Source organism: Phytophthora ramorum (genome assembly GCF_020800215.1).
Source record: "Phytophthora ramorum isolate Pr-102 chromosome Unknown Phyram_PR-102_s0004, whole genome shotgun sequence".
In the NCBI taxonomy this organism is placed as follows: Eukaryota; Oomycota; class Peronosporomycetes; order Peronosporales; family Peronosporaceae; genus Phytophthora; species Phytophthora ramorum.
In genome coordinates, this window is record NW_027150650.1 from 2,214,001 (window position 1) to 2,273,154 (window position 59,154).

At 51.3% G+C, this 59,154-nt stretch overlaps 16 protein-coding genes across 16 annotated transcripts; 9 read left to right on the forward strand and 7 right to left on the reverse strand.

The window, feature by feature from the left end:
- Nucleotides 1-6,721: 6,721 nt before the first annotated feature.
- KRP23_5225 (putative carboxypeptidase YocD) lies at nt 6,722-7,858 on the forward strand (the record flags this gene model as incomplete). The annotated part of the gene is made up of 1 exon (XM_067890270.1): nt 6,722-7,858. One exon carries the CDS (start codon nt 6,722-6,724, stop codon nt 7,856-7,858), a length of 1,137 nt encoding a protein of 378 aa, XP_067746830.1.
- A 491-nt stretch (nt 7,859-8,349) lies between these two features.
- Nucleotides 8,350-9,036, forward strand: KRP23_5226 (uncharacterized protein; the record flags this gene model as incomplete). The annotated part of the gene is made up of 1 exon (XM_067890271.1): nt 8,350-9,036. One exon carries the CDS (start codon nt 8,350-8,352, stop codon nt 9,034-9,036), a length of 687 nt encoding a protein of 228 aa, XP_067746831.1.
- Nucleotides 9,037-9,263: 227 nt separating this feature from the next.
- Nucleotides 9,264-11,696, forward strand: KRP23_5227 (Elongation factor G; the record flags this gene model as incomplete). Its single annotated transcript, XM_067890272.1, has 1 exon — nt 9,264-11,696. One exon carries the CDS (start codon nt 9,264-9,266, stop codon nt 11,694-11,696), a length of 2,433 nt encoding a protein of 810 aa, XP_067746832.1.
- Nucleotides 11,697-11,769: 73 nt separating this feature from the next.
- Nucleotides 11,770-13,984, reverse strand: KRP23_5228 (Cilia- and flagella-associated protein 52; the record flags this gene model as incomplete). The annotated part of the gene is made up of 3 exons (XM_067890273.1): nt 11,770-13,236; nt 13,306-13,621; nt 13,686-13,984. 3 exons carry the CDS (start codon nt 13,982-13,984, stop codon nt 11,770-11,772), a joined length of 2,082 nt encoding a protein of 693 aa, XP_067746833.1.
- Nucleotides 13,985-14,681: 697 nt separating this feature from the next.
- Nucleotides 14,682-17,011, forward strand: KRP23_5229 (E3 ubiquitin-protein ligase MARCHF5; the record flags this gene model as incomplete). Its single annotated transcript, XM_067890274.1, has 3 exons — nt 14,682-15,934; nt 16,008-16,116; nt 16,193-17,011. The coding sequence occupies 3 exons, from the start codon at nt 14,682-14,684 to the stop codon at nt 17,009-17,011; spliced, it is 2,181 nt and encodes a 726-aa protein (XP_067746834.1).
- A 7,043-nt stretch (nt 17,012-24,054) lies between these two features.
- KRP23_5230 (D-amino-acid oxidase) lies at nt 24,055-25,277 on the forward strand (the record flags this gene model as incomplete). Its single annotated transcript, XM_067890275.1, has 4 exons — nt 24,055-24,372; nt 24,436-24,557; nt 24,615-24,727; nt 24,802-25,277. 4 exons carry the CDS (start codon nt 24,055-24,057, stop codon nt 25,275-25,277), a joined length of 1,029 nt encoding a protein of 342 aa, XP_067746835.1.
- A 177-nt stretch (nt 25,278-25,454) lies between these two features.
- KRP23_5231 (Oxidoreductase HTATIP2) lies at nt 25,455-26,243 on the reverse strand (the record flags this gene model as incomplete). The annotated part of the gene is made up of 3 exons (XM_067890276.1): nt 25,455-25,565; nt 25,632-25,879; nt 25,931-26,243. 3 exons carry the CDS (start codon nt 26,241-26,243, stop codon nt 25,455-25,457), a joined length of 672 nt encoding a protein of 223 aa, XP_067746836.1.
- A 770-nt stretch (nt 26,244-27,013) lies between these two features.
- KRP23_5232 (uncharacterized protein) lies at nt 27,014-27,442 on the reverse strand (the record flags this gene model as incomplete). Its single annotated transcript, XM_067890277.1, has 1 exon — nt 27,014-27,442. One exon carries the CDS (start codon nt 27,440-27,442, stop codon nt 27,014-27,016), a length of 429 nt encoding a protein of 142 aa, XP_067746837.1.
- A 2,151-nt stretch (nt 27,443-29,593) lies between these two features.
- Nucleotides 29,594-30,491, reverse strand: KRP23_5233 (Oxidoreductase HTATIP2; the record flags this gene model as incomplete). The annotated part of the gene is made up of 4 exons (XM_067890279.1): nt 29,594-29,731; nt 29,808-29,975; nt 30,044-30,123; nt 30,182-30,491. 4 exons carry the CDS (start codon nt 30,489-30,491, stop codon nt 29,594-29,596), a joined length of 696 nt encoding a protein of 231 aa, XP_067746838.1.
- A 484-nt stretch (nt 30,492-30,975) lies between these two features.
- KRP23_5234 (Folic acid synthesis protein fol1) lies at nt 30,976-32,760 on the forward strand (the record flags this gene model as incomplete). Its single annotated transcript, XM_067890280.1, has 7 exons — nt 30,976-31,018; nt 31,086-31,308; nt 31,391-31,539; nt 31,613-32,112; nt 32,200-32,250; nt 32,313-32,507; nt 32,572-32,760. The coding sequence occupies 7 exons, from the start codon at nt 30,976-30,978 to the stop codon at nt 32,758-32,760; spliced, it is 1,350 nt and encodes a 449-aa protein (XP_067746839.1).
- Nucleotides 32,761-32,939: 179 nt separating this feature from the next.
- On the forward strand, nt 32,940-34,018 carry KRP23_5235 (uncharacterized protein; the record flags this gene model as incomplete). The annotated part of the gene is made up of 2 exons (XM_067890281.1): nt 32,940-33,043; nt 33,112-34,018. The coding sequence occupies 2 exons, from the start codon at nt 32,940-32,942 to the stop codon at nt 34,016-34,018; spliced, it is 1,011 nt and encodes a 336-aa protein (XP_067746840.1).
- Nucleotides 34,019-34,147: 129 nt separating this feature from the next.
- On the reverse strand, nt 34,148-34,591 carry KRP23_5236 (uncharacterized protein; the record flags this gene model as incomplete). The annotated part of the gene is made up of 1 exon (XM_067890282.1): nt 34,148-34,591. The coding sequence occupies one exon, from the start codon at nt 34,589-34,591 to the stop codon at nt 34,148-34,150; it is 444 nt and encodes a 147-aa protein (XP_067746841.1).
- Nucleotides 34,592-39,059: 4,468 nt separating this feature from the next.
- KRP23_5237 (uncharacterized protein) lies at nt 39,060-39,557 on the reverse strand (the record flags this gene model as incomplete). The annotated part of the gene is made up of 1 exon (XM_067890283.1): nt 39,060-39,557. The coding sequence occupies one exon, from the start codon at nt 39,555-39,557 to the stop codon at nt 39,060-39,062; it is 498 nt and encodes a 165-aa protein (XP_067746842.1).
- A 1,266-nt stretch (nt 39,558-40,823) lies between these two features.
- Nucleotides 40,824-41,204, forward strand: KRP23_5238 (RxLR effector protein; the record flags this gene model as incomplete). Its single annotated transcript, XM_067895865.1, has 1 exon — nt 40,824-41,204. The coding sequence occupies one exon, from the start codon at nt 40,824-40,826 to the stop codon at nt 41,202-41,204; it is 381 nt and encodes a 126-aa protein (XP_067746843.1).
- Nucleotides 41,205-47,331: 6,127 nt separating this feature from the next.
- KRP23_5239 (RxLR effector protein) lies at nt 47,332-47,712 on the forward strand (the record flags this gene model as incomplete). Its single annotated transcript, XM_067895866.1, has 1 exon — nt 47,332-47,712. One exon carries the CDS (start codon nt 47,332-47,334, stop codon nt 47,710-47,712), a length of 381 nt encoding a protein of 126 aa, XP_067746844.1.
- A 4,200-nt stretch (nt 47,713-51,912) lies between these two features.
- KRP23_5240 (uncharacterized protein) lies at nt 51,913-52,365 on the reverse strand (the record flags this gene model as incomplete). The annotated part of the gene is made up of 1 exon (XM_067890284.1): nt 51,913-52,365. The coding sequence occupies one exon, from the start codon at nt 52,363-52,365 to the stop codon at nt 51,913-51,915; it is 453 nt and encodes a 150-aa protein (XP_067746845.1).
- Nucleotides 52,366-59,154: the final 6,789 nt, after the last annotated feature.

The window sequence follows — 59,154 nt, forward strand, 5'->3', positions numbered from 1 at the left end:
GGTTGCAGACGAAGGTAGACAATGTGGGGAACCAGGAAACAGCTCCTAGCACAATGCGGAGGGCCCGAGCTTCACGAACAACGTCTACAAATGACCGCCACCCGGTGGACACTAGCGGAGGTTTCTGAAAGACTGGTGATAACGCGGACGGGGGAAGCATACCACGTGGATGGCACTCAACTACTCGGGGCAATCTTTCGTGTGATGATGACGGCTACTGGGGTAAATGATGGAGTGCGATGCCTAGAATGGCTGACGGAGGCGGTCTTGGGGGACTTATACCTGTACCAAAATGATGGTAGCCAAAAGCAGGCATCAAAGTGGATGGAAGGGGTGAACGTAAGCCGGATAACACTCGCAGAACTTCTCACGTGGAGGCTGGACAGTCATGGGATTATTACCGTTACCTCCAAACTAAGAAGGCGGCGACACGGGTACAGACCCAGCTTGCCCACGCAAATAATGGTACTGGTGGTCAATAATCCCACGCTGCTCACACGGAGGTGCAACAAGACGGAGGTCCGAATGTTGGCAACCCCCAATCATAGCGCAAGTGAGTTCGATATGGGAGCTGCAGATTACTTCGGGAACTGGACTAAATATTGGACGGAGTACGGTGGATAGTCGTCATGAAATGACTCAACAATTGACAGCAGCAGCAAAGAAGATCAAGCGACTATTTACTACAAGACAAATACTTCGTGGCGCGCGGGGGGGCCGGGGGGGGGGGCGAGGGTAATGTTCGACTTAACATCAAACGAAGATGTGGTGTATCTCGATGCAGCTATGGTTGTGATATCGGGTATTGATGCTTGTGTTAAAGTTTTGAACGGTTGCGCAGCGTCTAGCACTGTCAATCGTGTACTGGCGCAATATCACAAACTTGGGTCCGTGGATATTCACTTGGTAAGTAACTACGTTACCCGCTCGCTGGCTACGAAGATGGGCCCTGGTCTGCAAACAAAGGTGGCATCACTCACGTCAGTGAACCCTTCCGTGGATGACTTCATGTTTGAAGCCTGGTGTTTTGCAGAGCTGACCCACAATGGTCTTCATTGGAAATCGTTGGGTGTAGAGTTCAAGTAGGAAGAGTGGAAAGAAAGTCGAGTCATTTATTTCGATCCTGTCAAGTATTCAATTGGCGCTTATCTTGATGCAGCGTAGACTTGGATTGCACCACGGAAGTGGAACCAAGGTGGCTATGACGCCCTTTACGTCGATAAGGGGAGGAAACTTGTGAGGTTTGTTCAAGTGGCACGAGCACTGACGCACTCCTTCAACCACATGTACTTCGTTGATGTCTTGAACAAGCTGGCCGCAGTTGAGAGCTTGCCATTATTGGTGGAAATGTATTTTGTTGTCCCAGAGTGCAACCTGGAAAAGTTCCGTCTCCCAACAAAAAAACAAGATTTCAGAAACAATGTGTTAATGTTTGCTGCTGCACCAGAACGAGCTGGTCGTTTTCGGCCGGGGGCTCATCCGTTTGCAGAGTGTAAGGCAGTGTTCGCACGTGGCTCTCTGCCGAGCCACCGTGCACTGAAGTCCCGTTTCTCGTCGTGAGCAAATTATAAACTGATTGTCATATCAAAGCAAAAACTAGCTAGCAACAGACTGTTTCGTCAACCTTGAACTGAACTTCGCTCCGGTGGGAGTGAACCCATCGGATCAGGCAGAAGTCATACTCGCTGGGGTCCAGTACGAGAAGAATGACCACAAGCCAGTAGATGGCGCGCAAGTTCGGCAAGGTTACAAATGCGGTCGCTCAACAGAACACACGTGATTGTGGTGTGCTCCCCCCGTGGGAGTAAATTGCTTTGGACCAAAGTGGGTCCCTGCGGCACTGTTCGAGCGGTACATGATTGAGGCTGCAGGGAAAAGGGTTTTCGAGTGCTCTGCAGTCGCAGAGGAGCGACCCAGAGTGAGCAAGATCAGCACGCGGCGCATCTTCCCGTTAGGAAATTGTGAAACGCAAGTACGTTTTGCCTTTCAGTTGATCGTAACATTTATTTCATTCATATGCATCCGAGTTGGCACGTTTGATCGTCTTCACTTTTCCTAACTTTAGTTTGAGTTGCTTGACTGTAGTGTTGGATGCAACCACTCAAACTGGAAGGTGTAGTCGAATCCTAAAATGAAAATCAGAGATACATGGAACAGAGGAGAACTCAAAAAGGCTACAGCAAACGTACCGTAGTGCTTTAGTGACGCCTGCACGTTGTAAAATACCCAGAACACGAGCTTGATCTGAATACCGGCAAATTGTTTCTCCAACACAAAAGCTAGCTGGTGGATCGGTGAAAGCCCCAATTTCCGCTGCAGCATTAAGACTGTTGCCACGAAGGATATTGCTTGAAGCGCACAATACAGTAACACATTTTTCAGCGTGTGGTAGAGCTCACGCTGTTCGATGCCAGCAAGCTGGGCGTAATAGTCGCGGTTCGGCAGGTGGTACATGATAACCAAGTAGATCGCTACGATAGCAGTTCCGGAAACAGTTAGCGGAATTAGTGAATTCTCCACCTAAAACGTTTTGCGGACTACGTACAAAATACCAGCGGGATAATTACCTCAACGTAGTTGTGAAGGAGGACAATTTCGCTCATGTACAGTATACGCCGCACCTCTTGTGTGTATTGCATCGCGATGGACAATTTCGATGTTGTATTGCTTTGCTCAGATCCATTTCGCACAACTGTGCTCAATAGTCGACGATCTGAACTTGGTGTTTGAAGCACTAAGATGGGGGGGTTCCGACTTCGACTGGCCGGTACCACACGAGAGCTCTTCCAGAATATTTTCGCTCTTCGTTTTGTATTTACTATCTTTGCAATCGGAGATTCGCGGCTTGGTGAGATACAATTTGATCTGGAGATAGCGGTGCTTACTGGCCGTAACTCGTGAACACTTATAAGCAATTGGGCCTTGTCCAAATGCGTTGATACCTGACCGGTAACACTTTGTCTGATATTCGAGCTCAGGCGATCAGTCCAACTGCTTTCTTGGTCAACTTGATGGGCTAAGACTTCCAACCCGTGGTGAGCGCTATTCAATTTTCGTAAAGAGAAAGCCATTTGGATGCCGTCCGCTGTCATAAGCAGCAGCGTCGTCCAGATTGAGGGCGAATTTTGCATACAGTACGATACAAACAACGCGTTGAACACTTCAGCATTGAATATCACAACTTCGGGCATGTCATCTCGCAGATGCACCACAGTGCGCGTGAACGCGCTTCGAGCAAAAACTTTGATCACTGGCAATAGAAACGAGAATAAAAATTGCTCAGGGCGTGAAAGAGTTGTGAATACGTAAAAGTACACAGGGTAAATGATCGCCAGTAACAGTTGGCACAACCACTCTTTGCAGACATTTAGCACCATTTTCCACGCTGCTGGATTTTGACGGAACGCCTTCATCCACACGATTGCAATAGAAGCAGAAAGAGACGTCATCCATCCTGAGCACCCGAGAATAATTGTGAATGGGACTGGGAACCCGATGACCAAGGCAAAGCCATACAAAACGCCAACGGAAACAGCAGCCACTACAAATGTGTTCAAAAGTATCAGCGTGTTCGGGTAATGGAGAATAGGCACACTATTCCGAAACTGCTGAGCGCCGAGAAAACTCAACAACCAGTAGCTTGCATATTCTCGGGCAATAAACGTCGTGTTACCGCGAAGGCCATCCAATGGATCATCCAACTTCACAATATCAACCAGCACCGTCACCAATAAGCAGGGAAGTGGAGTCCCCACTATCACAGCGAAGGTACGAAGTAGTCGTGCATTCTTCACGTAATTTGTCAATTCAAGTGCTCGCTCGGAGGAATATCTGCCATGAGTTCCAGCTTGCGTGTACTCCCAAAGGTTCGTGATGGCGTCCAGACTAGGCATCTGCGAAGCGAAATGAGGAAGTAAATAGGACGGTACCGATCACAATGACGTCAGCTGAAAATAGTGTCACCGATAAAAACATCAGCTGACAAAATCACGTGAAACCACTTAGTTACCACAACAAATGATAGCCTAAAAGAGTTTTAATGAGGGGCTTAACGTTGGTTTAAATGACAGGCCAACCCCATTTTTCGTAGATCCTTCGTAAACTACTAGCCAGCATGGTGTTGTCTATCTCGGGAGATTTCATTTCTGGTGGTGAAGCCACCTAAACGCAAAGGTATAGTCGTAACCTGAGATCAAACTGTTAGCAATCCACCAGCATCAAGTAAACGCAAGCACGAGCCGAAATGCTTCAGCGACGCTTGAACGTTGTAGAACACCCAAAAGACCAGCTTGGTCTGTACGCCAGCGAATTGCTTTTCCAGCACGAATGCCAGTTGGCGAATCGGCGATAAGCCCAGCTTGCGTTGAAGCGCACATGCAAGTACCAGCAACGACAGGAGCTGGAGAGAGCAGTAAAACAGCACGTTCTTCAGCGTCATTAAAAGCTCGTCTCGGTTCATTCCAGCAAGTTGAGTGTAGTATTCTCGATTGGGCAAGTGATACATGGCGCACAAGTATATCGCTAACGGGGAACCGAAAAAAAAAACAATACGGTTAGAAGAAGTAAAACAGAATATGTGCTTCATCGTAGCGTTTGAAGAAGAGAATAGGACAGTACTTACAGAACACGAGGGGAATGACAACCTCGACATAATTGAGAAGCAGTAGAAACTCCGCCATGTAGAGCAGTCGCCGCACTTTGCGTGTATAACGCAGTCGAATTGGGACCTTGCGTGCGCTGTTTCCGGGAGTAAGAGCATCTTCCACCATGGGATGAATACTTCCTTTACCAAATAGCTGCTTTGCAGCACGCAGCGGGTGTGGAGCCAATGCAAATGTGCTGCAGGCATCCTTCGCAATCACTACAAGCGAGTTTTTCGCCATATCATTCTTTTGTGGTCTTGGTCTCGCTAAAGGCGTCGTATGGTGAGGTAGCTCTTGTGGTAATCTAGCAAAGGGTGCAATCAAGGCAGTCTGTGGAGCCATTTCGTCGCGAAGGAGTTTGCTGACTTGCTCCAGAGCGCTTGCGTTGCCTTCCTTCACGCTGTACATATGATCGCTGACCCAGTTTGTATCCCGCTCAATTCGGTTCTCTAACTCTTCTAACCCTCGTCGAGCGACTTCCATATCGCGCAAGGACAATCCAAGCAACACTATATCTGCAGCCATGAGCTCTAGCGTCGTCCAAATCGACGGGGAGTTCTGCATGCAGTACGAAACAAAAAGCGCATTGAACACTTCGACGTTGAAGACCACGACTTCCGGTAGATCGTCTCGCAAATGAACGACTGTGCGCACAAAGATGTTCCGCATGAGTATCTTGATCACGGGTAGAAGTAACGCAAATCCCATCTGAGTCTTGTAGGAGAGTATAGTGAACACGAAAAAGTAGGGAGGATAAATGACGACAAGCAGCACCTCGCACATCCAAACTTTCACCACATTCAGAATCATTGTCCCTGCTCCTGGGGTTTCTCTGACTTGTTGTGTCCATTCGATCCCCATAGAAATTGTGACAGCAATGATCCACACTGGCATGACCGTCACAATTGAGAACGGAAGCGGGAATCCAATCGTCAAAGCAAAACAATAGAAGACACCAACACACAGCATTGCTATCGCGATAGTATTTCCGAGCACGTGCTTCAAGGGGTACGAAAGTGCTGGTACACTCGTTCGGAACTGTTGGATCGAGAGGAAGTTCATCACCAAGTAGCTGTAGTATTCGCGAATAATAAACGTGAAGTTGGCGTTGATACCTTCGGACGGGTCTGCTAGTGGGAAAATATCAGCGACCACCGTCACGACGAGGCATGGCAACGGAGTGATCAACAAAACTGCAATGACTCGAATCCAGCTCGTTTCTCGGGCGTACGTTGCTAGTTCAAGCACGCGCCCTGCTGAGTACCTCCCATGCAGCTCCACTTGCGTGGACTCCCACAACTCAGCAACCTTGCTTAACGTGGGTCTCATCCGCTCGCAATGCACTTAACTTGCTTTGAATAGCTGCCCCAGCCGTGTACAATATTAATAACAGTGCAGGCTAAATGGAGCTTCAAGTCGTGTGTTTAGGAGTTTCTTCGTCCATTCGAAAGCCATCGGAATCGAGATCAAGTATGAATCAATAGAAAATGCCGACACAAAGTGCCGATATCCAGACTGCACTCCTTGAGTCCTCGCTAACAAGAGAATGGGGGTGCTGAAGGAAATTGGTGGATGCAGATGGATATTAGCACCACAAACATGCTGCTGGCCGCCACAGCAAGTGGCAAAACCATCAGGAACAAGCAAACACGGAAGTGGCGTCACGAGTAAAACTGTCACCGCCGAACTTGGCCACTTCGAATACCCGTTCCGTCGAGTATTTGCCGCGAGCACAGATTGTCACCGCTCAACGAGTCGCTTCAAGTCATCATCGCAGAGTTCTGACTATGGTTGGCCCGCACATAGTGACATCTAACCGTATGAGAGACGAACTAAACAGTTTTTGGCCACCTCCAGCTAACGTTGAAACCTGCTGACTGCACGCTGTGAAGTGTATAGCAAATCGTTAGTGCAGATCCTGAAGTACTCGCTTTTGTTTGTGGTAGTCGAGTAAATCCACGAACGTTCTTTAGATGAGGTCCTGGCCGCACAATTGAGACTTGCACTGTGGTCTTTAGGTGACGGACTCCTCTACCGTTACCACACTTTAAAGTCCTTCGCGAGCACCAAGTCGATCGATGGCACCTTTACTCCGAGCTCCAGCCCTCGTCAAAGGCGACACCATCGCCTTCGTAGCGCCAGCGTCAGGTCTTGCCGCTCTGGTGCCCCATCGACTGACCAAAGCTCGAGACGAGCTCGAGCGACATGGCTTCCGAGTCAAGATCTACCCTTCCGTGACTCGAACGGCCCAAGAAAATGCTACGACCCAGCAGAGCAGAGGTGACGATGTCGTTGCTGCAGTTGATCGCACAGTGTCTAGCGCGTACAGCTCTGCGGATGCCGAAACCCGAGCGGACGAGCTGATGCAAGCGTTCCGAGACCCGACGGTGGCAGCGATCGTCTGCACCATCGGGGGCTTCACTTCGCACGAAGTTCTCGAGTATCTCGACTTTGAGGTGATCGCTGCATGCCCTAAAATCTTCTGTGGCTTCTCGGACATCACGACGCTGCATCTCGCGCTCTACAGCAAGACGAAGCTGTGCAGTTTCTACGGTCCTGCCGCTGTCGTCCAGTTCGGCGAGTTTCCTGGTCCTATGTCGTACACGGTGGCGTCTTTCTGGAAGGCGGTGCAGTGTCCTGCAGAGCCACTTGGAGAGATTTCTCCGTCTACAGAATGGACTGACGACAAGACTGCGAATTGGTTCACACGTGCCGACATCGCGCACCAAGATGCCATGAAGCCAAACCCCGGTCACACGTGGCTGCGAGCTGGGAGTGCCACGGGTCGAATTCTTGGCGGTTGTCTGCCTACTCTGCTTCAGGTGCGAGGGTCCGAGTTCATGCCCGATCTACGCGACGCCATTCTACTGATTGAGATGCCCGAAGGACCGCAGTTTGACCAAGGAATGGCTCTTTCAGACGTCAATGTTGCGCTGGGATGGTTGCGCGTGGACGGCACCTTCAGCAAGATTCGGGGCCTTGTGGTCGGCCGAGCATTTGCGTACTCGGAGGCACAAGTGGAGGAGCTGCAGAGGCTCATCCGGCACCACACCCGCGACACAAGTTTTCCGATTCTCTACGGCGTGGACGTCGGTCACACCAACCCGGTCGCGACTATCCCACTCGGTTGCCAAGCTGCTCTAGATGCGTCCTCCAACTCGTTCAGAATTCTCGAGAGTGGTGTCGCTGAGAGGAAGCGAACTCATGGAGTATAAGGCAAACTAGCACACCGCATTGCTTATATACAAGAGTGTCCAGCTGCAGCTTCATCTTGCGACTGTGGTTCTTGCGCATGAGAACACTTCCCAACTAGGCGTTCCGTGCACACCTCTGCGAGGGGGAATAACGCAGGAGATTGTGGTGAAGCATCGTAATGAAACCAACAGCAGGACGACTCGATGAAACGGACACATAACGAAATTTGTGCCGTGTCGATGTTCGAGCACCGCCCAGAAGACTCGGCAACCCACACAAATCGCTGGATAGAAACGGGTTTGGCAAGCGGATCGTGGAATGGTTCACCTTCACGTCCGTCCTCTCATGAGATGATGCAGCAGCATTAGGATGAGATCGATACTGGGACGGTACGAAACGCGACCATCACAGTCTCTGGTCATCTTCGACCCACCCAGGCAACGGACCCGGCAGACTCATGAGCATTCTGTTTTTTGCCTCGCATCCACCCAATTGATCACCTCCCAGCATCATGTCGGAGCTCCTTACTATCACGACTCCACAAGACACGCCGCGCATTGCGTACGCCATCCAGCTGGACGATACGTTGAGTCCTCAAGCGGTTGTGCCCTGCACGCCAGAGGGCGATGGCCCCAGCGCTTACAAGCGCATCGACGACGATATCACACTCGGCATTGCGACCGGATACTGGACGACGGACCTCTTCGCCTGCTTCGACAACCTCGTGCCCAACACGTTGATGGCCACGTTGTGTCCGTGCGTCTCGCTCGCTCAGATCACTCATCGTCTGGGTGTGGTGCCGTTCTACACAACACTGCTGTTCTTCACGTTGCTGTGCATTTTGGAGCTGTCGATGGTGGCGTTCACCGTCCTGCAGTTCGTCTCCGTTACGGTTCTCGGACACAACGTGAGCGTTCACTACTTCCACGCACACCGCGTGGAGGAGCCTCGTCCTGCCATCAACGGCATGTTTGTGACGGTTGCAGTGCTGAACCACGCGACGTTCGCCGCCGCTCTGTGGGTGCTACGCAATCGGATCCGCCACCAGTTCCAGATCCCAGGCACCAATTCCAACGACTGCGTGTCTGTCACGTGCTGCCCCTGCCTCTCGACAGCTCAAATGGCGTCGCACATCAAGAGCTTCCGACCCGGTTCGTGCTCTTTTGCCCCCGTGGACACGTTACCTCGCTACCAGTGAGTGACCCACCAATGCAGATGCAACCACATTGCATATACAACCTTTTGCGCCCACTCTGAGCCATACCACTTCAACATGACAATAATTGTACGGCACGGCAATCATTGCCTAATCTCGTCTCATCATATAAAAATCAAGTTCGATTCTTAATTGAAATTTTAAATTCATTTCGTACATACATAATCATTCCAACCAATAAGTGCGACTTTTCTGAGCCACACACTAACATGCTGCGTCAACTGGGCTCTAGTTCGCGGCGTGTCTCGCTGTGCACGTCGTCCCGACGGCACCCCATTCACTTCTGCGGGTCGTCGCTACTGCGCCAGCGTCTGACGCGTCCATGGAGCTCTTCGTCGTCCATCACCGCTCAGAATTCCGGTCAGGAGGACGCCGCGAGCGTCGGGAATATCCGGAACATCGGCATTTTGGCGCATATCGACGCCGGCAAGACTACCACGACGGAACGGATGTTGTTCTACTCTGGGGCCATTCGTAGGATGGGCGAGGTGCACGATGGCGACGCTACTATGGACTTTATGCCCCAGGAGCGAGAGCGCGGCATCACCATCGGCGCGGCGGCCATCAGCTTCCCGTGGCGCGACCACCACGTCAATCTGATCGACACCCCGGGCCACGTGGATTTTACTATTGAAGTGGAGAGAGCTGTTCGCGTTCTGGACGGAGCGGTGGCGGTGCTAGACGGTGTCGCGGGTGTGGAGGCGCAGACGGAGACGGTCTGGGAGCAGGCGGACAGATACAAAGTGCCCCGCATCGCCTTTGTGAACAAACTGGACCGCGAGGGAGCGAGCTTTGTGAGGGCCTGTGAGTCCATTGAAGCCAGGTTCGGAGTGCAGACGCTGTGTGTGCAGCTGCCTGTCGGAGAAGAAGCGGCGTTTGAAGGATTGCTGGATCTCGTCGACCTGCAGCTGGTCAAGTGGGTGGACAAGGAAGGCGAGCACGTCCAGCGGCTCCCGTTGTTGCCGTCCGCAGGTGGCAAGATGGCGGAGTTGTACGCACAAGCTCTTGAAGGACGACAGACGCTGATTGAGCGTGCGTCGAATTTCGACGAAGAGCTGGGAGAACTGTTCCTGATGGAAGAGGAGATCGATAATGACACGCTCAAGGCGGCGCTGCGTCGTATTACGGTTCAACGTGACATGGCATCGCAAGCGGTCGTTACGCTGTGTGGCAGTGCGCTGAAGAACAAGGGGGTGCAGCCGCTGCTGGACGCGGTGGTGGACTATTTGCCGTCGCCGTTGGATTTGTCTCCGTTTGAAGCGCACACTGTTGCCGGTGGCAAGAAACCCCGTGGCCGTAGTCACGGAGCAGAAAGCCAAGTAGTGCAACTCAAGGCATCGTCTAGCGAACCGCTGTGCGCGCTCGCTTTCAAGGTTCAGCACGACCGTCAGCGTGGACTGGTGGTTTTCTTCCGCGTGTATTCCGGTGTGCTAAACGCCAAGACTCAGCTGCTGAACGCTTCTCGTGGCGGTACGAAGGAAAGGCTGACGAGGCTCATGCACGTGTCTGCGGACGACCAGGAGGCCGTGGAAAGCATCTCGGCTGGTCACATTGGCGCAGCTGTGGGTCTTAAGCACACCTTCACGGGCGACACGCTTATAAGTGCAAAGGATGCGGCCCACCAGGTTGTGCTGCCTGGTGTCCAAATCCCCAAGCCTGTCTTCACGTGCTCCATTGAGGCTGAGTCGTCAGCGAAGCAGAAAGATCTGGACAATGCACTGGAAAACTTGCAGCGCGAGGACCCGAGCTTTGTGGTGACCGTGGACGATGAGACTGGCCAAACGCTCATGTCTGGCATGGGTGAACTCCATTTGGATATTATCAAGGAGCGTCTGCGCAGCGAGTACAAGCTCGAGCCCTCGGTTGGTGCGATGCGTGTGGCATACTTGGAGAGCGTCACGAACTCGGTGGAGCTGCCGTACACGCACGATGTTATGCTGGGCACTGATCGCCACTTTGCAAAGCTTACTGTCCACGTGGACCCGCTGCTTGAGCACCAAGAAGAAGACCAAGCCGGCGATGGCGAGGAGGATGAAAGCAATAGCAATGTGGTGCACTGGAAGAACCAGGGTGCGAAGAAGTTGCCGCATGCCTTCGCACTGGCGATTGAGGAAGGACTGCGAGCTGGACTGAGCCGTGGCGTCCTGACGCCGAACCGTGTTGCGTACGTGAAGGTGACGGTGGACGAAGCTGATTGTGAATGGGATAACGACTCGAGCGCTGCTTCGTTCCGTGCAGCTGCTGCACTTGGGCTGAAGGAGGCTCTCAAGGAGGCCGAACCTGTCATCTTGGAGCCGACGATGAAGCTGGAGGTGCGTTCTCCCGATCGCTGCGTTGGTGACGTTCTTGCCGACTTGAGCTCTCAAAGACGCGCTCATATCCAAGAAGTGGGCTCTGCGTCTGGCGGAGAAGGAGGTGACTCGATTGTCAACCAAGGTCGCTCCATTGTGCACGCGCATGTGCCACTTGCACATATGGTGGGCTACGCCACCTTGCTGCGCTCGAAGACGCAGGGCGAAGCCTCCTTCGGTATCCAATTTCTACGCTATGTCGAGGTGGACCCGGCTACTCGTGACCGCCTCACTGGAAATCTTCGGAAATCGCCGCCAAAGCAGTTCGAGACGCCTACATCAGAGGAGTGAGGCAAGCAATGGGAGACACCAATAGAGTTTTGTGGTCAAGCTCGTGTTCTTCTTACTTCTGCGTGCTCGCCTCTCACTCTTGGTAGAAGTTCCAGACGCAAATGCAGGAATCTGAGCCGACAGACACGAGTTGCCGTTCATCTGGACTCCACGCGAGCGCATTGACTGTATTCGAATGACCACGAGCCGATGCCAGTAGCTCAGAAGAACCGAGATCAAAGAGCTTTACCTCGCAATCTTCACCGCACGTGGCCAGGAACCGGCCGGAGGGGGACACGCGAGCACAAGAAACTTTGAGATGACTGGGGTCCACAATGTGTTGGACTGGCTCAGGCTCATCGCAATCCCAGACGAGGAGCCTGCCGTCGGCACCCGCAGTCACGATCTCCGTCTCGCTGTCTAATCTTTGGGTGATGCTGTGGAAAGCACCTTCGCGAACTTGCTGTGCCACGATACGGCGAGCTCCTTTCAGGTCGTAGATGAAGAGCGCCTTGTCAAGTCCGCACGAGTGCACTCGATGCGGCAGCTTGATATCCACGAGCACTCCGGTCACTCCTCGCTTGTGTTCGTGGAATTGGAGAACCAACTCGCGCGTCGCGAAGGACCAAACGCTCACACCTCCGTCGCTGGCACCACTCACCACGTACTGAGCGCTGCAAGCCACAGCAGTCACCTCACCCCGATGTGCTGTTGCTATGTGCCACTTCGGTTGAGCAGTGGACGCATCATATGCGCGTAGCCAGCCATCGCCCCAACCGGAGATCACTAGCGACGAGTTTGTTGCTGCGTTGGGGTTCTTGGTGATAGTGATGCACAGTCCGGCAACGGCCTCCGTTGCCATGCACTTGAGGCGGTACGTCGAGAGGTCCCAGACGCGCATACTGCCGTCCACAGAAATGGTTGCAAACTCGTCACATGAATCACCAAAGGCGCAGCTCGTAACAGAGCCCAAGTGGCTGCTCGCGAGCTCGGAAGTCACGAGTGTGGAGGTTACGATGTGATACATTTTCCCTGCAGACGTTCCAGCAAACAGTTGGGCTCCACCAGGGCTTATCGATATGCTAGTGATTCCACCAACAAGTTGCACCTGGCCCACGAGGTTCCAGTCCGAGTCACGCCCCATGAGTTTCTTGAGAACGCCGTCGCCAGCGCCCACGTACACATAACCGGAAGCCCCGCATGCCGCAACGCTATGAACCCCGTTCCTCACGACTGGAACTGCGTTGCGGTACACCATGGCGTCGGTGTTGAATACCACAAGCTCTCCAGCTGCAGTGCCTGCCAGCACATCCGTCCGCGTTTGGGTGATGGCGGCACAGAGGTAGGTGCGCGTGATCCCTACGTTGGGCATTGAGAAGGTGGAGACCTCGAGGCGATACTGCATACCCGCAATGTCGTAGGCTAGCTCACCACACAACAGTTGACTCGAGTGTGCAAAGGTGAGAGAATACTTGGGCCGTCGACACTTTTCATCCATCTTGCCCCAGTTGAGGATCGTAACAGGCGTGGGGAAGGCCTTGGTCAGCACGACCTCGGACGTCTACCATGCAACACCAAGACACTACACGTCAGCAACAACCACCATAAGCTCAGGAAAATGTAAACTTACTCGCATATCCCAAAGAATGACGCGGCAATCCTCGGACGACGCAGCCAGGAAGTGGTCGTCAGGGGAGAACGCCATCTGCAGCACGGGACGGAAGAAGCCTTCAAGACGGTAGCGCTCGCGCCCTGACGCCAAATCCCAAATGACGATAAACGCGCCACCTCGATCTGTTCGTCCAGAGTGGGGAGGTACCTGCGCTGAAGCCAGGAACGCTCCCGTACTCGACATACTCAGCACGTTGATCTCTTCCTCGTGTCCACACAGGAGCTCCTGGCTCTGCGAATCGTGTATTTTCCCAATCACCACCGCCGACCCCATGCTGCCAGCACCACAAACACAGCAATTAGTCGCCACAATTCACTAAATCCACACTCTTCCCGTACCAAGTGATGTAGCCGTCCGGGTCCGTCGGATGTGCGTGGATCGTGCTCTTGCCTTTGCCCGTGTACCCGCTAAGATGCTCCAGCTCGAGCGAGAGTCCAGGACGGCTCTGATACATCTCATTGTTGTCGGAGGCGTATATGTTGTCGTAGCCATTGCGGTAGCCGCCGCCTTGCGACGAGGACGAAGTGCTGATGCCACTGCGCGGGTCCGACGGCGTCTTCACGTATCGGTCGTTGCTTGAGCTCAACGCACTGGGCGCGAACAGCTCCGGGTCAATCCCTCGCGTCTGGCGCTGCATAGTGAGGCAGTGGGCTGAATGTCAATTTGGAGCGGTGCGTCGCTTCAAGATCGAGAATCGAGACTGACAGGGGTAACGACTTATGATGCATGTGGTTGGTCTAATTTGGACGTAGACTTTTAAGGAAAGCCGGTGCAGAAGTACGAGGTGACTCAGCAACAATGATCGCAATACTGCACCGAAGCTTCCCCGCTGCATCCAGTCACATGCGATCAGCTATTCCATCACAGTGCGCTTCCAGTGCTCTGCGAAAATGATCTCTTGACCGTCGGTTCAGCCCCGCCCGCAAATCAGGTCGTCTGGTCAAACGTTTCGAGTTTGTACCCATGACTCAAAACACAACCTTTACACAAAGTACACTTATTAACCTCCAATCAATTACGCTGAAAATGTATTTTAGCGAATCACTCATCACCAAGATCGGGCATGAATCTGCGAAAAATACCTCGCACTAAAGAAATAGTCCGCGGCCTATCCACACAAAAGAACAAACGACGATCAGCCGTGAAGCAGAAAGCCGAGGAAGAAGCCCCCGGACGTGCTCGGTTGCGCGGGTGAAAGTTCGTCTCCCAGGACACTTCAGGCGCTCGTACCGGCGTGTGCGTGAAGCAGAGACGCTGCTCTCTCCCGTCACCCAAGTGTGCGTCTCGTCCTCTATCCACAGCCGACGCTATCTGCGCGCGTAGAGAACCATCTCATGCTGCGCGCCAAACACATGGGCTTCAAGAGCGTGCGCCGCGTGGAGGTCAAGGCCGAGACCACGGCGCCCGGGGAGCTGCGCGCACCTAGCGACGCGTCTGGCGCGCGTCTCGGGACGTCGCGCGGTCGCCGCACGCTGCCCAAACTCGAGTTCACAGTGGACGAAGACGGCGCCGTGCTGCACGGTCCGCAACGCGGGTCGCAGTCGCTCTACGCCACGTCCAGTGTCGATCCGACGCCCTTTCACTCAGCTCTGGAGACGGACCTGGCCGCTAGCTTCCAGGCGTTGCATATGCGCGAGTTCCCCAGTCCCCAAGAGGAAGAAGAGACGTGTCCACCCCCACAGATGAAGGAGTGTGTGCTCAACGACACGCGCGCTACGACGATGGCCCTGAAATACGACAATGGCGTGGGGAAGTTCGTGTGCGGCTCGTCCATTGAGCGCTTCTCGGGCCATACAGGCGTGTGTAGAGTACTGGGTAGCAAGAAGTACCCTATTATTCCTCATAGCTTGAGACTGGGGGATCTATTGAGGATCGGATCCGTGGGGCTTGTGGTGTGTGAACTGAATCGCACCACGAGCGACGAGACGGAGGAGGCGCTCACTAACGACCAGTACGAATTCTTGAAGCAGAACTACCTGAGCCTGCCACTGCAGCAGACGTTCCACCCGACAGAGCGAGATCCCGACATGGAGGACACTGGAGAGAATGATGACAAGGACCACGTACGTGTCGGAGGAGACACGTCGGATGAAGGCGAATCGGAAGAGGACAAGGACAGGAAAGGGGGGAGACGATCGAGCGTCGAGGGACAAGACAGCACCGACACGCGCCACAATAATGTACCTTTGGGTGTGGCGGGCACAGCTGTCAAGAGGTTCTGCTACATTTGTTACGACGGAGACGAGGACCCGGACAACAACCCGCTCGTAGCGCCGTGCCACTGTAAGGGCGACACGAAATACGTGCATCTGGACTGCCTCCAGCGCTGGAATAACAACTTGGATGCGGAAGGGACGAACCCGAACCAGAAAGTGTGCGCCGTCACCAACACAGATGGACTGGATGTATGCAGCATTTGCAAGGCTACGTACTTGACGAGTGTGCGTCTGGAAGATGGCCGCGTGGTGTCGTTGCTTGCCAAGAAGTTGCCACCGCCATATGTCACTTTTGCTGTTGTGACGCAACACGAAACGCGGAATCGCTCCACGGCGCTCACCAACACGCGGTTCCAGCTGAGCTTCGCGAAGTAAGTGTGGATGAGGGGTTCAAGATGGATCTGTTGCGCTGGGTGGCTCATGATGTTGTGTCTGTATGTGTAGCATGCCGCGGAACCAGCAATTCCTCACCATTGGCCGCTCCACCACGAACAACATGACTCTGCGCTACCGCACGGTGTCCCAGCTGCATGCCAAGATCAAATTTCAAGATGTAAGTGTTCCAACCTACAGTGTTCGGACATGATGCAAATGTTTCTGTGGTTCTGACATTTGCTTTGCGTTATCAGAACCACTTTTTACTCTATGACGCCTCAAGCTCGAATGGTACCATGCTGTTCTTGAGCAAGCCTTTGGAGCTGGACTGGAATGAGACAATGCACGTGAAGATCGGACGTACCATCCTGACACTCAAGGCCAAGAAGAAATGGAAATGGGGTGGAACAGGGTCGGGGGATGAAGAGAACGAAGACGGAGGCCGCGCATCTTCACCGCGTATCAATGGGAACCCTCGAGGGTCCGAGAACCGCCTTTCAAGCCCGGGGTCAGTTGCGACGGGTAATGATTTTGATATGGGCGGCAACAGTGCCATCAATGACCCAAGTGCCGAGCTGGTGGCTGTACCATTTGCAAGCCATCTACCTCGGACATACACAGCGCCTAATGTGTTGAGCTCGCGCTTCAACCGGAGTGCACCGCCCAACGCGCTGACGGCTCGGCCACTCCGTCAGAGGTCACTATCAAACATTGCTCCTGTCATGCTGCACGAAGACAACAACGCGGATGTGTTTCATGTGCCTTCTGTGTTTCTGGACGAGCTAGAGGCGGACGAGCCCGACACATTCACGACGCAGGCTGTTCGAGAACCGGTGGTGCTGCCTGTACCATCGAGGAGTTTCCGTGATGTTGCCGCCGAGAATGCGTCGCCCTCATTGACGTCTCAGCTGGCTGGCGAAGGTGTCGTTGACGCCAGTACCCATGCTCCAGCACGGACCCGCCAGGAGTTGCCTACTCAACGGCGCGGACTCTACGACATGATGGACTCGTTGTCCGAACGCGGGACAAGTCCTGTCGTAGCTTCTGCGGCAGGCTTGATGGAACAGGAATAACGATGGGGTTGGTGTTATTGCCGTTCCTCTCCCTATTGCCTCTGTTGGCTGGCGACGTCGCGGGGTGACTGGCGCCTTGTCTTTGGATGCTGCGCAGCGGCGTGTGCTCCTACTCGTATATTTAACCACAGAAGGATCGGCAAGAGCACCGCACGTAAACCACCTCAAAGACTGTGCACATTTTCATTTTGCTCCAGATTTTGTCTTGTAACTACGTAGTACTTCAAGTATAACCTACTGCTTGTCGGTAAGAAGTTGTACAGCTAAAATAGGTAACAACATGTAAGCATTGGCATGAACGTCCTATAGTGAGCGCTCCCACAGCATTTTGAAACTGCCCAACTGATCACGTTTCGAAGCGTGCATTCACGCAAACATGACACGAGGTCCTTGTCGCCTTCCAATCTTAGTGTCACTTGCCCAACGCCCCAAACTCGAGCTACTCCAAGCACTCGGTCAGTTGATTAGCAGGTCATTTTGACCAGAACCTCTTGGCAATGCCCAGTCCGCAGCAGAGGTTCGCACAGGCGTGGGAGCGTACGCAAGTGGAGCTCCATGGCACCTATTCCCCCGATCGAGTGCTGGCCTTGGCAAAGTACACGCGTGAGACGGGTTGGCCTCACATCATGATGGTTCTGCTGGTAACCCCACTGCCGTGCCTCCTCATCACGGTGCTGAGTGACGTTTTCCCGCTCGAAGAACCATCCGAAGGCATTAAAGCCAACAAGATGTTCCAAGTCCGACAATACTACAGCTACGTGGTCATGAGCTTCCTATGCGCCCAACAGTTCCGGACCAGCGTCCGCGCACTCCCGTACCCAAACTGGAGAGTGGCAAGAAATACCGTCGTGGTCGCAGCGCTCACAATCGCTGTGCTGTACGGATACGCGCTCTGGGTCGGGTTTCCAGTGCCGTTTTCGATCGTTATCGCGATGCCAGCGTGGGTTGTCATTATCACGGTCTCCATGGCCATCGAGTGGCTCCGACTGATTCAACAGAACCCTGGCACGGGAACGATGGTGATCAACACGGTCAAGGTCTGGCTGTGCGAAGTACTGCTTGTGGTCACATACCCACCGTACTTCTACGTCTTCACGACGCTTTCCAAGACGGGGCAAATGTTCTTTGCCTCACTGTTACCCGTGATCAAGCTGATCATGCGGAATATTTTCACTCTAACGGTGGTTCACTTAAGCGATGAGATGCCCGAAGTCATCGTGTTCAACTCGGAAGTCTTCAACGCGTTGTTCGTGTCGTACTGCATGCAGAATTCCCCCTCTTTCGGCACAACTCTGATGGTCACTGCTGCCTTACTGATCCAGTTGGCCATGTCACTTCGAGATGTGAACGACGCTGTCCGCCGTATGGAGCAGATAGGCAGACAACTCGCCCATGAAGATGTGTACAATGAGCCTCGCAATGCTACACCGAAGTCAAGTGTCGGAGCGCACGTTTTAACCTGTTTGGAGCGTGCAGAAAGCATGATACTGGACCAGCAAGATGCGCCTCAGGACCAAGGTATCAAGATGGCCCTCACTAACCCGCGTAGACGGTCCTCGGTCAAGTCACCCGACAAAGTAGCGGATACTTGCGAAATGAATGGCAAGATGGTGGATGAGGATTTCAACTTTGAGTCTCCACCCACGATGCGACTTCATGGAGGAGCTCGAATTCAACCAGCACCCGAGAATGCTATGAAACCTCGCGACTCAAAGGCGGTAACAGCTACCTCACTGCAGTATATTCTGGAGGTTCGAAGACTTCTCTACCTGACTGAGTTTCTCGTCCTGATTAACTACGTAGGCGTATTCATCCCGCTAGTTTTCTGTAAGTATCGTGCTATTTGCTGATTGCTCGTCGAACCTCACGAGTTGCTATGGCTTTTTCCGAATAGCGATTTACATGGCTGTCATGTTCTCACTACCCAACCGACTGTACTACGCCCAACTGGCGGAATTGACAAAGGACGAGCTCTACAGTGCGCTGCAGAACGTCATGTTTAACTGTTCTCTTAAGCTCGTGGCACTGGTACTTTTGTGCTGGCTGCTGCAACACAGACTTCGGTTCTCGGCCATTCACCAGCTAGCGTTCGTCTTGGAGAAGCAGTGGCCAGGTGTGCAGACCAAAATCTGTTTCTGGGTCTTCTACAACGTACAGGCGTCGCTGCAACACCACGGTACGATGACAACATTTATTCGTTTTCTTGGTCAACTGACCACTACTTTGCCACCCAGGTTTCGACTACACTTTCAAGTTTGGGTGGTTGAACGAAGATCCCACCTCATCGATGAGCAATTCCACAAATACCTAGACGATAAGAGTTGTTCCCTTTTTACCTAGAGCTGTCGAAATCCTTTGCATAAAATTACCACCACATCTTTTGGGAGGGATTCCAAAGACCGCTACTAGTCCAATCAAACCCTCCTTATGATTGCACGAGTACAGCACGACTAGCATGGAGCGCTCTTCAGCTTTGCTTGATTCCTCCATCTCATTCATCAATTTACTCCACCAAGCTCACCACCACCACCAACCATGGCCAAGTTCGCCTTCTTCGCTGCTCTTCTCCTGGCTGTCGCTACCGCCATCTCCGTCCCGTTGGAGTTTGCTCCGGTCGATTCGACGGACGGAAGTACCGCTCTGAACACCACGTTGGAGGAGCGTTGCTGCCTGTAAGCGTTCCCACTCACCCAAAGCTGCGACCAACCGTAGCTTGATGCAACTACATCCTGTAGGAGCTCCGTGAACCAAACGGTAAGACTGTTATCCTCCACGGCATTGATAAATCAGCTAAAAGAAGCAGCAACTATCCAATCCAGGCTCGATGCTGCTTTACTATTAATCCAGTCTGTCTCTGTTACTTGGGAGACGTGGGTGCAAGCAGAATGCATTGAAATATGAACGCGTGGTCGTATCCTGCAATATACCAAGCACGATCGATGAAAAAATGAGCATGATTTACTCGATCTTCAACAAGTGGGCTTCTAAAGTAGATTATACCAGTTGGGACTCCCAACTGGGGGACATGAATCTGCTCTTAAATAGAGCTATCAGAAAGACAACCCGACGAATGGAACCAAATTCAGTATTAGTGCGAATACTTGGCCCTCGACCAGAGAAACACGAATTTCACTTCGATACGAATTCGTTCAGCGCCGCAGTCGCTGAAAACGAGTTTGGTGAAAGACAATCAACTTGCAAAGGAGGAATCCACGTTACTGCGTGATAGTACACCACGTATTCTTATCGTTTGTTTTACGGAGCTACTCATGGGTGTAGTTATCTCAAGTTACGGAAGGTCGAAGCTTTGGGTGAGTGGGAACTTTTACAGGCAACAACGCTCCTCCAGCGTGGTGTTCACCGCGCCACTTCCTTCGGTCGGATCGAAAGGAGCAAACTCAGGGACAGCTGAGGCCTTGCCTTCGACGGAGAGGGCGGTGCCGATGACCAGGAGCAGAGCAGCGAAGAAGACGAGCTTGGTCATGGTTGGTGGTGGTAGTGAGTTTGGCGAAGCAAGTTGGCGAATGACTTCGAGACTAAAGTAGTCGGGGTGAACAGATCGAGCTGTTTATTGCAGAGTGCTGGTGCAATCCTGTTCATCACTAACTTTGAATCTCGCACAAATCCGAAGTTATGCTTGTCCGATCTGATGAATCATTCTTGCCACAAGTAAATCAAACACTTCGTAAGTCACCATCAGCGGTCTTCCAAAACTTGCAAGGAGGCAACCAGCCTCTCCATGCGCTTGAGGCTGACAGGACTGGTACCGCTGGTAGTACAAGCATAACTACGGATTTGTGCGAGATTCAAAGTTAGTGATGAACAGGATTGCACCAGCACTCTGCAATAAACAGCTCGATCTGTTCGCCCCGACGCTACTTTAGTCTCGAAGTCATTCGCCAACTTGCTTCGCCAAACTCACTACCACCACCAACCATGACCAAGCTCGTCTTCTTCGCTGCTCTGCTCCTGGTCATCGGCACCGCCCTCTCCGTCGAAGGCAAGGCCTCAGCTGTCCCTGAGTTTGCTCCTTTCGATCCGACCGAAGGAAGTGGCGCGGTGAACACCACGCTGGAGGAGCGTTGTTGCCTGTAAAAGTTCCCACTCACCCAAAGCTTCGACCTTCCGTAACTTGAGATAACTACACCCATGAGTAGCTCCGTAAAACAAACGATAAGAATACGTGGTGTACTATCACGCAGTAACGTGGATTCCTCCTTTGCAAGTTGATTGTCTTTCACCAAACTCGTTTTCAGCGACTGCGGCGCTGAACGAATTCGTATCGAAGTGAAATTCGTGTTTCTCTGGTCGAGGACCAAGTATTTACACTAGTTCAAGATGTACGTCTCTCTGTTCGATGAGCAGATCCACTCACAACTGAAACAATCTGCTTTGAAGTATACTTATAAACCCTTTTCAGTACATTATCTCATCTGATGAAAGTCGTTGATAAAAATGGTACGGTGGTCAACGTTTATTTTCAGTGTTCTCACACTTGCCAAGATTAGAATGAGAACCTGACTCACGACGATCAAAGTGCTCTGATCTGCTACGCACTTTATTCTATCTGTGTTCGTGTTTTCTTCTAATCTTCTTCATGATGCCCTTGCACCAACGGTTGATCGAGGCATGGGAAGCGACTCAAGTGGAGCTCAATGGAAGCTACTCGTCTGAACGAGTTAGTGATCTTGCCCGCTACACACGAGAGACGAGCTGGTTCCACATTCTCGTTGTGATTTTACTCACTCCGTTGCCGTGTTTGTTGGTTACAGTGGCAATCGATACGCTGCCACTTGTGGATCCATCCGAAGGTAGCAAAGCCAACAAGTTCTTCTGGCTACGCGAATACTACACGTTCCTAGTAATTACTTTCCTCGCCATCGAGCAGTTCCGCTACAGTTTGCCTATACTCCCGTACCCTCTTGGACGAGCAATATTTCACACAGCTATCGTGTCAGCGCTCACCGTGGGGCTGATGTATGGTCTCGCCCTGTTTATTGGATTTCCATTACCATTCTCGATTTTGTTTCTGACACCTCCGTGGCTTTCGTTTATCGCGTCTTTCCTGGTGATTCAGTGGCTCAAGAAGATTCGGGAGACGCCAGGAGCCGTGGCATGGCTGATCAACGTCATTAAACTGTGGATATGCCAAGTGCTGATGGTTTTTATTTACCCTCCTTACTACTTCGTCTTCACAACGCTATCCCCGAACGGACAAACAGCGTTCTCAATGCTACTGCCAGTTATCAAGTTGATAATGAGAAATATCTACGTCAAGACCGTTGTTCACTTGAGTGACGAGCTGCCTGAGGTCATCACGTTCAACATCGAGATTTATAACGCCCTTTTCATCTCCTACTGCATGCAGAACTCACCGTCGTTCGGAACTACATTGATGGTGACAGCAGCGCTTTTGGTGCAGTTGGCAATGTCTCTTCGAGATGTTTATGATGCTACGTATCGAATGGAACAAGCTGGGAAACTACTTGACGAGGAGCATGACTTAATCATGAAGTCGAGTGTTGGCGGACGAAAGCTGAATGCTTTGCAGCGGGCTACGTTGTTACTTGGCGATCCAGCACAACAAGGAACAAAACGAATGAGCAATATACACGTAAGATCCGCGAACAATCTCCCACATCCTCTTGCCCAGGACAATGACAAGGCTCTAACCAGAGCCCATAAACCAGATAATACGAATCCTGTAGGAGATCGAGATTTTAAGTATGAAGCCCGATGTACACTTCAGATGCAGCCACCGCTTGGAGCTCGCATCCAACCTGCACCAGAGCATGCGAACAAGTCCAAACGCGCTTCGCAAGAGCTGGCACCTACGTCGCTTCAGTACGTGGTGGAAGTGCGACGACTTTTGTATCTGACCGAGTTCCTCGTCCTGATCAACTACGTTGGTGTCTTCATCCCGCTCATATTCTGTAAGTGCTTTAGTTTGCATTAATATTATAGCTCGAGTTCTTACTTTTGGTGGATAGCAATCTACATGGCGGTCATGTACCAACTACCCAACCGAATGTACTACGCGCAGCTGGCCGACTTGACCAAGGACGAGCTCTATCTAGCTCTCAAGAACGTCATGTTTAACTGCTCCCTCAAGTTACTCGCCTTGATCCTGCTGTGTTCAGTTTTACAGTGCAAGCTGCGATTCTCGGCGATTCACCAGCTCGCGTTCGTGCTGGAAACGCAGTGGTGCAGTGTGCAGACAAAAGTGGTCTTCTGGGTCTATTACAACGTGCAAAGCTCGCTGCAGCACCAAGGTACGGAACGTTGAAATGTTCGAAGTCAAATGTGTCATGTCCGCTCTTACAACTCTGGGAATGTGCAGGCTACGACTACAATTTCCACTTCGCGTGGCTGCGGCAGGGTAACTCGACCTTCTCACAAACTCCATAGAACACTTTATTTTCTTGATAGACTCTTCTTCCTGCACTTGAACGTTCAGTGGCACGACACGACACAGACGTGGAGCTCTGGTTGATGCAGGCTCGGGTGGCGCGGCATCTCATCACAAGCAGCACTTGGCCTCAGCCGAAATGACCGTGTCGGTATGTTGAGCTTCGAGCTGAATCGCGTGCACTGCGACGACGAGCAACAGGGCGAACGTGACGACGAGAAGGAGCTTGTTCATGGCTGCGGAGGTTCGAAGAGCTTGTGCGCTGCAGGAGTCGAATTGAGGAGTGAGAAGCTCGGGACTAGAGCACGTACGTCGTCTCATCGGCGAAGCCTGGCAGTCATCCAGCCAAAAATCTGGTGTCAACAGCTCCGCCAGTGCTGATCCGGCCTTCGATAGTTCCCAGAGTGACCAACACCCAGTCTGGATGTGTGGGGGCCCCACACTTGGACTTGCGTCAGCAACGTGCGCACCCTTCTGTGTCGTGGTGTCCTTCAGCGTCCACCATCGTCCACATGTGTCAACCTGCCCGACCGACGTGAGTGAGTAGTACTCACTGAGTAACACTTTTTAGGTATCTGATACCGCCGAGCTCCCGGGGGCGGCACAACCAAAGACGCCGGCCAAGACTCGAGAGATGAAGACTGCGCGTGACTGCCGAGTGCTCGTCGTGGGCGGTGGCGTGATCGGTCTCACGTCGGCCTTTGCTCTGCTACAAAGCGGCTTTACGAGCGTCCGCATCGTCGCTGAGAACTTCGAGGCCACCACGTCCCACGTGGCAGGCGGTCTCTGGATGCCGTTCGCCCTGCCCGATGGAGTGGACACCGCTAGGCCTCGCAGATGGTGCGAGGTGACGTATGCGTGGCTCAAGACGCTGCGTCAGCAACAGGGGGAGACGTTGGGGATCCACGTGGTTCCAGGCGTCGATGTGTCTGCTGTCGATGCTCCTCCAGTGGTGAGAAAGACGGCAAATGGGAGGGTTACGATGAGAATGCTCACTGTGCTGACGTGTGGATAGGTCCATCCGTATTGGGCTCACTGCGTCGACAACTTCCGCCTTTTGAGCGAGGAGGAGGCCAATGAGGTTTCAACTGGAGCCACGCACGGCTTCGCCTTTGACCCTCTCATCTACAACCCCAAGTACGTCTGGTTACACTTGAAGAAGCGATGTGGATCATTGACAGGGATGTGGTGCAGGCCGTTCATGCAGTGGCTGCACAAGGAGATCGCCAAGCTCGGAGGCACGTTCGAGCAGCGTCGAGTCCAGTCCTTGGACGAGGAAGACTGCGACCTGCTGGTGAACTGCTCCGGTAAATGGTCACCTTCGCATTGGCTTGGCAAGTAACAGAGTGGTTTAATGACTTGAGTGGATTTGCTCCGACAGGCTTGGCGGCGAAGGCCTTAGCTGGAGATGAGACGATGTTTCCGATCCGCGGCCAGATCATCAACGTGCACAACCCAAAGCTGGACAAGCTGAAGGTCTCAGTTGACAAGAACGGGCAGCACGCGTACATCATCCCGCGTCCGAATGGAGATATCGTTCTGGGTGGAACTGCGCAAGAGCACAACTGGAACGCTGAGAGCGACGAACGTGATGCCGATGGCGTGTGGGAACGCTGCTGCCGTCTCTGGCCTGAGGTGCGCAACAGCAAGGTGATCGCCAAGATGGCGGGGCTTCGTCCTGGTCGCACTGGAGGCGTGTGTCTCGAAATGAAGCCGACTCCAACCAAGTGTGGAGCTCTGGTGATCCACAACTACGGCCACAGTGGATCGGGCCACACGCTCCACTGGGGATGTGCGCAGGAGGTCGTTGCTCTCGCTAAGCAGCGCTTTCCTGAAAGTCCTTCCAGCAAGCTGTAAGGCTTCTTCCTAGGAACCTGTGGTGACCTCGCAGTTGTCAAAACGATGTCAAATCTCTCCAGATCGGCGTGGAAACGGACACCAACACACTGAAGCTCGAGATCCGAATGTAAAAGTTTCTCGCAGGAGGTTTCACCTCCAGAATTTACCTAACAGTGTTCATAAAAACATTTCCACCTACTCGAACTTCTTGAGGTCGGCGTGGCTCCACTCCTTGAGTCCCTCAGCACCGCTCTCGTAGTCCGAGACCATGCCCTTCGCCACCGCCTTGACCGAGATTTGGTACGTCTACAACAACAAATACATAAGTGTCAGCTTTTACTGTCCCCACTGTTACCCCAGTGCAACACCCACCCCAGGAATCATCCAGCCGAACATCTTCTCGGTGCCTCGCAGCAAGTTCCCACGCTGCAGCATCCCTGGTCGGAAGATGGAGGTGCGCCCGAACTGAAGTTGCTGCACCTTGTCCTCCACCTCGCCCTTCGTCTGCGGGTACAGGAACCAGCTGTCCTTGTTGGCGCCCTGGGACGTCAGCAGCCCCATGTACGGTACTCCTGCTGTCTTGCTCAGCTCAGCAAACTTGCTCACGTACTCGAGATCCACTGCAACACAATTCGTTAGCGCAACTTCAGTGACTTCTAGAGCCCAACTACCTTTGCGGAAGGCCTCAGCCGAGCCGGCATCTTTGCGGGTGGTTCCTAGGCAGGAGAAGGCGGCGTCCACCTTGTCGGAAGCCTTGATATCGGCCTCCGAGAGACTGTTGAAGTCCACCTGGCGCACCTCCAGCTTGTCCTTGGCGGCAGCGGCGTCCAGCGACGGGAATGTGGCACCCCAGGCCGATTCCGGCACGTCTCGGCGCGCCAGAGCGATGACTTTGGCGCACTTGGGGGAGGACACGAGTTCAACCACGAGGTCGCGGCCTACAGCACCTGTGGAGCCGATCACGAGCGCAACGTACGAGGACATGGAAGCTTGAGTTGGTAGCTCTTGCGGGTCAATGGAGACTTTGAAAATGACTTTTGCTCAATGAGATGAGGTGTGTGACATGAGACGTTTGGGCGCGCAATCAAAACGCTCATATTGAAATCAAGTCAAGTACACACATACAGATACAGAGGCCCCTCTCAATAAGCGCAGAGTTGTCGTTGAATCGATTTTGGAGGGAATAGATATACGCAAGCAGATCTGTACAGGCTTATTTCTCATCTATGATCAGAAATACCGGGATATTGAAACGACGAGGTGCGCTTATTGAGAGACACCTCCGGACTGCGGAATGATTGCCAGTGTCTACATGCATCTTTAGTTTTTTTTTAAATCTTAACTGCGTGTGGTGAAGGTGTGAGAGTTTCATGTGTGGGTAGTCCCTCGAGCCGGCGACCTTGATGCTACTGCCTTCAATGTAAGCTTAACCAATTGTCCAATTCGCTGTAAGGATGTGGAGTACTCGTGATGGAGGACATTAGCTTGTCGATTCGTACCATTTCCAATAAGGTTTCACGTACTCTCAGAAACTCGATTCCAGTTCCTTGCGTTTTTCGAGGAGGACGTGCTTGAGCCACGGGGTCGGAAAAGCGATAACTGAATCAATGACAAAAATGTCTGAGTGCGCCTGTTCTGTTTAATGCCTAGAAAATAAAAACATATTTCCTAGCTTCGAGAGATTGTATTTATCAGCTACAAGCAAAGTCTTTCGAATAAAATCGATGACACCCTCGAGGTAAGACTAGCGGTTCCTACGAAACGTTGCCAGGGTTGATGGGGCGACGGATTCTGCGCGGAAGTGTAGGCCTGTTTTCCTTGGGAGTCAAAGCTCGGAAGAAACGCCACAAAAAATTGTTCATTGGCGTGTTGTACTTGCCCGAAAACGTCTTCTTGAGCTTTCCCGCGACATCGGCACTGACAGCACGTTCCTCTTGGCCGTCCGAGCCAGAGTTATCGTCGCCCGAGTCGTTTTCTGCAGTATCGCTCTCATCGTCGATGCCCTTGGAGAGGATCAGGTACTCCTTGCCGCCCTCCTGGTAGTACACGCCATCCAGTAGTTCTTTTGAATTGGGGCCCATGATCGTGAAAGTTTTCTTCGTTGCCGACTCAGCCACGGTTGTTGCAGCACTTGGGTTTACGAGAAGAATGAAGATGGTGGTCAACACAAGGTAGGCTCGCATGGCTTTAGGCAGGTTGAAGAAATACGCTCGTGGTCGAATCGGTTGTGAGTGCCGGGGTACCGCCTTCGAATGAGACTTTCGATGGACTTCGCCTAAAAGCACCACTACATATAGTCGCATGTATTACGGTGTGAAGCTCTCACCGTAATACACCCAAATAAACGTGACGAATCGTCGTCAAACAATGTCTGTTTCGGTAAATCTCGCGATCTCACTACCGGTAGGACTCACCTACACAGCAAACCAACGCATCGTCCGCCCACTTCTAAATTATATCAACGCGTGCTCTGATCTCGAGATTGCAAAGCTTGAAATTGAGTTGATATTCAGACAATTTACAGATCTGTTGTACTATAATATATTGTATTCATAGTCAATTGTGTACTTTAACACTAAAATGGCTGAAATCGTACTTGTACCTTGTAGATATACATGTAGTTCGGTTGGTGGAGAGTTGCTCGCCTGAATTCTCAAGTCATCATGTTCACTTCTATTTCTACAATACACTCTCATCCGTCACGCAACTATCTCCTCGGGGTTTTCTATATATCAATATCGTTTGCTCGTAACAAGCTAGAGGCATTCTTCGCAAACCAGAGTTCGATGTGTGATGAACATCTAAGATGACCACCTAAGCATAATACAGGCGTAATATGTGTACCGCTTCAGATCTGGAATGTACAGTGCTTCCCTCTCACTCGCTCGTGACTTCTTAAACATAAGCTCATTCTTCAAGTCGCTCTCAAGCTCTCACGCAGCACGGGTCCCGCCTTCACACGGTGGACAACATCATGTGCATCGGCAACTTGGTGATTGTGGCAGCGGCTACTCTTCTTGTTGGCACAAGCGATCTACCAGCCGATAGTGAATCGGTAACGAAGAGGTATTTTACGAGCACGTCTCCTGAAACCAACAGCACATGCGAGGGGGTCAATAACAAGAAAGACAAGTTAGCTGGCTCGTCGAACGAGACTGACTCTGCAGAAGATGAGTCTGCTCGACAGGAGGAACGTGCAGGGCTCAGTGAAGCCGTTTCAAAGCTGGGAAAAATCACAGCAACAAATGCTGACTCCGCGGTGAACAAGATTCTCTCCGCCGTGTTCAAGAAACTGGTACCATCAGACCGCCAAGTGAATGACCTACGTAAGGGCCCTGCCCGTCATCATCCATGGAGGGTGGAGGGATAAGTACGATTGAGGACCTTGAAAATACCATTTCGCTGTGAGTGTTCCGATGAGTTAATGCAAGCACTTCAAGTAGAAATCCGCAGCATTAACATCTATTTGTCGGGCACGATCACAAGTGTCCGGGTCAAAGTTGTGCGTGGACGAAATGGAGCGTACACAACTCCTTCGTTCCAACTCAACGATGACGAATGTAGCAATCATCCAGCCGACACCGTACGGGGCTTGAACGAAACCCACTGACTACGGAAAACTAATACCAATCATGAAAAAACAGGTTGCCCAAGATTTCGCTAATCGTGCCGTTGATCAGAGTCGCGCCAACCATGAACGACTGCACAGGAGAACCGGCGGTGTACGAAATGCCCACTATCCGGTTAAAGCATACGTACGCCACCACTTGATGCATCGTACGCGTACAGATGAGGTCCCACATCGCTTTCACGTACTCTCGAAATTCGGCTTCTTCACCTTGATGAGGAACCACGTGGCAGATATATCGTGAACCAGGATGATCATCAACTGTGGAAATGAGAGGGAGAAGTCGAAGTCGCCTCATACTCTTCCCCATTGAAAGCGAAACCCGTGGTGGTCTCGCCCACACTTCGAAACACTGTTCTGACTGTGTAGATGGTCTCCGACTCAGCGTGTAATATGATATATCTGTCGGTTCTGGCTGCTCGAAAAATACTTTACTAGTCACGTCGCTGCCGAGAAACAAAAACAAAAAAAATGCCATACGCATGTATCGTGTGCGGTAAAGTTGTGTAGTTTCACAATGCAGTCAGTTCTCCGAACCGTGTCCTTGGTGATGCACCCACTTGAACAGTATCATTGGTGGGAGAGTAGGTAGGAACCTCGGTCCGATTTTAGTTTTTGTTAATCGGGCTTCTCACGGTAACAATGTGTAATGATAGCAGAGACTGGCAGCAATTGAAGCTCATCACGTCATTAGTTGTTCTCAACCTTACAGCTCAGATTGTTTGTTGCTGGCGGCAACCGTAGTCTCATGCTGCTTCAGATCAGCGTTACTCCACTCCTTCAACCCCTTGCCACTACGTTCGTAGTCCACAAGCATTCCCCTCGCAATGGCATGAGTCGTAACCTGAATAACAGAGAAGTAAATTACGTCATTACCTTCCCCCCCCCCCCCCCCCTCAAGGATTCACTACAAAACGTACACTGGGTAGGAGGTAGCCGGCGATGGACTCCACGGTGCGTGCGAGCTCGCCACGATTAATAAGTCCCGGTCGGAAAATCGATGTCCTCTCAAAAGACAATTGCTTGATACTCTCCTCCACTTCCCCCTTCGTCTGCGGGTACAAGAACCAACTGTCTTTGTTTGCATTCTACACAAAAATCCAGAAAAATGCATCAGACTCAATTCGCCTCAAATCCAAGCACCAACACACTGTACACTGGCAGTAAGCAGCCCGAAGTAGGGGACCCCCGCGTCCTTCGCCAGTTCTGCAAACTTGGCCACGTACTCGAGATCCACTGTCCAAACACACAAAATTCAGTTCCAGATCCCCAAAATATCCCAAAAGCCATCAACCTTTCCGAAAAGCTTCGGCCGACCCCGCATCTTTACGAGTCGTTCCCAAACATGAGAACGCGGCGTTAACGTCCGCCGGGACCTTCTTCCAATCGTGATGCAGCTCGTCAAAGTCCACGGGAACAATTTCCAGCTTGCCATGAGCCGCACTCACGTCCATGGAAGGGAACGCGGCGCCCCACGAGGTTACGGGGATTTCCCGGCGTGTGAGTGCAACCACTTTGGCGCATGAAGGAGATTGCACCAGTTCGGCCACCAGGTCGCGACCGACAGCGCCTGTAGCGCCCTGTACCAGAGCGACGTATCCCATCTCGAAAATAAAATGATGCAAAAAGGTAAAGCTTCGAGCAACTTGTACGCAACATAACATATGTTGCAATTAAGTCACAAAGAAGTTGCTTGAACGGCTAATGGTAGCGGCCTTGTCAACTCCCCTGCGTGCCTGGAAATCGGCCCTTGCGGTATGTTTGCGGTGTGTGGAGGCTGAACACTTTTGGGGCGACACATAATCGTTGATTATGAAAATCAACGAGTGAATCACGCAGGTTTGGCCGAAGACATAATGCGTTGTGCTTGTGACTGCGGTCGCTCTACTTGCCGTCTCCGATGCATCCCAAGAAGCAACGGAGGCGTCGACCAAGAAAACGATCGCGGTTGTTGAGTATTGTTGGCGGTTCTGGCATTAACCTGGCCCGGCACTTTTTTCTTTTCCCACGTCTGTAGCATCAGATCTGATTCCGCAAAACTTTTTTTTTCTGGTGGAGTAAACCCACTCAGTGTAGTTTCTTCGAGCCATGGGCTCTGCGCGTGTGTACGCCGCATTGGGCACGAATCTCGGTACGCCCTACCTCATCTTATCCACCCACTATACCTGTTTATCCAACCGTTCTACCTTTCCCCCCAGGCGACAAGGTGGCGAATCTGGAGAATGCGCTGGCCATGCTCACATCGATGGTAGGGCCGGTAGAAGCCACCTCCCGACTCTACACCACGGCGGCGCAGTACGTAGAGGACCAGCCAGCCTTCCTCAACATAGTGGCCAGACTCCAGACGGAGCTGAAGCCTATGGAGCTGCTCGGAGCCTTCAAGACAATCGAGAGGGAGATTGGGCGGACGCCGTCACTCCGGTGCGGACATAATAGAGAGTCAGAAGAGGTGGAACGAAGGGTGGAGTCACTAACTGTTACTGTTTTTGTGCGGACTTAACAGATGGGGACCCAGACTTATCGACGTGGACATTTTGCTGTATGATGATCTGGAACTCACAACCGACACAGAGGAGGGGCCTCTTATTGTGCCCCACGAACGCATCGCCGAGAGGGATTTTGTCCTCGCTCCACTCTGTGATTTGGCTCCTGGTAAGATGCACTGTGGATTCTGAGTGTTTTAGAGAAAGGGTCTGACACGTTTGCTGTTGTTCTGCTGTTGTAGATCTGCTCCATCCTGTGTTGAAGCTGCCGATGCAAAAGTTGTACGACTCGCTGAAGGAGGTTGAACAGCGGTATGTCGCCCCGGTGCCTATGCTGCCAGTTGATAAGACGGCGCCGTGGCCGCTTGGGACCAAAACTTTCGTCATGGGTATTGTGAATGTGACACCCGACAGCTTTAGCGACGGAGCAGATATGGAGACGGTTGCTGATGCAGTGAAGAAGGCACTGGAGATGGATTGTGCAGGTGTGGACATTATCGATATTGGTGGGGAGTCCAGTCGACCCGGGGCGGAGTCTGTGACCGTGGAGGAGGAGTTGAAGCGTGTGCTGCCGGTGATTCGTGGTATCCGCGAACAGAGCAAGATCGCGATCTCGATCGACACCACGAAGGCAGAAGTTGCACGCCAAGCAGTTGCGGCGGGTGCCAATGTTGTCAACGATATTTCAGCGGGCTTGAAAGACCCCGACATGCTTGGTGCGGTCGCCAAGTTACGCGTTCCGGTAAAGACTGCCTAGATGTCACTAGGATGGTTCCAGTACTCAACATACTTCGGTGCTCTAACTATTGATATGCTTGTTATTTGTTAGATTGTGCTCATGCACATGCGAGGCACGCCGAAAACGATGACCGGCCTCAAGGTTTGATCTGAAATGTGCTACAATCATGTTGATTTCTCAACTGATGTTGTTTACCGATGCAGGAATACGAAGATGTGGTGGGCGAGGTAAGCGGAGTGCTCAACGAGCGTGTAGCTGCTGCAGAGGCAGCAGGTATTTTCCGCTGGAACATTGTTCTGGATCCAGGAATTGGCTTTGCAAAAGCACGCGTTCTGAACCTGAAGCTGCTGCGAAAGCTTTCGACAGTTAAGCAGACATGTCATGCTCTGCCCCTACTGGTGAGTAAATGCTGCGTAGTCTTTTTTTTGCCGTGAATTAACTGATGATGTGGTATGCATGCAGGTGGGATCGTCTCGCAAGGGTTTCATTGGCGAGATTTGTGGCCGTCCTGATCCGAAAGACCGTTCTTGGGGTACCGCTGCCACATGCAGTGCTGCCATCCAACAAGGGGCGGATATTCTACGGGTACACGATGGTGCCGAGATGGTTGATGTCGCCAAGATGTCGGACGCTATTTGGCGTGAAGAGTAGAAGTATTCACGTTGTGATAGACTCGAGATGGACTCGAGGAATAGAACACAGACCACCCCACTTTGTATAGGCTCATAGCTATTTTTTGATCAACGTTGAGCTGGTGGCGTCGATTCCTGGGAGCCTACGCCTTATTTCCATCTCATCAAGGCGGCGACAAGCCGGAACTCGCGTCAAGAATGGCAGACAGCGACCAGGACAGCCTCCGGAATGCTGAGCTTACGAACGAGAGCGAGACCCCGCACTTCGACGCTCTGTTTGCGCAATACGACACTGGCAACGGGTAAACTCCGCACATTGCTCACAACTGCTCGGTTTAGATTGAATAACTAGTGAGACCGTTTGTCATAGCATCTTCGGCACGGAGCACCTCGGCAGTTTGCTGCTTGATATGGGCTTTAACGCGTCGCCTAAGGTCCTAGACCGTGCTCTCGATGATATGGACCCGAACGCAACGGGTGAGATCGCCAAGTTATCGTTCCTGGAATGGTTTGAAGAGAACGCAGACGACATCGACGATACACCTCCTGGACGCCCTGCCCAAGCATCAATGCCCATCTCACCGCACTCTCAGCAACAGGATGAAGCCGACTCAGAGCTGGAGAGTGCGATGCTTGATGCCAAGAAACAACGCAGGCAAGCAGAGGTTGATGCCCAATTACTAGCGAATCGGTTGGCTCACCTCCGAGCGGAAGACGCTCGAGCACAGAAGCGTATCGAAGAGGCCAAGCGCCGTGCTAAGGAGATCGAGGCCATCAAGAGGCGCAATGAAAGCAGGCAGCGTGCAAAGCAAGAAGCGATGGAGCAGATGCAGCGCGAAATCAGGGCTGCTTGTGAGTATAACAACATAATGCAGGCTTCATCGCGCGAGCGCCGCAACCAACAGGTCGCGGAGTATACCTCGCAGCGTGCGCAGATTGTTCAGGACACGCGCGCTGAGAGGAAGAACCATCTCGACCAAATTCGTCGACAGCGAGAGATGGATCGCTCGTGGTTGGCAGAGCGCTCGCAGGAGATCCGGGACAAGCAGAAACGTGCTATTCGGCAGCGACAGGCAGCGCAGAAGAGCTACGAGAAGGAGCTGGTTAAGAGAACGCGTGAGAACTTGGCGCGGGAGCACGAGAAGCGACTGGTGTCGGAGAAGAAGATTAACCGGATGGAAGCAGAGGAGGCGGAGCTGATCGCAAAGTTGCGTGTCACACAGGAACTACAGCGCGTGGCGTACGAAGAACTTGAGTTTGCCATGCAGGACGAGTAGCAGCAGTACAGATCGTCGGCAGAAATGCGGACACACAAGCTCAGAAACATATTTTCTTACGCAACACGAGGAACAATTTGTATTAGAACCCAAAGGATGGAAATAATGCCTTCTTCCAGCGGCCTCGACTTAGTCGATCTGGTTCTTCGACGGCACCATCTTGTGGATGACACGCCACCAAAACCTGTTCCAGAAAGTGTTATACTCTCCTGGAAACTGCTTCTTCACCTTTCCCGAAAGCTGCTTGCTCAGCTTCGCCGCGGTATCAGCACTAACAGCACCTCGCTCTTCCTGGTCATCCGATGCGGAGTCGTCTTCATTCGAGGAGCTATCGTCGTCACCTGAGTCTTGCGTCGTTTGGGTTTCGTCAGACTGTTTGGCGTCGTCGTCTAGGTGCAGAATGAGGAACTTCTTACCCCCACTCTGGACGTAGACTCCGTTGAGTGTGTCGTTGCTTTCGGGGGAGGTGATGGTGAAGGTTTTCTTGTCGATGGAGTCGGCGGTAGCTGCTTCCGTTTTGGCGCTTGCAAGGACTGTAGCTAAAGTGGCGAGTACGACGTAGCCCACACGCATTATTCGAGTTGGGGGTAGATTGATAAATGAACGAGAATACAACTTGCGGTGCTGAATCCGCACTGCTGATTGGGAGGCACTTCAGCAGATCACTATGACATGATCTGTTTCAATGATGGGGAGGTATGGCGTGGACAGTGCTCTCCTGGAAATTACCATACTAACTGATACCAGCGCTTGCACTCACCGTATACAGTGTACATCTATTAATTAAGCATGTTGCATACTAGGACTAGTTAGTATAACCTTACAGATGACCTGGCAGCTTAAAAGCTTAAACGGACTAATAATGGAGAACAATGATGAAAGTCTACATGTATGTGTGGATAAGCCGAACGCTGCGCTTAGAATGCAAGCAATGCATACCGCCCCACCACACGGTAGGTGACTTCGTTGATTACACCTTTCAAAGTGTTATCGAACTGTAGTACAGATGTCACTCTCATATAGGTGACTCTCAACAGGTGACCTTTGTCTTTCTATATCCCGACATATCCGATCACATTGCGGTGATAGATTCCAGTACATATCGAACTTATCCGTGTGCACCATCTCTAATCCCTTTGAAATCGATTCTGATCGCTCCCTACGCTTATTGAGAGAGACGGGCGTAATCGTAATCTTCATGTACAATAAGATTATGTACTCGAAGAAAATTCAGTCTGAATGTCAGAAACTGTATATATATGAAAGTACACGTGTCATATGAACGGTTGGAATGACGGAAGCGTGCCGGGGGGGTGAGCACCAAGGAAGGACTTTCGCCAAAAAGGGTGGCTATTTGAAAAAAAAACATGCCAAAGTGGACAGACGTCGCCAAAAGTGGTGGCTCGGTCTATGGGTACCCCTCCAAATAGATGGCAAAAGTGGTGGCCCGATTGGCGAAAAGGGTACCATTTTTTTGTATTTTTAAAGGGTAAAAAGCACACAAATTTATTTTCAAGATTGAGTTACAAGAGGTGCGCGGCAAAATGGGCAAGGAAGGGGACCGTCGCGGTGGCCGTACACTGGATGACGCTCATTCCAGTCTCTCTGGAGTCTATCTAAGCAGGGGCGATGGATGTGCTGCTTGCACAAAGAGCAGGCCACCGACGCCTTGATGGGGCCCATACAAAAGTCACACTGGGGCAACTTTTGTTGGTACTTGTCGCGCTTGCGAGCACGCTCTTTGGGCTGCTTGAGGCGGCGAGTTTTCAGCCGGGGATTGCGCATCTCTTTGCATATGCTCCGTTTTTGGTGTTCGTGCAAGTTGCGCTTGGACTTGAGCACCTTTTTGCACTTTGAGCACTCGTACGTTGCACTCAAAAGCAATATCAACAATTAAGACAGAAAGGGTGGCTAATCTGTCGGCGCTCGCCAAAAGTGGTGGCTGGCAAACGCTTACTACCACATGGCTCCATTTTTGGCAAAAACCAATAATCAACCACCACTTTTGGCGACGTCTGTCCACTTTGGCATGTTTTTTTCAAATAGCCACCCTTTTTGGCGAAAGTCCACCAAGGAATGGGACTCCAGCACCGTAAAATCAGAATCGAGCACCAAACCCGAAAAGCGGGACGTCAGGGTCGTGGGTTACGTTGTGCCGATTTGCCGATTTATACAACTGGCACAACGCGGCAGCCAACTGGCAAACCCGGCAGTCCGCCAATTAACACTGCCACCTTACACTGCCGACACAACTCTGCAGCCTGCCTTATATTGACGACACAACACGGCAACCTGCCGATTTATACAACTGGCACAACGCGGCAGCCAACTGGCAAACCCGGCAGTCCGCCAATTAACACTGCCACCTTACACTGCCGACACAACTCTGCAGCCTGCCTTATATTGACGACACAACACGGCAACCTGCCGATTTACCGGGGGTACAAAGCGGCAGTCTACCGATTTACACAGGTTGCACAACACAGCAATATGCCAACTTGTACACATACAAAGTGAAGCGCGCTAGTTGCCCTCACTTAGTATATGTACAAGGCACAAAATGCTGTCGATGGCATTCGGAAGGAGGTTCGTCTGCACGATGCCGTACACCGACCAGGAGATGCCGTTGACGAAGCCGGAGATGGCCAGGTGCGCCGCGATGACCTCGGAATTATTCGTCTTGACGACGTCCCTGAGCAGCATGAGCGGCGCACCGAACATTATGACTGCCATGACGTGTGCGAAGTAGCCGAGCATATTGGAGATAGAGTCGTCGTCGTGCGAGCTCAGGAATCGGTACAGGATCAACGAGATCGTGACCTAGGAAGACAAAAGCGAAGAAGGCGATGTAGCGTCCGCGGTATTCTCGCTCGAAGGCAATGCAGATGACCGAGAAGATAGCTCCTAGGACAGCACCGAGACGATTGCCGGCGTCTACGAGGAAGAAGTCCACGAGTTGATGCACGTGTTGTGCCTTGTGCAAGTGACCCTTGTTATTTTCCCACGAAAGCAACATGACAAGCCAAGAAACTCCTGGATCCTGGAAGAGGGATCCGCCGCTTCCGTCCTTGTCAAGGAAGTCCAATTCCTCGTTCTTAATATCCTAATAGAAATAGACGGAGACAATCGGCCAGCTCATTCATTCTCCAAGAGAAACTATGAGTATTGACTACACTGGTAGCTTAAAAACACTATCATTCATCTTACGCCGCTTACGCCTGGATCGCAAAGCTCAATATGACGCTGTTGATGGGGTTCACCATGCATGGAGTCGTCGGTTGTTCGGCGAACTCGCTATCCCAACTCACTGAGTCCAGCGACATCAATGTCCAAGCTTTTGGTCCTCTCTTTGGACAGCAAAAACAAAAGCGATTCGTTCGCATCCCCAGCCTTTGTGTTCTTGACGGTCGGTGATGCGTGCACGACCCCTGAGCAACTTTGTCAGTAAAATAAAATCAGTGGCCATGAGTGGACACACTCGATCATTCACACGCTCTGCTGCCGCCTGGATCGGGAAGCATGTAATTGCTGAAGATTATTTTTGCATGCTAAGCTGCTGATGGTCGAATACTATTGTTTGACTTTCGTCCAAGCTCTAGGGAAACGTACGCAGTACCCACGGGCCAGCATTTCGGCATAGATATTCACATCACGGGTAGCGTTGGCTGGAGCAGCAGCATCGTAGGAAGGTTAGCGAGTTACCCCCAGTTTGCTTCGGTATTGCGACGCCGACGGCATCCGGCGCCACCCCGAGCTGGGCGAGTCGTCGTTCATGCCATCCTCGAAGGAAGTGGCTGTGCTTCTGTGCAAATGTATCCCGTCTTTCTACGGTGATTGCAGTGCCAAACTTGGAGCCGTGGACGCCAATTGCAGCTCAACCGGTTGCGATGGCCGGCACCACGAAGAAAGTGACAAGAGTGAGTAATGAAGAAGGACGATGAATGAATGTGTTTAACAAATAAGGGGTAAAATGCAACAACGATACGCCGAGCATCCGTGGCCTAGTTAGTGGGCCCTTTAATGAGCCACTTGATGGTGTTGTCAAGCTTGACGTTGTTGAAAGCCTCTTTGGCTTGTTCGAACGGCACCATCCTGGAGAGCAACTCCTTGACACTGAGATTGCCGTTAGCGATCATGTCGAGCGCGAGCTGGCAGTCGCCGGCTTAGTAGCAGGTGCTGTCGGACGCGTGGAGCTCCTTGGAGCACAAGAGTCGATTTTTGCGGCGCTGTAGTTCTTTCGTATGGTGATTAAGTCTGAGTGTCCCTTGGGCGATATAGTCCTTATTTACGGTCCTGTTTCCCAAATTTAACCTCGCAGTCTTTATTGGCCCCATCTTTCTTAGTGCGAAGGGTTAGCACGGTGGGCGGTAATTTGCTATTATAATGCAAGAGTGGTTGTATCAACGGGCCGGTTTTAATATGGCAAGAGCGCTTGCACTGTCCACTCTACTGTATAAATACACGTCATTTGTGCAGCCCAGCTTGCAACACTATTTTGATTGGTTAATAATTGCATAAACCAATACCAGTAAACAATAGGAGTGCAGTGTGACTTGGTTTTTTTTTTATTAGATTGGGTTGCAAAACTGGTCTGCATGTATTGCAAACGCCACCCCGCTTTTTAGCACAGCACCGGCCCAGCAGAACCATCTTGACCAAATTCGTCGACAGTGAGAGATGGGTCGCTCCTGGGTGGAAGAGCATTCGCAGAAGTTTAAGGACAAAAGAAACGTGCTACTCGAGTATTCGGCAGCGGCAGATAGCACAAGACGAAAAGAAGTTGGTAGGGCGTGATATCGGGAACAAGATTAACAGCATGGAGGCAGAGGACAAAGTTACGTGCCACGCAGGAACAAGTATTCGAAAGGCTTGAGCTTGTCACGTAGGACGAGTGACTGCAGTACAGATCGCCAGCACAAACGCAGTAGGGTCATAAACTTCATGCACTTCAGGCAGAAAACAATTTTCTTACTCAAAATGAAGTTTTGATGGTCTCCTATCCAAGCGCACTCGTTAAATGTCGACAGTGTGTTCAACAACTCTAACCGTCGACATGAGGTCGCAAAGGCCGAAGACGGGCTGGGATTCTGGGCGGGTCTGGAAGTCTCCGATCTTTGGGGGTCATCTTATTGAAGAGATGCCACCAAAACTTGTTCCAGAAAGTGTTATACTCTCCTGGAAACTGCTTCTTCACCTTTCCCGAAAGCTGCTTGCTCAGCTTCGCCGCGGTATCAGCACTAACAGCACCTCGCTCTTCCTGGTCATCCGATGCGGAGTCGTCTTCATTCGAGGAGCTATCGTTATCACCTGAGTCTTGCGTCGTTTGGGTTTCGTCAGACTGTTTGGCGTCGTCGTCTAGGTGCAGAATGAGGAACTTCTTACCCCCACTCTGGACGTAGACTCCGTTGAGTGTGTCGTTGCTTTCGGGGGAGGTGATGGTGAAGGTTTTCTTGTCGATGGAGTCGGTGGTAGCTGCCTCAGCGTTGGCGCTTGCGAGGAGTGTGGCCGTGATGGCCAATGCAACGTAGCTTACGCGCATGATTTCGTGTTTGATGCTGGTTGCCGAGCGTAAATTGGTGTATGATTGTCATAGTGGCTATGACAATGACTGCTACTGTGGCTGTCGTTGCAGGGCTGCCAACGTTCACCATGAATGATATCAAAATGGGATGGGCCTTCCTGTACTAGACTACGGTAGTACCATGAACATGTTGCTGTGCATGTACTGGCTCCAATCAACGTCTGTCCGACGTAGCATGTTGATTATGCGTCGGATGGGATTATGGAGGCGTTGATGCAGCCACTGACGACATTGCAGGAAGTGGTGAGGCTAAGGAGGGCCATTTCTTAGGATTTGCCCAGAATACACCCCTGGCTGGAATTCAAACCTCTGGCTTCCGTGCTCCGCGCGGGACTCTACCGCTCTTCGGGCGGGAATGAGCTCGCGAGCTGGCAACTGAAACGCCGTGCCAGTAACGAATCGCCGCAATACCAGCTTGTTTGAGACACATGTGTGTCTGCCTGTAGTGCAAGCCAAACTGTTGATTGCGGGCGTAACACTGCAGCAAAGCAACCTCGCGCACTTTGAAGGTGTCTACGTGGATACGTTGCAGACATGACCACAATGCTATCGATGTCAGCCATCCTTATGTCAATCTACGCTTGGCAGTTACACGAAAAGTTCATCGTCAAGTGCTGCTGTGGTAGATGGGGGAACCTGCGCAAGAGTTTCACGAAAGCGAACGAAAGACTACCGGAAGTGGATACGAATACAGTCTCAGAAGGGATAGTTGCTAGAACGGCAATGACCCGGAGGCTAACACCAGCAAACCCAGACGCTATTTGCCGAGTTTTCTAGCAAGCCGAGCAGTGCCTCGCCCCAAGTTTACGATCGTTTCTCTCGCAGGAGCGTTGCGAATGCCTTTGCGTGCGAAACGGAGCGAATCAAAGCTAAATCCTGAAGTGTATTCTCGGATGCTGATCATTTACCGTGAGATCGCTGAAGCAGCATTGTGTACCCCTTAGTCAAGTTATTAACTGTGGCTCCATCCCATCTTGATGATTGTAGGCACATGTACTCGTTGAGATAGTATCCCGGATGTTCTCTGAGAATGCCATCGCATTATGCCGACAACGACGCAGCAACAGTTTTCAAGATCCAGGCTGCGTAGGATAGCACCGTGCTGAGCAGCCTCCTGCCTCCACCCCAGGCTTGGACGTTGGCAGTGAGTGTATCAACTCATTTCATTGTCACTTTCAAACCTGCTGCCCAACCCTCAAGTCCCCACTCCCCCCGACCATACGCATGCGTCTATCTCACATTTTCGTGGTGATCGCGGCTACCTTCGTGCTTGCCAGCGCGACGTCCACGGACTCCAACCAAGCCAAGATCTCCCAAGCGAGTTTGCCGGAAGGCCCGAGCCAGCGGCTTCTGAGGACCCACCCCACGACCTACGAAGACGGTGATTCCGAAGAAAGAGCAGGAGGTCTGAGTACCTTAGAAAAACTGAGGTTTGGTCGCATGAAGGGCGACGGCAAGACCCAGCAGGATTACGCAGCCAAGTTGGGGATTGCCGAAGCGTTGAGACTAGGGGAGACTGACAGAGCGGTTATGAATCGGCTCATTGCGACGAAGAAGTATTTGAAGTGGTTAAAATACTTCAACTATTTGAAGGATAACAAGTAGACGAAGTCTGCAGATCAAGCACGCTACCGCTGCAAGAGCATCAAGACCTGAACAAGCAGCGTCTGGCCTCGAACCAGTTGCAGATAGATTGTAAACTGATGGTTAACCCTTAATAGAGTGTCTATCATCAGAAAACATGGATACCGGTAACTCGCATCTAGACTGTAGACTGTGGCATTTGCGGAGAACGAACCAGAGAAATACTGCCTCCTCATTGCAGGCTGCATTTAATACAGGTGGCTGTGGACCAAAAAGGCGACACTGCTGTGGCTGTTCACCATGTGCAACGCCATAACCATCACCTCAATAATGCATTTTCAAGCTTGCTTTACACTCGTTTACGAGAGACGGTCGTGGGCACCAAGGAACGGGCCTCCAGCACCGTAAAATCAGAATCGAGCACCAAAGTCATAACGGGACTTTAGCACCGCAATATTTAAACTTCAGCACCGCCGATACGGACGGAGTAGATTGTGCCGATTAAAAAAAGATACATGAGCACCACTCGGGGGGGGGGAGATAATTCAACACCACGTTTCTGGTTTAACTCCACCAGGGCTTTGGACCAGAGATGTGGGCAGCACCACCAAAAATGGCGAGGGTCCAAAAAATTGCGAACGTAGACGTAGCTTGGGAGTGGTAGGAAAGAAATCCGAAAGTGAGTTCCATTGAGCTAGTTGCCTGTCTTGCTTCTCTTCTCGTCTCCTCATAATCACTGCTCCAAATACCACCTACTCATCGTAAGATGTAGCTGGAATGCTGAATGTAACGGACGAAGTGCAATCACAACACAAATCATCAGCTGTATCGTATATCACCACCACGAAAAAGTAGGAGCTTGTAGTGCTGCGGGAACGGCAAAAGGCACGTAGCAAAAGTAAGAGAGGTTTGGCGGTCCATATACGCATTCTATCATGATACCCAAAGCCTATTGATTTAATTATAAAAGACGAATAGCACTAGTATGCTATTCGGGGGGGGGGGGGGGGGGGGGGGGGTAATGAGGTCCTCTATTTGTGTTTAACTAGAAACTATAGAGCCCTGAAAGTCGCTGGGGGCGTCGAAGCCCAATATCTCTTTGGGACTTTAACCCAATGTTGATGTATCGAGGCCGAGGTGAACGGCAGATGAACTTTACGGAAGCAGGAGGGTCACCAAGATCTCCCGCCACGGTGGATCACGATAATCGTGCAACACGAAGGCTCCACCAAGTCCTCCTCGTTTTGGTGGGCAGACTTGAACACTTGAGGGTCACCACGTCCTCAGTGGTTTGGTGCTGGGTCAGAATCGCTACGGGGCACCAGGTCCGTCGCGATGTGGTGGGAAATCTTAATCACGGGAGGGGTCACCATGCCCTCCGTGCCTTGGTACTTTAGCAGCTTGGTAGTAATCCTTGCTTTCCTCTTCCAATTGCCCTTCGAAGTCAACACACTTGTTCGAAGCAGGCTGAACTGGCTGGGGCACGTGGGAGGGTCGCAGATCCGCTGGCACAGCTTCCGGGGGTTAGTACGCGTACCTTGAAAAGTGTCTAGGGCGGTTGCTGGCTTTGCAGCTAAACACACGCCGCGCGGGGACAGGGGGCAGAGGACACGGCGTCCGGAACCGAGTTACCAATTCGGTCGTTGCCCGGGGGCGAGAACGTGTCTTGCCTGGTCCTGCCATCTTCCGACCGCCGAAGTTGACAAACAGAGCTCTCTTGCCGACTCAGGAGAAGACTTCGCTTGCGTAGAACTAGTCGCACTTCAGCCAAGAGCGAAGCTGGGAACAAATACAATCCGGAGCTGAATCTCAGTAGAGCAGTGCGGCCTCCGCACAGTTCACTGCCGTTAAACCGCGTCATCAAAGCAGTCACCTCGTTAGAGCTGAGGGGAGACGAGTGCTTGGATCACTATGATGCTTGAGCTGTCCGAGCGCGAGGGTGTACCATGTCCTGGCGCCTTGGTAGATAACTGGAACACTGGAGGGGTTACCGGATCCTCCGTGCTTTGGCAGCGAGATCTTGAACGCGATGGGTCCGCCAGGTCCGTCGCGGCTTGGTGTGTGATCTTGTGTACACGCAGGGGTCACCAGGCCCCACATGCTGCAGCGTAGTTGATAATCTTGGTGGTATTCGCCAAGCACGGCGCTGCTTCCGCGCCCGGCGTACAGGAACACCCCATCCCTTCTTCTCGGCCCCACGCGGGGGGACTTCGCATCCGAAAAGGGGGATCCTCCGAAGAGGCGCTGGAGGTATTCCGGAGACCACTTTAGCCAATCGGCGCGAATTGCGAAGTGGCCAGATGTTTCATACTCGCTCGCGCATTGGCAAAAGCCCTGCGCGTTTTAGCGCGTCCCGAAGAACCATTCGGCTGGTCTGCTATACGTTGCGTATGACGATCTGGTATGCTACACACACCACCCGTTATTTCCTGATTGGATGACCCTTCCTCGAAGCTGATGCGCGATTGTGTTGTCTCCGCGAACACTCGTTTATCCGTCTGCTTTTTAGCTGCTTCACTTGGTTGGGGGGGGGGGGGGGGGGGGGGGGCACATTGCTGTCGGCAGAGTCATCAGGCCCATGGTTTCTCTGCTATTGAGTCGAGATCGCCATCTTCGCTTGGCAGTCAAGATCGCCGGCGGCTTGGATCGTGATGCCAAGGTCCCGCTAGACTTCGTGGCTCTGCGTCAGAGGCTGCATCATTGCACGCCCATACATAAGGTAGACGTTAGAGCCCCCCCCCCCCCCTGATTCTAGGTTTTAGAGATTAATAACTTACGGTTTAAAATATATTTCCGGTCTTCTTATGACCATGCACGCCAGTTCACAGTGCAACTGTCGTGATACTGGTACCGGAGCATACACAGAATTGATACAGAACCTACATTTTTCAGTACAGATTTCCGATGAACCTATCCGTACCCCCAAAAATCGGGCGGAAAACTCCGGAAACCCGTCAATCGATTGGACGGGTGTATTAGTCCACTTAACTTCTGCAACCGATTCGAACGTTTTTAATCTTGCACTTACGGGCTCAGATTAAGAAATTAAGGTAGCTCTACATGTATCATCCTGCATACATTTAAACCGAATAAGCCAGTACACGTATATGATCAAGTCGATTCAAACATTCGTTTCACGATAAAGGCGCTTTAAAGTAATTTTAAGGCCAAGTTCTATTGTTGTAATAACGGCGCAGTAATGAGTGCAGTTGTCCTTCCGACTGAGACTGCAGAAATTCTCGAAGTCACATGACGATGTTCCTGACTGGGTGTTACAGTTGCATAACTAATGTACCCGTCCCGTACGTTTTATGAACTTCTTGATACGTAATATGACGTTGAGTATCCTCTACTGGGGCTCCTAAACGGCTACTCCGATCGAAGAGACATCTGCTCGTTGAATCCTGGCGAGGTCTTCTTGTTAAAGTATGCATCTCCGACGAGCCTACGCTTTATCATAGTGCTAAAGCAGTACTAGGGATTTGTATCCCGTGCAATGTAGACCAGTCAAGGTATGACAGATAAGGGGATATTATCCCCGCCGAGGACTTCCAGTCCTCCCTTCTCATCTTCTTCTCCAATACACAAGCCACCTTCCAGGCTGACTTCCTCCTCAAGAACCCTCTCTTACCTTACTCTTCGCGCTATCCTCCGATGTCCTAGTACTCTGCAAATCATTACTTAAACACTTCTTGACGACGAGCTTGTGATGTGACCAATCGCTTCCTCTATCCCAGCTGATTCCCGCAAGTGAGCTGAGCTCACTGCGCTGCCCCTTCCCTATCTCATTCGTTTCTCAGTGAGGTACATTGATGTAATTTACCTCTATCACTAACGACTTCCTATGTCCGTTCTGCCGGCTACCTCTTGATCAGCCGTCAGCTTTTGGGCACCGCTCTGCTGATGGCAGATCGATTCCCCTGGCCGTCCCTTAAGGAACAGCACTGGCACCCCTTGTCTGGTGTTCTGCACCATACTCCAAATGCCAATGCCCGACGTCTCCGTCCACCAGTTCATTGACTCGTGTCCATTGGGCTGGGTGTGCTCGACCCTCTTCTATTGTGGTTTGCCAACTCCGCTTCGTGTCCATGACCTGGTTGGCCAACCAGTCGGGTATCATATTGCGTTCTCTGCGGTGGTGGGTCCACGTTAGGACCACTACCGTCGCCAGCTTCCGTATGCTTTGCCAATACAGAGTGTTGAAGTGAGCTGCTTTTGATGGGTTTCTGGCCCGATGTTGCCTGACTATCATGGCACTATCTCCAACCACATGTACAGGGGAATAACCCTCTTCTCCGCAGGCCGTCAACCCCACATACAGTCCCATATTTTCTGCAACGTTGTTCGTGGTCGATTTGGCCACGTACGACATACTCTCCACCCAGACCACTTGATATGGCCCGGGATGCCCTGCAATGCGCACCACAACTGCCCCTGCACCACCCGGCCCTGGGTTACATCTGGAGCCTCCATCGAAGAAAAGGAGGTAGCTGCATCCCTCCGTTTGCACTTGCTGGGGAATATAGTGGCGGTCTTCCTCTAGGACCTGAGCGACAACCGCCGTTGCTTGCTCCAAAAGTTTCATGTGTTTGGGCATCTGTATGTGTTTTGTGCATGGTGGGATACCCCACTCGTAGCCTATTAGCAAAACTCTTCGCGTGATATTGCTCCGTTACGTTGTTCATCTGGTCAAAGTGTTGTACCCGCCACCTCGAAACCGCATGGAAGTAGAGCGCTGCCCCGAGACGCCAACAGCCTTCGACCAACTTAGCTATTCCCTATCTCTATCTGGATTTGCTTGTGAGACAACTGGGGTCGTATTACGCTCCGCTCGGGTTCGGCTTGATGCGCTCGCTTTGCGCTACGTGTATGCCCTCCCAGACGCATGTGTACAAGGGGGATGCTCCAGGCAGCTGGCACTCTCATTCTCCAGAGCGCGTACGACGGACATTTATTATGGTTAGAGCTGTCGCCATAGTTAAGCTTAACCTGCTTAACAACTACTTTTCGAACATCCTTTGAATCCAAGACTCCAAGCAATAGAATAGCGATCGAAGGCAATGGAAGAGCTCCGGTCTCAAGACCGGACGTTGTGCTCACCATGCATATCGGGGCGTATTCGCCCTATGCGCGGCAGCATCAGTCGTAGTAGCTCTATAAAGGCCTGTTCAACTCTAGATTCCTGTTCGGAGCCTAGGCCACGCTTGGGAGATTCGTATGGAGCTTCAAGCCTGACTCCGATCTCCGATTGCTACCCGCTACGCTGCCGTTCCAGCACACCTCAAGCCAACGATTACGGTATAGCCCCCAATACTCCAATTTCTGATAGTAAATGACAGCGGCATCCTCCGTTACCGGTAATACGACTATCCCAGCTCGTTTGAGATACAAGTGTGTCTACCTGTGGACCACAGGCTGTGGTGCAAGCGAAACTGTTGATTGCGGGCGTAACACTCCAGCAAAGCAAACTACGTGGATGCGCTGCCACAATTTTAGACGCGACCATGATGCTATCGAAATCAGCCATCGTTCCAAGTGCTGCTGCGGTAGATGGGGGAACCTGCGCAAGAGTTTCACGAAAGCGAACGATAGGCTACCGGAAGTGGATACGAATACAGTTTCAGAAGGGATAGTTGTTAGAACGGCAATGAGCCGGAGGCTAATACCAACAAACCCAGACGCTATTTGCCGAGTTTTCTAGCAAGCCGAGCAATGCCTCGCCCCGAGTTTATAACCGTTTCTCTCGCAGGAGCGTTGCGAATGCCTTTGCGTGCGAAACGGAGCGAATCAAAGCTAAATCCTGAATTGTATTCTCGGATGCTGATCATTTATCGTGAGATCGTCGAAACAGCATTGTTTACCCCTTAGTCAAGTTATTAACTGTGGCTCCATCCCATCTTGATGATTGTAGGCACATGTACTCGTTGAGATAGTATCCCGGATGTTCTCTGAGAATGCCATCGCATTATGCCGACAACGACGCAGCAACAGTTTTCAAGATCCAGGCTGCGTAGGATAGCACCGTGCTGAGCAGCCTCCTGCCTCCACCCCAGGCTTGGACGTTGGCAGTGAGTGTATCAACTCATTTCATTGTCACTTTCAAACCTGCTGCCCAACCCTCAAGTCCCCACTCCCCCCGACCATACGCATGCGTCTATCTCACATTTTCGTGGTGATCGCGGCTACTTTCCTGCTTGCCAGCGCGACGCCCACGGACTCCAACCAAGCCAAGATCTCCCAAGCGAGTTTGCCGGAAGGGCCGAGCCAGCGGCTTCTGAGGACCCACCCCACGACCTACGAAGACGATGATTCCGAAGAGCGAGGTGGTCCTCCGACTATGCTTGAAAAACTGAACTTCAAGATAATGAAAAGGGCTGGTAAGACCGCTGACGACTACGCTGAAGAATTGGGCATTGCCGCCGCCATGAGGGAAGTGCAGCGTACCGGAAGGGGTGTGCTTGAGTTGCAGCTAACCCAGGCGTACGCAGACTACATCAAATACTTCAACTATTTGAAGAAAAAAAAGTAGACGAAGTCTGCAGAGCAACCAAGCCTACCGTTGCAAGCGTATCACGTCAGCGTCTGGCCTCGAACCAGTTGCAGATAGATTGTAAACTGATGATTAACCCTTAATAGAGTGTATATCATCAGAAAACATGGATACCGATAACTCGCATCTAGACTGTAGATTGTGGCATTTGCGGAGAACGAACCAGCGTAATACTGCCTCCTCATTGCAGGCTGCATTTAATACAGGTGGCTGTGGACCAAAAAGGCGACACTGCTGTGGCTGTTCACCATGTGCAACACCATAACCATCACCTCAATAATGCATTTTCAAGCTTGCTTTACACTCATTTACGAGAGGCGGTCGTGGGCACCAAGGAATGGGACTACAGCACCGCAAAAATCAGAACCGAGCACCAAATTCAAAAGGGGGCTTAAGCACCGCAATATTTAAACTTCAGTATCATCGATGCGGACGCCAGGGCCGTCGCGATTTATAAAGATACATGTAGCTCAACTTGGCAGACTGCCGATTTACCAGGGCACAAAGCGGCAGCCTATCGATTTACACGGGTTGCACAACGCGGCAGTATGTCAACTTGTACACATACTAGGTGAAGCGCGCTAGCTGCTCTCATTGAGCTGGCTGCCGGCCGTCGACATATCACACAAAAATCGGGATGGAACCCTACCAAAACACTGGCAATCAATTTACCGCACGGCTCACAACGTGCACTCGAATTATTTCACTGGCATCTGCGAATCCACAATCAGCGCATCGCCGTGACGGAAGGCCTGCCGCGTAGTATGTCGTCGTAGGTACTGTATTTCCGAACTTGAACGCAGACAACCCGCCGGCGCAACTCTGGCACCGGTACTCGACGATCCTGTCGTTCTCGCTTGACTTTGTGTGGGATCACTGCTCCTAACGTTATTGTGCTTTGCAATGCGTGTGTCCTTTTCACTTATCGTTACGGTCGAATTATAAAAGCTGGAGCTCAATATAAATGGAGATGGCGAAAAAGATAGGACCATTCTACTTGATAATAGTTCGAAAGGTTGGATTTAGGCATCGAAAGCCCTCGAATTGCAGTTTTAAATCGGCAATTCGGGCCGATTTATAATAAATCCATCTCTCCGTCTGTCCGACTTATAATGCACCACTTTCATACTCATTATAAAGCATAGCGGCGCCAGTTTTCGGACACAGGTCACTTCGCTTTTCGCGCCCTCTGGCACAAGTGGTTTCAAGAATACCTCCAGCGCCTCTTCGGAAGATCTCGCTTCTCGGACGAAGTCCCCCCAACGTGGGGCCGGGAATGGGAGATGGGGTGTTCCTGTACGCCGGGCACGGACGCGGCGCCGTGCCTGGTGTCTGCCACCAAGACTGATATCAACATCGCCGCAGCATGTGGGACCTGGTGACCTCCACGTGTGTCCAAGACCCACACCAAGACACACCGGACATGGCGGCCCCGTACTGCCCAAGAAGAAAAATTAAATCGCCAAGGCGCACCGAGGACCTGGTAACCCTCGGAGCGCTCCAAACAAGCACATACCACGGCGCGTTGACATGGTGAACCATCGCGCTTACGCAACCCAAACACCAAAGCACGGAGGGCCTGGTGACCCCCACGTGTTCAAGATCTCACACACCAAGACGCCTCGGGCCTGGTGAGCCCCTCGCGTTCTCGTTCAAGCACCAAGCACAGAGGAGATGGGACCCCTCTATGCTCACGATTTCCCCTCCCCAGAGTGCAACACAGCAGTCCATATACGAACCTCTTGACATGACGGCCCGCTTATTGACAGCAGAAGGACTTCAGCAAAGCCCAAATATAGCGGAAACGGAGCCACACGGAGTTAAGAGCTGGTTACTCTACACGTGAAGCCGCAGCTGTGCCCGAGAGGGTTAACCCTTCCTAGCGGATACGGAGGCTTACCATGCAAGAGCCTGAAATACTCGCCTTGGCGTGAAGACCCAAATCGACCGAACAAGACCTCAGAGAGGATCCGCTGTAACGGATATGGAACACCCACCACATGCAAGACCGAAGGAAAGACCGAAGTGAAAAAATCTTCGAGGAAGACAGGCAGATCTTTTAGAACTGCCTAAAGGCGTCTATAGAAAACAAACATTAACATCAAGTAGACGGCCGACTAACACCACAGTTTTCGGACACAGGAATTCGTGGATGCAGATCATCTTCGAACTAGTTCAGTTTCCAATGACCTTGTTCGCGCACAAGTGCAGCATGTACTCTCAAGACTTTCGGTGGCGAACCATCTTTCTCATTCATGTGTATGTATTTGTACGCAGTATGTTAGTGATATATTTGACCCGAATGTGCGAACCCTGCGGCCTTATTTTTAACTAACGGTGTAGTCGAAGACGGAAAGGAAACGAGCCGCTCGTCACGATGGCCGTGTGATGTAGTAGCTAGTACGTAAAAGGCCATCCTGCATTTTACTTAGAGGGTCAACCGACGACATCTTGATTTTAGTAAAGGAACACAATACTGACTGGGCGAACTTACTCGAGGCGGAGCAACTTTTCTCACTGGTGTGCAGCAGCGCACCACGATACAGGAACCGCTAGTACGTACACAGACGAAGCTAAAGAGTCATCGCAAACATAGCAACATTAGAGCGGTCGCAGCCGGCGACAACTTGGCGTCCTTCAAGGGACTCACCGCCACCGAAGTGATCGTTTTAGCAGGTACGGAAAAGCCAATATAAGGAACGTTTTAGCTCCTTTCGCGTGTTTATGGCTACCAAAGAGCCTCATTCGTTCTGGGCATTCACCAGAAAGCATTTTGTTGTAAATCATCTGTCTCCCGAGCATCAGTGCCCGATTTCACCGCACTCTCAGCAGCAATTGGAGACAGCGACCAAGAAGAAACGCAGGCAAGCAAAAGTCGATTCTCAATTGACAGTATATCGGGTAGTCTACCTTCACGCTCGAGCGCAGAAGCATAACGAAAAATTCAAGCGCCGCACTCGTGAGATGGAGGGCCCTAATAGGCGCAATGGAAAACGGGCAAGGCAAAAGGCGAAGCGCAAAATTAGCGAGTATACAGCATGGTGTAGGCTTCATTGCACGAGCGCCGTAACCAACAAGTTGTGAAGTACACTTCACAGTGTGTGCAGATTGCTTAGTACACGCGCGGTGAGAAGCAGAACCATCTTGACCAAATTCGTCGACAGTTCGCTCGTGGGTGGAATAGCGTTCGCAGGGTTTTAGGGGCAAGGAGAAACGTGCTAAGGTAAACGGCCAGTTTAAGGCCAGTAAAAGACGACTAATTTTGATGGTCCATAATTTTTGAAGGACATCGAGTTTGGGAGTTTCACGCACAGTTCCAGCTCCTACATCATTTCAGCTATTTTGCATAACTTTATGGGTCTCAAGTCAATCGATGGAAGAAGACCTTCGGTTTTGGCCTTATATCAGTTTAAGACCGCGATTAGACTTGGGTAAAGTCGAGTTTAGTTCGAGATGCGTATTAGATCATAAAGCATATAAAATATGAGGTATCCAGTTAGACGATGGCTTCGACCATACTGGGTCATCAACTTGCTCGGCTGGAGGAGAGTCTGGTTTCTGTTGAGATTGCTTCTTTAACTGCTGTTTCCGTTTGCTTTTCGCTCATATGTTCCTTGCTCAGCGGGAAAATACCACAGCTTCTAAACCCAGCAAGTTCTTCTCGGCATTGTAGCGGTTGCTGGTACGACGACGAGTGAGATAAACAATGGAAGGGAAAGGTGGAAACACATGACGATCTAAACATAGACAACGAGACGACTCTAATTTTATTCTGCCACTTTCATTGGGTAAAACATTGTTGGCCTTAAACTAGTTCCGCGGCCTTAAACCGGCCGTTTACCTTACTCGAGTGTTCGGCAGCGGCAGATAACACAAACGAACGAAGAGAAAAAGAAGTTGGTAGGGGTGAGAAGCGACTGATATCGGGTAAAAGATTAACAGCATGGAAACAGAGGACTAGTTACGTGCCGAGAAGAAACTACAGCCCGCGCCGTTGAAAGAGCTTTCGTTTGCCATGCAGGGCGAGCGGCTGCAGTACGGAACGCCAGCACAAATGCAACTGGGACAGAACCTCCACGCTCTTCAGAAAGAAATCAAATTTCTTATGCAACATGAAGTATCGATGGTCTTCTCCTATCCAAGCGCACTCGTTAAATGTCGACAGCGTGTTCAACAGCTCTAACCATGGACGTTAAGCTTCGCAGGTCGAAGACGAGGAGGGACCTTCGGGAAGTCCGGTTGTTTGCCGGTATTTAGGATCTTGCCGGTATACCACAAACCCTTGTTCTTGAACGTGTTGTATTCTCCTGGAAACTTCTTCAGCTTTAGAAAGCCCCAACCCCGCTCTTCCTGATCGTCCGATGCGGAGTCGTCTTCATCCGAGGAGCTATCGTCGTCACCAGAGTCTTGCGTTGTTTGAGCCTCGTCCGACTGCTTGGAGTCGTCGTCTACGCGCCGAATGAGGAACTTCTTGCCGCCGCTCTGGACGTAGACTCCGTTGGATTTTTCATTGCTTTCGGGGGAGGTGATGGTGAAGGGTTTCTTTTCGATGGAGCCGGCAGTAGCTGGCTCAGCGTTGGCGCTTGCGAGGAGTGTAGCTAAAGTGGCGAATACGACGTAGCCCACGCGCATGATTCGTGTTGAGTGCTGGCTGCGGAGAGTAGATTGAAATGTGATCGTCAGGTATGGTTGTAAGGTGGCAGTCATTGCAGTGCCACCAACGTTAATCGTCGATGATATCAAAAAGGGATGGGACTTCCACCAGGTGATCTGTTCTCAGTTTGTTTGAGGCCAGTACGTGCGGAAAAACAGATAAAGTCAAGCCTTCTAGAAATTAACACGCCCAACTGATACGAGCTCGTGCATCCAGCATTGCATGTACTGGCTTACATGTATACACGATCGAATTGTTATTATAATAGGGGAGATAATTGATGAGAGTTCAGGGCCAGCTTAGCGAGGAAATGAGTGCAAATATGGACACTACAGTACTAGTATTATAGAAGTGAATCCGCTGATTGGGACGCACATCAGTAGATGTGTACTGGATGCATAGTCATTTTTTAAGTCGCATAATGATCTGCTTACTCTTCGAGCAGTACCTTGTTCTGTATACAGAACCGTATTCCGTTGTACAATGGTACGTCGAAGTATCACTGTTTGCGTGACTGCAGTTTTGAAGAGAATTCACGCCATCCACGATGACAGACCACATTTGGACAGTACGTACAGATGGAACAAGTAGTGTACCCTATTAATACCGCCTAACACATATGATAGAACACACACCAGTTGCATCAGGGTTGGTGTATCAGCTGGGAATACCGGAAAGATCAAGTACAGCCAGTCCCAAACATTCTAATTAAGGCATACGGTGAATAATATTCAGCTACCGCGGTCGACTGTCCTTCTCTCGCGAAGAAAGGCCTTTCGCCAGCTCCACGACGCCTTAAAGCCACTCGGGAGACGTCTACTACCGTGCGCGCCAAATCGATAGGACCCCGAATTTCGGAGCAGATCGTTGCCGATAACTCGGCTTCTACTGCGAATTAGAGACTGCGATTTCGATATGTTGCTGCTGTCATGCATACCAAGAGCAGGCTTGCGCTAACAACTGCGAATTCGACACCCTTGGCAGGGCTGGTATACAGATTGCAGGTTTTGACAAGAGCGACAAAATATGTACCACATCCTTTTTCTGGCGAAACCTACACGTTTTATGTGACTTCATACAAACTTCTACATTAAAAGTTCGTACTTAGTAAGGCCACCCTTCTGCTTGATGACAGCAAGGCAACGGCGAGGCATGGACTCCACGAGCTTGAGTAAGTACTCCTGCTCGATGGAGTTCCACGCAGTCATGATGGCTGCTTCCAGCTCGACAACTGTATTATATTGGCGGCCATGGGTATACACCCGAGCCGCCATTACAGACCAGACGTTCTCGATTGGATTGCAGTCTGGAGAGCGAGCCGGCCACACCATGGTGTTAACTTCCATTTCTTGCAAGAACCCCGTCGTCTCACGCGATGCGTGAATCGACGCGTTATCTTGCTGGAAAATGAAGTCAACACCATGGTTAGAGTGAGCAAAAGGAAGCATATACTCAGACACAGTATAGATGTAGTCACCAGAGTTTTGTCGCCCTCTTAATACGGCCAGCTCGCTCTTACCTTGGGCACTGAATGCCCCCCAGACCATGACGCTCCCTCCACCATTCTGACGCCGCACAAATGACTGAGCCGGCCGTCACATGTCTCGCCAATAGTACTTGAAACCATCTGGTCCATCCAGGTTGAACTTTTTTTCATCGGAAAATACAGTATATTGCCATATTCCTACATGCAATGACAGCTAGTTAGAATCGCCAACACAATAAAGCAACAACACGAACAAATTTACTTGGGTTCAGTATATGCTCCTCAGCCCACGCCATTCGAGCGGCCTTGTGTGCCGCAGTCAAGGGCAGCGTGCGGTCCATCTTGGTGTAAACCAGATGGTCCACACGCTGAAGCATCCTCTGTATCGTTCGCACGGAGGCCTTGATCGCGAGCTTGGTCTTGAGCTCCGCTGCGAAGTGTTCTCCGGACGCCGCCGTGCGAACCAGCACACGCACTTTCCTCTCGGTTAGTGCTAACCGACGCCCTGCCCTTGGCTTGTCGCAGCCGCTGTCTGTCTGCGGTCCTCGCTCGGTCTTGATAGCCCTCCGCACACAGGTGCGAGAGCGGCCGGTTTTTCTTAAGATGTCGTGTAGCGAGACCCCGCCGTCGTGGAGCCCGATGATCCACCAATACTCTTGGTTGGTGAGGGCTTTACCACGGCCCATTGAAAAATGAGAGGCTGACAACCACGATTAAAGCAGCAGTGAGCTGCTCAACAACAAGTTTCCTCCATTCCTCTGACCAGTAGTGACATTCATTCTTTTAATATAGAATTTTGTATGAAGTCGCATAAAACGTGTAGGTTTCGCCAGAAAAAGGATATGGTACTATATTTTGTCGCTCTTGTCAAAACCTGCAATCTGTATACCAGCCCTGCCAAGGGTGTCGAATTCGCAGTTGTTAGCGCAAGCCCGCTCTTGGTATGCATGACAGCAGCAACATATCTAAATAGCAGTCTCTAATTCGCAGTAGAAGCCGAGTTATCGGCAACGATCTGCTCCGAAATTCGGGGTCCTATCGATTTGGCGCGCACGGTACCCTGGTAGAGCTCCTGGGCCTGCAGCTTTAGCATCATGCCTGTCACAGGAACCCCGTCCGCTCGCAGCTCATTAATCCATCGGATCAACTGCTCTTCCGTCTGGACGGAGAGCGTAGAACCCATGCCGAGGCTACACCCTCGCTGGTGAAAGCGAGCACCCTGAGCACACTTCCTCTCAATCACAGCGTGTAGCTTCTTCCAAGCGTTGACCTGGCGTCTCTTAGCGTTAACTTTGACATCAGGAAAAAAACTTAGCGACGGTTCTACCAGCGTAGATTTATCTAAGAACTTTAGCACGGGCAATTTGAACTCGTATGCCACGGCAATGGGCTTGTATTGCTTCAACCACGTCTTTCCGCCATCCTTAAGTCGTGTCCTTCCCTTTTGAGCCATCACAAAGTGAGCGAAGAGCATGACGAGCGGCTAGCAATGGACGTGACTGTCAGCGAAGCTGTGGGAGCCCTAACATGATATTCACGGTAATATCGTCATATTTTGTTGTGTGCTTTGTGAGATATGGTTTCTCAAGAAGCGCATTCATTGAGTATTCGGAAAGTGACCACATGATATATCCGTGCTCTATGATAAGTGCTGTGCGATACTTGTGTGTTCTCCGGATTTTATATCCAGAGTCCAGTCTACCAATCGAGGTCTGATTCCTTGCATTTCTAATATCTTTCCTAATATGAACTGAGTGCTTTAACGAAACAAGCTTAAAATGCCGCCTATATTTGATATCTGGATATTTTGTTTTGTGTTTGTGACAGTTGATCCATCCGCAGGAGATTTAGGACAAGACACTTGTATGATATGATATCATCTATCATCTTATTTTACCTGCAGCATATGATTTATCCAAAATATTCGAGTAAAATTCGTATTTTGTCCCTTTACGGCCAACACGTTTTACCGTGGCTTTAAAAAAAAAAAAAAACTTTTGGAGCACTTACCTGTTCAATCCCTTTAAGTACGAAATGTGGGCAATATGGCCAGGTTATGGGCATCCATAGTCAAACTCTGTGCTTTTGGCGAGTCACCAGAGAATCAACTCGAACGACCAGGGTTAGAAAGCTTCAGAACATCACACAGTTGTAGGCGCCATGGTGGTCCGATTTTATCGCTTAAATTCTGCGTAAAAAAAAGAAATTAGAACTGCCATTTATAGATTGTTTTGTTTGCAGACAACGACGATGAAATCCGCCCCTCTGAATTACATCCAATACTCAAACTGAAGAGTTTGAGTGTATTTATAGCCAGGGTACCACAACTAAGGAAATATTTATTCGGAGGGAACCGCTACGAAATTCTACCACAACTATGGACTCAGATTTTGAAACCCCAGGCCCTTGCAGAAGCAAAACCAACCTCCGAGTTGCGGCAACGACAATGGGTAGTGAGCTCGGTGTTGAGGCCGCTTACGCAAACACCGACCAGTTCTGGCTTGCCTGTACCATCTCGGGCATGTGACCTCTTCCACTTGGGTTTGAAGACGACCAGGGCACGCAGCTCGCAATTATCCTGCTCGTTTTCACGTTTCGCTATCGATACGTCGGCAGAACAGATTGATTCCCACAGCCTCGATGTAGCGGGATTACGTATAAGAGCGACCTTGTCATTCTTGCGTGATGTGGTAACATGCCAAACACCATCTCTACGTCATTGATGGTGTGTAGCACACCACCACCGCGTCATCGACGTTGGCAGCCATCCAATTGGGTTAATGCACATACTATATAGGTTAAACAATCGGTGACTCAGAAATTGTATTGCAGGCCAATTTCAGGACCACCTATAAATATATTCAGTCCTAAATCTACACTGTATGAACTAATAGTTCCTCCGAGTCCATTAGCTTATGATCTGTCATTCACTAGAAGTTTGTATTCTTCTTAGCACGCTTTCTTCTAGCAAGGTGCTGTGTAACCGTCACACTTGGTAGCACTTGTAGCCAACTCTACGCCTACGCAGATGTATTGGAGTACCTGGTCTCGAGCGTTGAGCCACCATGGATCGCAGTGTGCTTCCTCACTTGAACGACTCGCAGGTCGAGTGCTTTTGGAAGATGACGGGCATCTTCGGGATGGATGCCCTCCAGGGCTTCGCTTGGCGACGTCGACACACGCCGAGCAAGTCAAACATGTAACCGCATTCGACGCCTACAAAGCAGGGGCTCATTGCGCATATGCGATGCCGTCTGCAGGCTCCCACGCTGGAGACAAGACCGATGCGGCCAAAGCCGTTGAGGCTGAAAGTTAAGCCATAAGAGAGCAAAGAGGGAGAAACCTCTATTTCTAGGTTCGAGAGGTGGAGCACGCGATGGACGCAGCTCTCCTCTCGAACAAGCGACTCCGAGTCGCGCCAAGACATGCACATATACCCGCGAGGCGAGAACACCAGGATGCTTCACATCCTTGATCCTGCTGGGCGAACAGATCAAAGCCGTCTTCTTTCCGGCGAATTATAAATATTACCAGCGCTCGCACTTCCTCGCCTGTAAACAAGGGACGTGTGAGCTGTTGATGAGTACATTCCACGAGGCGAACGTCCTCGCGGCATCTCTGATAGGTAACCCCCTACCCGAATACATTAAGGTTACTGTGGGCCCGACCCGCACATATTAGGCCATCACAATGAAGGAAGCGATTGAAGTTGCTCTCCAGGAGGAGTACAGCCGCAAACAGACTCGTACCCCCACCTGCGTGGCAAGATTCCTCGTTATCGAGGACCTCGCGGGGAACAGTGGAGCTACTGGTAGAGCCACACCCATAGTCTTAGGGCTGACATAACAGAGTGACATTTGTTGCGGAAAGCTCGGTCACTTGAAATGTGCCTGTCCCACAGAAGGACAGGGGAGATGATTCCCTCCTCTATCGAATGCTCGGAAAGGCCGGTGGTACAGGCTGAGACTTTTAGGCCACAGAAACGCAGAAAACAGTAGGATTGGGGTGCGCTAGTGGGGGAGATCTGCGTCTTCCTTTTGTGGGGTGCGGGTGGAGCACACCATATAGGCTTAGCCCCTGGGAGCCTCTGTACTCACAAAGCGGAGAACGACAACGGAAGGTTGTTTGTGGTACATTCAAATCTACGGGGATACGATCACCCACTAAAGATATTGATTGATTTTGGGGCGTTAAAGGATTTGCGCGTTGCCAGACGGTCGCTCGTAATAGTGACAGGTTCACCGATGATTTGCGAGAAAGCATGGGGAGCGGGTATGTTCTGGTCGGACTGGCAGACGGGGCTGTAGTGGGGTTTCCTAATGGATTTATAGACCTGTCAGTCAAGGTTGGTGACTTTGACTCCACTGAATGATTTCTTGTTCTCGATATGGACATGTATGACTTGATCCTGATCATACCATGGCTTGAGAAGCATGAGTGTCGGATTGACTGGTGTGGCAAACCCATCAGGTCTAGCCGGCCTGCAGCCTCTGACAGAACGTTGGTGAGTAATGTTCCCACCTATGTCAGTAGCCGGACCTCTCGCTGATGCCGCGTGGGAAACGACTCCGAGGAATTAGTTGCGGCGGGAGCCGCAACAAGTGTCGTGATACCGTCCACTCCAATAGACCTCCACAGACAATGCCTGTGGACTGGAGGTCGTGTCTGTTGGGAGGCTTGGAGTCGTGTAGCAGAGGATTGTCGTCATTGACGCGGAAGCGAAGCTTGGTGGCGAGTGATGTAAAGTGATTGAGCACTAGAAGGAAAATTGGAAAGTGATTGAAAGTGAGAGGTGGGAAACATCAAACACACTAACTGGTGCTGCTGTCCTACATGCACCCTTCGACGCCCCTTGGCTACTCACCATCTTGCTCAATGATGACTCAATGTACATATGACACGATGCCTGACTTCAACTTTCAATGCCACGCCGCTGACACCCCGATGACTGACCCTGATTCGTACCACCACGATGCTTGATAACATTCTTTGCCTTAGTCGCCGTGCTGATTACCAAGTTCGTCACCAGCATTTAACACTTCCACTCAGCGATCTTCTAGTCTGTTTCGAAAGCGCTCTAATTTTGCCATTCCCAGTGCCTTCGTGAATTGGTCGGCTAGCATCTCGTTCGTCGGACAGTACTGCACGCGAATGTCTTTCTGCGCCACCTTTTCTCGCAACCAGTGATACTTGGTATCGATGTGTCTCGATCTCTATGTCACTCCTTTGTTCTCTGCGACGTGTTGCGCCTCCTGATTATCTTCCATGACAACAATTTCAC